The sequence below is a fragment of the Heterodontus francisci genome, unplaced genomic scaffold (assembly GCF_036365525.1).
Source record: "Heterodontus francisci isolate sHetFra1 unplaced genomic scaffold, sHetFra1.hap1 HAP1_SCAFFOLD_236, whole genome shotgun sequence".
Classification (NCBI taxonomy): domain Eukaryota; kingdom Metazoa; phylum Chordata; class Chondrichthyes; order Heterodontiformes; family Heterodontidae; genus Heterodontus; species Heterodontus francisci.
This window is the reverse complement of record NW_027141158.1, coordinates 2,414,929-2,487,017: the sequence shown is the minus strand read 5'-3', so window position 1 is coordinate 2,487,017 and position 72,089 is coordinate 2,414,929.

The window sequence follows — 72,089 nt, the reverse complement described above, 5'->3', positions numbered from 1 at the left end:
GAGTCACAAAAATCACAATGTACTGGAGAGTAATGCACGGTGTATTCGTTCTCCCGACAGAGTAACAATTGCGCTCTGTTGATGACTAACTGAAATGTTTAAAATTGACGGCAAAAACGCATGAATTTCTGATCACATTCTCCTGCTCTCCCGCCATCTTCCGGAGTAATGTAGAGCAGTAAAACAACATTGTATTGTATTTAGGAATTGGTGTACATATATGTAACCATAAAAGAGTCATTAATATTGACAAAGGCACAAATTCCAACTGCAACATTAAATAAATGTTTTTAATCATTTTTTGAAGATTATTCCCATTGTACATCAACACTTACATTATTAACTGCAGTAATTTGTCCATATTGAGTATGTGGCGGTGGAGTAAACAGTTACAATAAATGCAGATTAAAGAGACAGACCATTTATTTGTCACATGACGTGTTCTAAACCTTTTTGTTAGCAGGATATGGAAAAGTGACTCGGTTATTAAACAAACTTTGCATAAACTCTTCATTAATAAACAATGGTTTTAATCTCTGTGACAGTGTTGGTAATTACATGCGGAGTAATATATCTCAGTATTTGTATCGACAGAGAAATGATCCGAAATCAATTCTGTTTGGTATTTTAATTAAACAGAAAACACACACTTCCAGAAAAAATATAGAGAAAAGCCAAATCTAGTTATTTCAACACAAATTAACATGATAGTTGATTGAAATAAAGTGAAATTTATATAGTAAAGCAAAACACATCTATCATGTTGACACTGTTGGAGAAGTTCATATAATTCCCTCATATTTAACACAAAATATTTTCCACCAATCTGTGATCATACTCCAGACATCACAGGCAGGATTTGAGGCTGACTTTTACCTGAAAGAACAACAAAAACGACTTGCGAGGGTTACAGCAATGTGAACCATCAAACAAATACATCAAATACAGTATATGATCCCCTCAGCATATTTCTGCTTCAATAAGCCTCCTATTTCTTTAGTAAGTACAGAAAATGTTCTCTCTGATACTTTGGAATCACTGACATTGAAAACACCATTAATTATCATATCAATATCGGAAACAGCCGAAATACATGGAACAAATAATAAAACATTGCTCTTACCGGACTAATGGAGATGTAAGATGTTGAACCACACAGTCACTGCCCATCGTTGGTGGAACGTCTGCTGCTGTGAACGTGTCACAGTGAACATCCTCATAGTTGTCAGCAATGGAGGGAACTGGTAAACCGGGATCAGTGCGGGTCTGAGAGCTGTGTACTGTGGAGAGCAAGATTATGTATTAATGATTGGACAGAAAGCGGGTTCAGTGCGGGTCTGAGAGCTGTATACTGTGGAGGGGAAGATTATGGATTACTGATTGGACTGAATGCGGGTTCAGTGCGGGTCTGAGAGCTGTACACTGTGGAGAGAAAGATTATGAATTAATGATTGGGCTGAAAGCGGGATCAGTGCGCGTTTGAGAGTGATATACTGTGGAGAGAAAGGTTATGAATTAATGATTGGACTGAAAGTGGATTCAATGCGGGTCTGAGAGCTGTACACTGTGGAGAGAAACGCTTTGGATTAACGATTGGACTGAAAGCGGGATCAGTGCGGGTCTGAGAGTTGTATACTTTGTCGAGAAAGATTATGGAGTAACGATTGGACTTTACACGAGTTCTGTGAGGGTCTGAGAGCCGTCCCCTGTGGAGAGAAATATTATGTATTAATGTTTGGACTGAAAGCAGGTTCAGTGTGGGTCTGAGAGCTGTATACTGTGGAGAGAAAGTTTATGAATTAATGATTGGTTTGAAAGCGGGTTCAGTGCGGTTCATCTATATATGTGTCAATAATGTAAAGGGGAATGGAATTTTTTGACAGCTGAATGTTTTCCAGCTCCATTCACTGTGTTGTTTTTTTACCGCTTCATGATAGCAGATGAAATGGATCAGCTAAGCCTGAATCAGGGTGTTCATATTGAGCACCTGAAGGATTTCCAGTGACAGTGTGAACAAGAGAGATATCACACACCGAATGACATAAGGGTGTCCTTTCTAAAATAAGTCAAGCATTGTTTTGTCTAATTTCCTTTAATCACAACATGAATTTAAATCAACCAGCAGTCTGTGACATCGCCGATTGTAATGAAATTCAAAGTAGTGATAGAGAGCTGGAGACTGTGGGAGTTTAACTCACTGAGAGTGGAGAGATCACCACCGGCACTTGTCAGTGTGAAGAAATAATCAGGACCACTGTCCAGAAACAAGTGACCATCCTGACTGTCAATGGCTCCAGTCTTTACATCATCATAATCACCCGAACCCAGACCTGAGAGGAAATAATGATTGTCACTGACATTCAATGGTAACAATGAATACTTAGAATTATATTATTCGACGTCAGTCTACACGGGCCGGCCAGGGTAAACTGTGATCTTCAGTCGGAGTGAGATTAGAGGCTGGCGAATGGTGGGACCATGTCGTGTCACAATAGGTAAGTCATAGCTCATGCTATGTTTAAAATGCAGCCTGCAATCGACTGAAAGGAACGGGCAGTGTAGGACATTGGTTGGGAGACTGACAACCTGCATGTCTGGCAGATGGCAGCAGCCAGAGCAAGGGTGGCGCCCAGGTCTTCGCATGCCTCCATGTAAGTGCTCCTCCAGACAGCAAGGGCAAGGAGGGAAGCGCTTTTCCATCGGGACGGGAGGAGGAGGCCAGCTAGGCAGGTGGGGCGGGCATGACAGGAGATTGAGCAGGAGGTGAGCAGCCGTGATGTGTTCCCACGGAAGAGGTTTCAGTGCAGAAACGGGCTAAATGCCCTGATGTAGTATGGCAAGGTGAGTGCAGTGCCTAACATTAATCTGACAGCCTTAAATGTCTCAAAAGATAAAAATTAAACTCATTGGTTCAGATGTTCCTCCACTATAGAGCACAGCTCAGTGACCACCTCCTTGGAAAGGCACAATCTTCAGTGACACTGCTGCTCTGACATTTGCAAGGAGCAGAGCCTCTGATGGTAAGCCATCTCTGGTGGGTCGCATCTTCTGCACTCAAGAAGCTGGATGCGTGCGGCTGTGCGCCCTGCTCATCCACACTCTCTTCCAGCCTCACGATTCTTGTCACTGTCTGAGTGCTGCAGCCTAACCCCCGGGGACTGAAGCTGCCTCCATCTCTGATTGTCGTCCACTATGGGAGGCCTCAAAACCGGAGTGGCTGACACCTATTGTAAATTGCTGCACTCACTTCTCAAGGCCTCCATTCTTTTTACTTGGCATATGTAAGTTGCAAGTCGGAGAGGATGTTCATCCTGAATACTTCTGTTGTGATCTCCAAGATCGGTCAGCCTCCAGATTACCAATACCGCGATACAGTATCTCTCACCCTCCCCCAGTGCCACAATGCTTTTCACAGCCAAAATAGAGCTTCCTCTGAGCTTCCCCTTCCTTACAGATGGAGAGTCTCTGAAAACTGTTGTTCTTGCGCGCTTTTCACTAAATTGTGAGTAGCTTGGAACATTGCCAGGAATTTCCTGTTTTATAGATTCAATTACCTGCCCAGCGCCTTAAAGTGCAGCCTCCACCCACCAGCTCGGCCGCTTCCAGGAATATCACTTAACAGTGTCAAGACGTCGGGTTTCATTTGCACCGCTATCTAGCGGCATTTTCCCTCCCAGTGTGTCGCCACTGTGTGACAAAATGCTGCCCGCCATGTTAAAGACACATCTATCTCATTGAATTACCCATTCAACATACGCACACATGTCACATTTAACCGCCCAGACAACAGTGTCAAAAATCACACTAATTGGATGTCTCATTCCATTAAAGTACTGGGTGCAATCGGGATGATTTTGTTAAATTCCAAATTATTTCTCCATTTTTTAAACTAAAATCACTCAGTAAATCTCATGTCTTCAGCAGCATCACTTTACAGTGAGTAAGTTCTGATATATTTAGTTCTTGATTTCGGATCGCAGACAGCGTGATGGATTAAAAAAACGTGATGGTAACCAGTAAAAATGTACCCACCCTGAATACTGGAGGAGTTCCCTTCAGGATTTTCTGATCCAGGATCCGTGTCACCCAAACTGTGACTGGTGTAATATTCAATCTGATTGAGGGACTCAATGGAATCAGCAACTGTGAAACACAAACATGGATGGTTATTGGAGAGATTGAGTGGGACGTTCGAGAAAATAACAATAAAACGTCATCATCTGGTGACAATGTCCTGGAACTTTGTATCTGACACGATTGTGAAACATTCACCACAGGGATTGCAGTGGTTCAAGTGCAACTAGAGATGGACCATAAATGTTGGCTCATATAGCGAGCAGTTAAAACAATACACAGTACAGCTCGTGGGTCAGATTTCAGAAATCAGAGCGGAGACAATAGTGTAAAACATAGTCAGTTAGCACAGTTTCTTAATCCAGAATTCCTCCCCCCTGTCCCCGAGTCCTTCCCTTTCAGAGTCTCAGACGGCTGGTGGTGGCTCCAAAACCGAACCCCACCCCGGATAATGGGGCAGAAAAGAGTGCAAGGAGGCTAATAACGGTGTTGTTCTTCTTGGTGTGTTTTGTTTTAACCTGAGAAATTTCTATCAGTGGTTAACTCGCTCCCCAAATGTAGCGCAAGACAAAACTTTTATTGGTTTGGTAGGGTTTTTACCCCAGTATCGTGAAGCAGAATTTGTCGATTAATGATAAACATCAGAATACAAAGTGGTGCAATAGGTTTTTTGAAGAAACCACCGTTTTCAGGTAAGGAGTTCCTGGTGGGAACATGTTTCCGATCCAGAAATCCAGTCACCGAGAGAAATAAAATCTGTGTCAATGTAACTCTCTCCTCCTGAGAGCAGTGACTATTCATGGTCTAGTTTAAAGGGAATAAAATGACATGATAGTGATAAAGACTTCAAAGTCAGCAGACACAGAAAATGCTACAAAGATGTGATGATACATGAAATATTGAAGAGATTTTCAGTCGATTTATGATATTCAATTGCAGTAGGAGAGACTATAAAATAACAAAAAATAACACGAACAGCCGATGCGTTTGTTATTCAGGTGTTCAGATATCTGCGGCAGTCCGTGTGCAGACGGAAGGGAAAATCGATCATCGGTTTTGATTGCTCGTTAAAAATAAACAGAAATCATGGGTGTGAATCTTCCCAAACCCATTGCTCATCTTACTATACACACAGATATAGACACACTCACACTGTAATAGGACTCCTTCACATGGTGATAGTGAGCGGATTTCTGATAGGGTTCAGTCAGTAAACTGACAATTAAAATGGAGTATTTAAGCGGAAGTGACATTTTTTCGGTGAAAATGCAATTCGGTATGAAATATAAAACACAGACCTGCACCCCGGATCTGATAGGAATCTTTGCCTGGTGGAATATTCCCAATCTCTTCATAAATTGCTTGGTACAAACCAGCCAGTGAACCGTTGCTGCTAGTGACAAAACCTGTCAGATGGAGGGTGGGGAGATTAACGTTCTGTTACAACCCATAAGCGTTTAACAGTAAATTATCTGCGAACATATCCAAATCACAGAGATGGTAATAGTAAAGAGTAAAAAGCCAGAAATTGTGAATGTGGAGTAGATTTGTTGTGTGTATGTTCGTATATGTCTATGTGCCTATTTTTCTGCACACTCATACGTTCACCTGCAGCAGACTGGGGACAGCTGTGTTGACTGAGGAAAAAGTCAATCAAGTTTGTTAGAAACGATCTCCCCTGAGAAAGCCATGCTGACTAACCCTGACTGATCGCTGCCTCTCCAAGTGGAGATTAATCCTGTTCCTCAGAATTTTTTCCAAAAGTTTCCCGACCACTGATGTTAGATTCACAGGCCTGTAATTACCTGGTTTATATCTGCTACACTTCTTGAATAATGGTACCACATTCACTGTCCTCCAGTCCTATGGTACATCTACAGTGGCCAGAGAGGATTTGAAAATGTGTGTCAAAGCCGCTATCTCCTCCCTTGACTCACATAACAGCCTGGGATATATCTCATCTGGGCCTGGGAATTTATCCATTTTAAGCCCGCTAAAACAGCGAATACTTCATACCGTTCAATGCTAATTTGTTCAAATATATCTCAATCCCCCTCGCGGATCTCTACATCTACGTCGTCAGTCTCCATGGTGAGCACAGATGTAAAGTGATCAATTAAAATCTAATCTATGTCCTCGGGCTCCACACACAGCTCGTCACTGGTCCCTAATCGGCCCTACTCTTTCCCTGGTTATCATCTCGCACTTAATATTCTTATAAAACGCCCTGGGATTGTCCTTTATCTTGCTCTCCAGTGTTTTTGCATGTCCCCACTTCGCTCTCCTAATTCATTTTTTAAGTACACCGGACACTTTCTATACTCTTCCATGGACTCCGCTGTTTTCAGCCCTTTGAATCTGCCATAAACCTCCTTTTTAGTTCCTTATCCAATCCTCTATATCCTTTGACATCTAGGATTCCCTGGACTTGTTGGTCCTACCCTTCAACGTTACGGGAACATGTTGGCCCTGAGCTCTCACTGTTTCAGTTTGAAGGTAAGAGATCATGGGATCCAGTGCAATTTGACAAATTGGATCCAAAATTGGCTTAGTGGCAGGAGGCAGAGGGTGTTGGTCTAAGGCTGCTTTTGAGTGTGGAGGCCTGTGACCAGTGGTGTACTAAAGCGATTGGTGCTGGTACCCTTATTGTTTGTAGTGTACATTAATGACTTAGACGTGAATATAGGAGGTGTGGTCAGTAAGTTCGCAGATGGCACAAAATTAGTGGTGTTGTAAACAGTGAGGAGGAAAGCCGCAAATTACAGGGTGATATAGATGGGCTGGTAAGATGAGTGGGAGAGCAACAAGTGGATTCTATTCTTGAGAAGTGTGAGGAGAAGCATTTCGGGAGGATTTACAAGGCAAGGGAATATGCGATGGATGGTAGGACCCTAGGAAGTTCAAAGGGTCAGAGGGACCTTGGTGTACTTGTCCATAGATCATAGAAGGCAGTAGCACAGGACGATAAGGTGGTTAGGAATGCATATGGGATACTTGCCTTTATTAGCCGAGGCATAGAATATAAGAGCTGGGAGGTGATGATGGAGCTGTATAGAACGCTAGTTAGGCCACAGCTGGAGTAATGTGCACAGTTCTAGACACCACATTATCGGAAGGATGTGATTGCACTGGAGAGTGTGCAGAGGAGATCCACCAGGATGTTGCCTGGGCTGGAGCATTTCAACTATGAAGAGAGACTGCATAGGCGAGGGTCGTTTTCTTTAGGGCAGAGAAGGCTGAGGGGGGACTTGATTATGAAGGCCATTGATGGGATAGATAGGAAGAAACTATTTCCCTTAGCGGAGACATCACTAACCAGGGGGCACAGAGTTAAAGTAAGGGGCAGGAGGTTTAGAGGGGATTTGAGAAAATAGATATTCACCCAGAGGATGGTTGGAGTCTGGAACACACTGCCTGAAGGGGTGGTAGAGGCAGGAACCCTCACAACATTTAAGGTATTTGGATGAGCATTTGAAATGCCATAACATACAAGGCTAAGAGCCAAGTGCTGGCAAATGGGATTAGAATAGATAGGTTCTTGTTGGCAGCATCGACACGATGAGCTGCGGGGTCTGTTTCGGTGCTGTATAATTCTATTACTCTATCACTCTCTGACCTGATCTCCTACTTGTGATCCTTTGTAAAATACTGCCATTCTAGTGAGGTCACAAGGCTCGATCTTTTCAGCTTCAGGATTGTCATGTTTCAGAGCCTTATCTGGTCGTGTCCTTGGCAGAGATAATATGCCTCTGCTGCCCTCGCTGTAGAATCTTTCTTAATAAGTGAGAGAGAGGGAGAGTGAGAGAGTGCTATTTCTGTAAGAAGTCAAAATTATTAGGTAACGCGTTTTTTTTTATTAAGAGTTCCATTTGTTATTATAAATTAGGAGAGAGTTGAACGTGTGAAATATGATTGGAAGCCTAGCTTTGGAATGTAGAATCATGGCTGGTGAATGCAGAAGGTCCTATTCAAGTATCACTTGTCAAGATAACGGACAGACCCGGTTAGACAGCTCGAGATTGGAAGCCCAGAGCCAGAATTTGAAGGGTTGGAATTGATTCCCAATTGATGAAGGAAGATTAACAGTCAAATAAACTGCTGAATGTACAGCTCAAAACTTTCAATTAAACGTCCTGATCCATAGTTACAATAAGTAAATTCTTGCAGAGTTTGATGTATTACGTGATGAACTCTCACAGTAAATGTGGACACTTCAAATCAGTCTCCATTTTAAATCTCACATTTTACTAATTCTCGAGCACACTGAATGCAGCAAAACAGCAAAAAAAAGATTACTATGTATTTCTAACAAGCCCACTTGATATTCCATAGAAAGCTGCAATGAACGACAGTCTTGCAAGTATATGACACAAGATCTGGGATCTTGTGTTGGATCCGCGGGAAGATATGAGCCTCACCTCTTCGAATTGACTTTTTCTGTATAACCATCATCAGTGAGATCAACACACAGATTAGCGGGACTCCGAAGCAGACCGCAACTAGGATGAAAGTCGTTGTATATCCCTGTTCTTAATGACAAAAATAAAGAAAGGTTTAGCACAGACACAGTCCGTCTTGTGTGATAAAATATTTACAATAGGTATTTAATAATTATATCCACTGCTTCTGGGCAATGAGTCCGGCTGAACATTCCCCAGTATGTGTGGTGCACATTGCACCAGAGGAAAGTGTGAACCATTCTAAATTGCAGAGACAGGGGTCCCCATGTTTCTGATGAGTACAGGACAGTTCAGGTACAGCCAGAAACTGGGATTAGAAGAATTATAACCTGACAATTTGTAATATGCGGTGAGGAAAAAAACGTTCAGTTCAGCGAGAACGTGCTCATAGTATCTTCAGAAAATGGCAACAATACCAATTCAACTAATACAAACCCTAACGTTAGCTGGAACACTAATAATGTGAAGTACCTGCAGATGTGGACGAGACAGCAACTGGAGGCACATCGAGTCCTGTGGAATATAATGTACATAAAGTTCAGGAGGATGAAATTTCAGCACTTTGCATTTAAACATAAATACTGTTCTTAATTTCCAGAAGTAATGAGTCAATTTAACGAAACAAGGAACCCTAACCCCACTCTCCAAACCCTGCCACCCTCACCAGAACAAATCACACTGGCATCTTCCTTGTGATCACAGTCAGATTGAGCCAGTGATGAGGAAGGACAGTCGGCCAGAGAAGATTCGCTTCCAGTGCACTTCACCTCATCCAGCCAGATAACACCGTCACCCTGGAAAAACGTGGCCCCTCCTGGGGCCAATAGAGCGTGGCCACAACCCAGCTCTCTGCAGACAACATTGGCATCGGCCATATTCCAGGAGTCATCACACACCGTGCCCCAGATGTTACTGCACAATATCTCCACTCTCCCGGAGCAGTTGGTGTTACCTCCAAACAGGCGTAACCATTGTCCCGAGTCTGTCAAAAAGAATCAATGATTATTATTAATGTGGTATAAGACAGGAGTACCAGTCACATAGTTGATACAATAAAGAGGAATTAGCACCTGGTGAAAGCACACGTTTACAGTCATGTTCTCGAATGCAGTCCTTTGATCTGTGGAGCTGCTCCTTAATTACTTTTGCTTCTGTTGAGAAGAGAAACATGCTGACTGTATCAGACACAAAAGTTTGAAATGACAATCGCACATTGAGAGGTTTGTTGTGTTACCTGAACAAACAACACCAGCATCCTTTCTGTGTTCACAGTTGTGTTTGCCCCACGGTTCTGTTTGACACTGCCAAAGGAGCGATTCGTGTGAAATACACTCCATCCCATCGAGCCAAATGGGTCCGGATGCTTCTCCGAATGACTGAGTGTAATAATCGATGGAACTGAGGGGACCACACTGTAATTGTTTGCAGATCACATCTGCATCAGGTCCATCAAATGTATCTGAGCACACTGTTCCCCAGGTGCCATTGTAGAACACTTCCACTCTCCCCTCACAGCGATGCTTCCCATTCACCAGCCGCAGCTCTTTGTGCTCTGTCAGTGACACAAGAAATATCCAGATGGTGAGATTGATAACTCGTTGTGTGTTCATACTGCACAGCTCAACACTTGCTCCATCGGTTTTGTTCACTGATTGCGGGTAACTATTTCAGAAAATTGATGGAAAAACACCGACAGCCCATAATGTAATAAAAAATAATGAACACGGAATTCACAACAGAAGGAGAAACAATTTTATTGAATTCTTTGAAGAAGTTACAGAAAGATAACGGGGATACTGCAGTCGATGCAATATGCAAGTTCCTTTTTTTCGTAAGTACCTCTGACAAGGTACCATATAGTGGGATTATGACTGGGGTCAGAGCATGTGGAGTCAAGAGATCAGTGGAAGAATGGTAGAAAACTAGCTACAAAGCACGTCATCAGGGTTAAAAGTGGTAACCCAGAATGGCAGAATGTGGGAAGTGGTGTTCCACAGGGCTGGATTCACTGCTGCTCAACATTTACATAAACGGTTTGGGCTTTGGCATGGGAGACATAATTTCAAAATTTAAGATGACAGCAATTTGGGGATACAGTTAACACTAAGGAAGACTGAGACAAAATACGGGAAGACATGACTAAATGGGCCGAATGGGCATACAATTATCAAATTAGTTTTAATACAGATAAGTCTGTGGTGCTGAGTGTTGGTAGGAAGAATAAAGAGGCCACGTATTTCTTGTAAAATAAGAGTGAAAATGATGTAGAGAAGCAAAGAGATATCGTGATACAGAGGCACTAATCACTCATAAAGTGACAGAGACCGAAGGTAGTGATCATGAATATAGGAAAATCATGAATAAATCTCATAAGAAGTTCAGCAGATTTTGTATTTTACACATACAATTGTTGAGTTGAATAGCACTGATGTCTTTAAGGAAAGGTGAGTAGGTACATGAGGGAGAAAAAAGTAGGAGGACATGCAAAGAGGGTTAGATGCAGTAAAGTGGGCTACAGTCGTGGGCAACATGAACACCAAATTGAACAGTTAGACCGAATGGCCAGATTCTGTGCTGTACATTGTATGTAATTCGATGTAATATATTCCCTGTGAAGCCACGTGCGCAACACTACGCAAAATGGGCATATGGAAGCACCCTTACCTGAACAAATGATCCTCACATCTTCTTCATGAGAACAGTCGTGGTTATCCCACGATGCTGAGGGACATTCCCAGAGAAATGATTCGTTACCGGAACAGTTCAGTTCATCCAACCAAACTGGCCCTGAGTCTGGTCCACAAGATGCAGTAAGTGACATGTCCAATGCCTTTCCACAACCCAGCTGTTTGCAAACCACGTCAGCGTCCGCCAGATCCCAGGAATCAGCACAAACTGAGCCCCATGTACGATTGTAATAAATCTCCACTCGGCCAGTACATGGGCTTCCACCGCCGGACAGCCTTAACTGCACGTGGTCTGTTGGACAACAGTACATGAGGATTATAAGTTCAATACACATTCAACTCATCACTCAGTCCAACTCATTGTCCCATCACCAGATAAATCAAAAATGTTAAATGCACCTTTGACAGGTAAATGAAACTATCCAGCAGAATATGTGTTTGCACTTACTTATTACATAGAATATAAAGAACAGAAATATTTCAGATGTCCTACTAGATCTGGCTTTGACAAGTTATGGTCTTCAGTTTACCGTGTATGTTTTGAATGCTTGTGTCCGTTGTTGTCAGGCAAGCAGTCACGTGATTAACTGTCAATTTATACTCATGTTATCTAACTGTATCTGTTCCTTGTCCATGTATGTTCCCCTTATTTGTTATCTTGGTCAGACGTTCACTGCCATCTCCTCTTTCCTTTATCTTGACTAACAAGTGAGTTGCATTGATCTAGCGCCATTAACGTAATCAAAGATTCCAAGGCGCGATACAGGAGTGATATCAAAGCAATTTTAACACAAAGCACCTAAGACTAAATTAGTTCAGATGACCAAACGCTAAGTCAAAGAGTTAGTTTTATGGAGCATCTCAAAGCAGGAAAGATAGGTTGACAGGCAAAGAGATTTAAGCAAGTAATTCGAGAGCGTGTGACCTTTGCAGTTTCAAGCACAGCCGCCAATGGTGCGCAATTAAAATCAGGAATGCTCAAGAAGCCAGAACTGGGAGCTGTCAGACTGGAGCCGATTGCAAAGACAGGAGCTGTGAGGTCAAGATTTCCACTGTTTCTGAAGAAAGTACTTAGTCCAACCAATCGGTATCAAAACTGAATCATTAAATATCTCATATGTTGTAAGTTCCACTCTGGCATATGTAAATAAATGTTCATTGGAACAACCCCAAAACATCTGTCCACACTTACATTCTGCATAATACAACATCCCCAGAACATATGCCTGCATTTTCATGCTGCACAATGGAACTTTCAAGCGCAAGTCCAAAACATCTGTCTACTTTTATACACAGTCTAATGAAACTTACACCAGAACAACTCCCACACAGCTACCTCCACTTACATACTGTACAATGGAACTGATTGCAAGCTCGACGCTGGATTGGATAGCAGAGCTGAGAGTCCAATTCCATATTCTATTTATCACAAGGCCGTTATCTTTCACCTCCATCATCATTCACCTCCCTTCCTGCCTCAGCCCATCTGCTGCCGAAATGCTCACCCATGCTTTGTTGCCTGTAGAACCGAATATTTCAATGTTCTCCTGGGCGATTACCCATCCTGCACCCTCCAGAAACATCAGCTCATCCAAAGCATTGTTGCTTCTCCTACATGAAGCCTTTCTCAGGAGCGCCACTGCACTCGCTGGTTTCCCATACGCCAATGCCTCGTGTTTTCCATTATGATCTTCATGTTCAGACACCTTCATGCTCTACCCCTGCCATCAGTATAACCGCCTGCAGCCTGAATCATTTCAAGAGCTCTGCATTTCTCTGAATCCCGCTTCTTGCACATCACCCACTTCCATTGCCCACAACTTTCAGTCTTGTCTTTACCATCTGACCCCCACAGATCAGAATTTTCCCGCGAAACATTTCTGTGTCTCCAGCTCTTCAAATCCAGTCTTTCGACTAAGAATTTAGTCACCCACTCTAACATCTCTTTGTTTTGCTCTGTGTCAGTTTTCTGCCGATTACATTCCTGTTAAACTCCTTGTGATGTATGTGTTAAATGAAAGTTCTGTTATAAAAAAAATCTTGTTGCTTCATTGTGTCCGTGTCCTCTCTCTCTGCACACTACCACCATCCAGCCCCAGCTCCCCACCCGCCACCCATCCTCACCCCTTCCCCTCGAGTGAAATTACTGGTTTGAGACACCCAGCAACAAGTAACCTATATTATCACTTTTCTCAGCAGATTAGACATTTCACTTCTTTGTTCTTGTAAAAGCAGTGAAGAATTTGTTTACCTGAACACAGGACCCCAACGTCCATACTGTCAGTGAGAGACGAATTCAATGTGAATAAGCTGCAGTTCTGGAGCTGCAATTCGTTTCCTTCACACTGGACAGCATTCACCCAGACGGGTCCTTCACTCTCTCCGTCCTTTGAATAGTTATAAGTGGCTGTCGCTTCACCGCAGCCCAGCTGTGTACAGACCACGTTGGCATCATTTAGGGTCCAGTGTCTGTCCTGCAATCTCCCCCAGCTGCCGGTGTAGTAAATCTCCACTCGCCCATCACACCAGCTTCCCCCGTTAGTCAGCTTTAGTGACCAATTTTCATCTACAATATGAAACACATTGAGAATGGTGAAACTGAAGCAAAATATCTCATACTTTACTGCCACCAGAAAAATTATTAATTTTAATGGTTACGATTTCTGTCATCATTATTCAGAAGGCTTGTCGGAAGCTGTTCTTCACCATTACCTTTTCTCAGTAAAAACATTTTAGAGACATACCGAGTAGCTTCCGCTAGCTAAACTGGGGAAAAGGGGTAAAATGAACTGGGGGTGAGCGCGGTACATACCGGCTATTGATAAGTGATGAGTCCGAAGGATGGACCAGGGGCTTTAAATGGCTCCTGACAGATGACAGTTCCCTTTCTCCCATATGGAGGGAAACAGACAAGTTTAATTTGAGACAATGCTTCCGATTACGTCTCAAATCGCTTCACAGGCAATGAAGTACTTTTGAATTGTAGTCACTAATGCAATATATGCTGACCCGAGGGACTGAAGGTCGTTCTCCTGTCTACATGAACTGATATTTCCTGATCTTGCCCTGTACTTGAAAATATCATCAACGTTTCTTCCAATTTTTCTTCCTCATCTTCACATGGTCCATCTTCAACTCTTCCGTTCCCTTCCACAACATCTCTGTCTCTGATTCTGGGGATAGACTATTAACCAATATAAAGAGTAAGCCCAGTGACTCTCACAGTTACCTTGTCTATGATTCCTCACACCACGATTCCTCTAATGACTCTATCACATTCTTCCACTTTCTCCATCTGCATTGTATCTGTCTGCGGATGCAACCTTCCATACCAGTGCTTCCAGATATGTCTTCCCTTTCCCTCAACCGAGGACTCTCCTCACCTCCTCATCCACCCACCATGGTTGACAGGGCCCTCAAGCACGCATATTCCATTTCCCAAACTTCTGCTTTCACCCTTTACTCCTCCCAGAACCATGATAGGATTCTGCTTTTCCTCATCTTCCACTCCATCAGCTTTCATATTCAATCGATCATCTTCTACCATTTCCACCACCTTTAATTTGATGCCACTACCAAACACATCTTCCCCTTCACTCCACTTTTAACATTCTGAATGGTCCATTCGCTTTGTGGCACCCTAATGCTCTCTTCAATCATTCTCAACACCCCTTCCCACAGGACCTCCCCATGAAAGTGCAGAAGATGCAAACACCGCACTGTTACCTCCACCTTTCGCTGCATCGAAGCCCCCAAATACCGCTTCCAAGTGAAACAACGATTTAACTGTCCTGCTTTCTATTTTGTACTCTGCATTTACTGTATTGACTGATCATGATGCCGTCTCATTTACATTGGCAGACCAAACAGAGATGAGTGATTACTTTGCAGAATACCATTGCTCAGTCTGGAAGCTTTACCTTTAGCTTCCAGTTGCCTGCCATTTTCATTGTATACTCCACTCCCACTCTGACCTCTCCCTCCTCTTTCCCCTGCACAGTTCCAATGCAGGATAACAGAAGTTTGAGAAACAGCACTTCTTCTTTCCACGAGACTCTCTGCACCATTTTGGAATGAACACAGAGTTCAGAAATTTCAGATCAGATTCCCTCCCCTTTTTTCTATTTTGGACGAGATCTTGCCTTCCAATTTGTACCTCCACATAAAATGTGCTTTTCACTTGACGTATTCCAACATACTTTTGCTTTGCATTGTCCCTTTTACCATTTAATCTCTCCAGTCTTTCACCATATCACAGACTGTTCATTTCGTTCTTTCTTTGTTTCCCCCTTTCTTTAAAACATGTTAAGTCTGTAAGTTCTGATGAAAGATCCGCAAACTGAAAGGTTGATACGGTTTCTCTCACCATACATGCTGCCAGAACTTCTGAGTATTTCCAGCTCTTACTGTTTTTATTACCTATATTTTAAATTGTGAAACGTGGGAACACTTTTGCACTGAGCAATGTCCCACATACAGTGATCAGATAACTGAGCAGATAACCTGTTATATGAGAGTGCTGGCTGAGAGATAAATGTAATCCTGGATACTGGGAGAATTGCAATTTACATCAAGTTTGTGAAATAATCAAAGACATATCACATTGGTGAAATAACGAATTTCGTCATTCACTATCATTTAATTGCACTTGGTGCAACGGAAATTAAAATAAAGCTCACACTATTTATCTGGCATCAAGTTCACAGTGTTTTCTATTAAACAGATGATCTTTGCAGAGAATTCCATGATCATTCATATTTCAACTGCCTACATTGATAACAGTTTCAGTGCTCGAGCAACATTTCCATTCCATGGCAGTGGTCCTGGGAGCATCTTGCTGATTCGAAAGCCCTTCAATAATACCCCAGATTTACCCGGAAATAGATATTATATGACGAGAAGTACTAACAACTAGTCATTGTATGTATTAAATGTTTACTGGAGTGAAGATTTGATTCATTTGTAATTTAATTCAGACCAAAACACCCGGAAACATTTCTCAGAATCTTGCTGACAAAGGAATTATGGTATTAACAAAACTAGTGAATCAGCGACCTGTGGAAATAGTCAATGATGCTTGACAGCAGAACAGTTGGTGTATTTTAGTTCAATTGACTGAGATGACTCACCCGTACAGATGACACTTGCATCGTTTTCATGTGAGAAGCTAAACTGTTCCCAGGATGAAACAGGACAATCCCACAATCGCGTCTCGTTCCCCCGACACCTGAAATTTTCCTTCCACACTGGACCAGTTCCCTTCCCAAAGTGAGCTCCTCCCGGGATTGAGTATACTGTCCCACACTGTAGGTGCTCACAGACCACGTTGGCGTCTTCCATATCAAAGTAAAGGTCACACAGCGTCCCCCACTGGTCTCCATGTAGCACCTCCACCCGGCCGGAGCATCTGTTCATCCCACCAACCAATCGAGGTTCAGGTTTCCCTGCATTGGAAACAAATACAAATCCAAATAATTTCTAAATCATCCTCTGCACAGAAACAGCAAAATAGAAAATGGGTAAAAAAAAAGTAGAATTTTATCTACACGATTATCCAGCCATACTTTACACAAATTATCTATCAAATTGCAATTAGAATTACTACAGCAACACAAAAGTAAAATACTGCGGCTGTTGGAGATCTGAAATGAAATAGAAAATGCTGGAAATACTGAGCAGGGCTAGCAGCAACTGTGGCGAGAACAAGAGAGTTATGTTTCAGGTCTGTGTCCTTTCCTCACAAAAATTACTACAGGACCTCTTTAAGAAGTTTGCTGAATACTCAAAAGTTAACAATTCTTCTTTCAAACGCTGATCAATTCTTGGTCTTTATCTCTTGGTGCTTGGAATATAAAACTCAGAAGGATGTGATGTTTCTGTTGTGTCTGTTGTCGCTTTTGTGCACCGCACTTCACAAAACCATTGGCTTTGGAGGTGGTGCTGGACAGAGTCACTGGAATGACAACAATGCTTAAAGCATTACATTATGAAGACAAGTTGCATAAACTTTGTTTGCAGTAGATTGCGTTTAGAATGATTAGACCTTATCGAGTTGACGTGTATAAAATGTTTAAGGGGTTTGATAGATGCGCTAGAGACGATCAGGAGAACAAATACAAAACAAGGCCATTTAGGAGCTGCTTTTCTTCATGAGGGATGTGGACATCTCTGGCAGTTATTGTTCAAATTTATTTGCCATTGAAACCGTTGTCAGAACCTTCTTCTTGAACTGAAATTGATTGCCTGGGCAATGTTCTTCTGCAAGTTCTGAGGTCGGTCGAGTTAAGTCAAAGGTTTTAGGCATTGTGTGTACCTTTAGCTGCATGTGTTATAAACAGAGTGGGAAGTGTAGAATTTGGTAATTAGTGTGTAAGACTGAAATCTAGCCTTAACATTTAGAATTTAACTTGTAATATTAAATAGCTGCAAGGCAGTTCATGTTAGCAGTTAATCGTGCAAGTCAAGTTCGCAGTAAGCAGTCAATCAGCTGTGATTGTCCGATCTGGGGTAATTACTGTCAGCTGGAAACGGTCTAAACTGTTGCAACTTGAATGAGCCTGCAAAGGCATATAACATTAGACTTCATTGCAAGTGGCTTTGAGTGCAGGAACAGGGATGTCTTACTTCAGGGCCTTGGTGAGACCACATCTGGAGTACTGTGTGCAGTTTTGGTCTCCTTATCTGAGAAAGGATGCCCTTGCCATGGACAGAGTGCAAAGAAGATTTACTAGGCTGGTTTCTAGGATGGCAGGATTTACGTATGAGGAGAGATTGGGTCCACTGGGCCTATATTCACTAGAGTTTAGAAGAACGAGATAGAGCCACATAGAAACCTATAAAATTCGAACAGGACGAGGCAGGCTCGATGCAGGGAAGATGTTCCCGATGGCTGGAGAGTCCAGAACCAGGTGTCACAGTCTCAGGATATGGGGTATGCTATTTAGAACCGAGATGAGGAGAAATGTCTTCACTCAGTGGGTGGTGAACCTGCGGAATTCTCGACCGCAGAAGGCAGGGGAGGCCAAACAATTACATATTTTCAAGAAGGAGATGGATATCTTTCTTAATGCCAAAGGGATCAAGGGGTATGGGGACGAAACGAAACAGGGTAATGATTTTGATGATCAAACATGTTTTTATAATGGCTTGGCAGGCCCGAAGGGCCGACTGGCCTATGCCAACTCCTAGTCCTATTTTCTGTGTTTCTATTTTTAGTCTTCTAGTAAGGCAGAGTGTTACCACAGATTGCAATGTTAACTGAATACATTATGAAAATAGTGGGAAGTTAGAGTTTGCTCAGAGTAAGAATTCGGTGTACAGGGGGAAAAGGAGTTTTTTTTTCATTCGTTCACAGGGAGTGGAGGTTTTTGGCTAGGCCAGCATTTATTACCCAACCCGAATTGCCCTTGCAACGATGGTGGTGAGCCGCCTTCTTGTACTGCTGCAGTGCATGCGCTCTCAGTACACCCACAGTGCTGTTAGGAAGGGAGTTCCAGGATTTGACCCAGCTGTGGTGATGAAACGTTGATATAGTTCCAAATCAGGATGGTGTGCGGCTTGGAGGGGAACCTGCAAATGGTGCTTCTACCATCCATCTGCTGTCCTTGTCCTTCTAAGTGGCAGAGGGCGTGGGTTTGTAAGGAGGTGCCTTCTTTTGTCTGTTAAGCTTCAGTAAGTGAGTGGAGTCACAGATTTAACAGGGCGCCACGGCCAGCAGCAGCAGAGAGGCAGAGACCAGACAAATAGAGGGGAAGCTGTTGTCAGGTCAGAGTATGAGGGGACGAGGATAATTTACAAATAAGTACTAAGTTAATTGGTGAGTGCTTAGTGTTTCGGCTTTAGCTAACCAGTAAAATAGCTTTAAAGCTAAAATGCATTTACACATAATTTTACCTTTTAAATAAAGACAGCCTATGTTCTCGCAGAGCAGTTATTTTTTTCTGGATATAGGATTTTGTGGATAACGGAATTATCCCGAGGGAGCATGTCCATAGTAGATGTCTCCACCTGGAAACTCTCTGGCACAGGGTCATAGAGCTGGAGTGGGAATTGGAGATACTCCAAAACATACCGCAGCAAAAGGAGTATTGGACAGTTTGCTGCAGATTTTAGTCACATCTTGTAGAGAGGTGCGGGGTCAGAATGAGGTTGTTGCAGCTTCTAGTGCACAGCAATGGAAATCCAGATTTGTTGGTGAACGAGGATATGCAGAAAATGAATCTATCCAACAGGAACAATGTACTGGCTATTTGTGAGGATAAGGATGAAGACTGTCAGAAGGGCTGCCAGAATGTTGACCGGGATACGTTGGAACAGGAGGCTGTGCAAAAGGTGGAGGAGTGGAGCATAATGTGATACTTTTAAGTAGTTCAGTCATTAGGTTATTAGGAGTCCCAAACAGTATTTGCCCAACTTGTGCGAAGTGAGGGATATCTCAAATCAGATTGCGAGAATGCAGGGGAAATATCCAGTCGTTGTGGACCATGTATGGACCAACAGCATAGGAAAGAAAAGGCAAGAGTTTCTTTTCAGAGAGTACCTGGTGCTGAACTATAAAAGAAGATCTCAAGGATTGTAATCTCTGGATTATTATACAAGCCGCTTGCACATTTGAATGGGGAGTGGGGGGTGGGGGAATAGGGAGGTCAACACGTGGTTGAAGGTGTTGATGTTGGAAAGAGGTGTTACTTTTTATGGTACCCACCACTTGTACTGGGATATTAAACAACTGTTCTGTTGGAATGCGCTTCACCTGAACTGGGTTGGGATCAGGGTCCTAGAATAAAGGATAAATAAGGTTGTTACAGGTTTCTTAAACTAGTAAGTGGGTGAAGGGAAGCTGGTGGGGGCTGGCTGCGGGGGTAGAGCAAAGTTGGAAATCTAACGTAAATAGGCAATACCGGGAGAGGAAAAACTAAAACATGCAATATTTGAGTAAGACAATTTTACAGTTTTTCAACACTTGAATCTGCGGTGAAAACAGCTGTTGCTTTCTTGACAAAACAGTTGCTAGAAATACTGGCAGACCTCGACGTTTTGGGCAGTGTACTCTGTCCATTTTCTGGAGAAACAACTGGAACTGGTGGAAGCGATCGGTTTATTTGTATTGGAGAATGGGAATATGGACAGGATCTTAGGTTATTACAGGTGCTTGTTCTAGCTGCTATTGGTCTGTTAATTATATTCCGTGAAAGGTCAGTACATGCCATTGTGCTTGCTGCTGTTTGGTCAGCTACAGTGTATCGTGGCAGGTCAATCCATACTATTGTTCTGGTCGTGGTATGTTGGCTGCAGAGCAGGGGATGGTGTGTCTCTTGAGGAGAGACAACCAGATATCCACTGAGGAGCAGGCCACTGTTAGGGGGACGTTGTGGTGTTTATAGATCTCCATAGCTTCCCTGATGCAGTGAATGGGACAAGCCTGCCATCGTCAAGTAAACTCAACGCAATGATCACAGCATTGAATGGTCCAATTCCAAACTCACCTCTTCTATTATGGACTGGCATGCAAGACACAGTAACATCATAAGTATAAAAGAAAACAAAAACATGGGAAAATAGGGAAAAGAGCCCAGATTCTCGTGAATGGCAGATATACAAAGAATAGCAAAGGGTGACAAAATAGATCGCAATAGCTACAATACTTTTACAATAATTTCTAAAATAGTTTGTAAGTAAGAGCAATGTGGCCTCATTAAAATGACAATGGTGATATTATAAATGAAAATAAGGAAATGGCGGGAATTATACAGAATTACTTTGCATCAGTATGGACATGGACGTCACTTTTCTTAAGGTTCCTTGTTGTTACAGTTGACCAAAAGCTGCCTTGACGTCGAGGACAGTCACTTTCATCTCACTTCTGGAATTCAGCTCTTTTTTCCATTTTTGGACAAAGGGTGTAATGAGGCCTGAAGCTGAGTGGTCCGACAAACCCAAACTGAGCATCAGTGAGTAGTTTATTGGTAAGTACTGCTTGGTAGCGCTGTAAACAACACCTTCCATCACTTTGTTAATGATTGAGAGCAAACTGCTGGGACAGTAATTAGAAAATTGCAATTGTTACACGGCTATTTAAAGTATGTTAGCGAGGGAATCGAGGGAATTATAGATTGGTTCGCCTAACAGCTGTTGTCAGGGAATTACCAGAGTGTACATTTAAAGATGGAGTGTTTGATCACCTTGAAAAGTTGCAGCCAATCAGAGATAGGCAACATGCATTTGTAAAAGGTAGATCATGCCTGATGAACCTGATCAATTGTTTTGTGGAGGTAACTAAAGTAGAGGGCAGGGGAAGCTCAATGGATGTTAATCAGATGGACTTCCAGAAAGCAAACAACAAAATCCCTCATAACTGATTGTTGGCTAAAGTTGCAGCTCACAGGATTTAGGGCAAATTATTGACTACTTGGGACGTGAGCTTAGTGGCAGGAGACAGACAGCAGGGATAATGGGCAGATCATCTAACGGGCAGGATGTGATGGCGCCGTCCCACAGGAACCTCTACTATTTATTAATGATTTAGATGGCTGAATAGAAAGCCATATATAATTGACATACTCAATATTGCCATTGAAAAAAATCAGCGATATTGTAATCATGCATATTTTAAGCATAAATTTGCAACAACAAAAAAAATAGATTAAGTGACTGTGGAAAACTATTACAATATTGGCAAGTGTGAGGTGTCCAATTTGGAATTTAAAATGTTCCAGTATTTTCGAAATGGTGAAAAAACGGAAAATAGACTTCAGGGTCAAGGGCAAGGACAGAAAAAAAAACAGCAAATGGAATGCTGGGCTTTATATCTGGAGGAACGGAATACAAGGGGCTAGAAATCATGCTACAGCTAAAAAAAAATCCTGGTCAGGTCACATCTACAGTAGTGTTCAGCTGTGTGCAAACAAAAAAGTATTTTGGGCAGTTAGAACTGTGCAAGAAGTACTGTGCGACAAGAACTGATGCTGGGAGTACTATTGATCATATTTTGCATAAATGATTTCGACTCAGGGAGGGACAGACAATTACAATATTCATTAATGACATGTACTTGGGACAATGGTTAATACTAAGGCAAATTGTGATAAAACACATGACGTTAACGAAATTGTAAATGAATTTTAATGCAGATAAATGTTCACTTACAGATTAGGGTAGGAAGACTGAGAACACATTTTCCTTGGACAATGATAATCTAAATTGTGTCGAGGAGCAATGGGATTCAGGGGTACAGATAGAAAAATGAATACAATAGCAATACAGGTTAACAAAGCTACAGAAAATACAAAAACCTTGAGGATTATTTTCAGAGAGATACGTTGAAAGGGGAGTCATACCCAGCACAAGGAAAGATTTGCTGTTGATTGGAGTCGGTTGATTGGGTGCGAACTGGTCAGTGTTTCCCTGCTTTTCGAGGCAGTATGCAACTGGGCAATTTTCCACCGTATCAGTTGGATCCTGGTGCTGTAACTGTACTGGATCAGCTAGGCTCCAGTTGTTGCTAGTTTTAGAGCACTGATCTTCAGCACTGCAGCTGGAGTGTTATCGGGCCCCGAATCTTTGTTATGTGCAGTGTGCTCAGCCGCTTCTTAATGTTGTGTACTGTAAATTTAGGAATGGACCGAGAAATAGAAAGCATTTGCACAGCAGTAGCTCATTGGCATGGATTGTCACGCACTACTTCTCACCTTTTGCCAGTCTGAATAACTACCTTTAACCCACACTTTGTTGACTGTTTTGCAGCCAGTTTTCTACAGTCTGTCATGATCACCCTTCAAAGTATGCAATTAATTACCTTGAAACCACATTCACAGTTTTAGGTTTAAAAACTGGACAGACAGCTTCTGACCAGCAAGATGCAACAGTCAGCATATAATCAGAGAATGTTTCCAACACAGAAGGAGGACATTCAGCCCGTTGATTCCATGCTGGTTATCAGCAAGAGCTCCTCAGCTGGTCCTATGCTTCTGCCCTTTCCCCATAGCCATGCAAAGATGTTCTCTTCAGGTGCTTGTCCAATTCCATATTGAAAGCCACAATTGAATCTGTCTCCATCAGACTCGCAGGTAGAACATTCCAGAAGATCCTAACCACTCGCTGTGTAAATAACTTATTCCTCATGTCAACGTTGGTTCTTATCCCATCCACCTTATAACAGTGTTCTCTGGTTATTGACCTTTCTGCCAAGAGGAACACTTTCTCTCTATCTACTCTGTCTATTCCCCTCATGATTTTGAACACCTCTATCAAATTTCCACGCAGCCTTCTCTGTTCTCAGGAGAGCGACCACAGTTTCTCCAAACTATCATTGTAACTGAAGTCTTTCATCCCTTGAACCTTCCTTGTAAATCCTTTCTGCACCCATTCTATAGCATTCACATTCTTCTAATGTGCCGTGCCCTGAATTGTACACAATACACCAGTTGAGGTGAAGCCAGTGTTCCACAAAAGTTCATAATAACTTCCTTACTTTTTTACACTATGCCGCCACTTAAAAAGGCCAACATCCCATTGAATATTAACCAATTTCTAAACCTGCCCTGCTACCTTCAACGATTTGATCAAAAAGACTCCCAGGTGACTGTTGGCTGCAGCCACTTTCTAATTGTACCCTTGAAAAGAGACTGGCAGCAAGCATTAAAAGAAATCCCAAAGTATTCTATAGACAGAGAAATAGTAAAGGGGTGGTAAAAGGAGGAGTGGGGTCGATGAGGGATCAGAAAGAGGATTTACATATGGAGGTAGCGGGTATAGTTCAGGTATTATCTAAATTCTCTGCGCCTGTCTTTGCCAAGGAAGAAGATGCACCCCGGGCAATGGTGACAGAGGAGGTAATTCAGATACTGGAGGCGTTTAAATTAATAAAGAGGATGTATCAGATATACCCTGTTAATAAGAACATACGTATGAACATACAAATTAGGAGCAGGAGGTGGACACTCGACTCGTCGAGCCTGCTCCACCATTCAATACGTTCATGGCTGAACTGATTACTCCACATTTCCACTGACCCCCGATAACCTTCCACCCTCTTGGTTATCAAGAATCTACCTACCTCTGCCTTAAAAAAATTCAAACACTCTGCTTCCACTGCCTTTTGAGGAAGAGAATTCCAAAGAGTCACAACCCACTGAGAAAAAAATTCTCCTCATCTCTGTCTTAAATGGGCGACCCTTATTTTTAAACAGTGACCCCTCGTTCTAGCTTCTCCCACAAGGGGAAACATATTTTCCACAACCACCCTGTCAAGACCTTTCAGGATATTATATGCTACAATCATGTCGCCTCTTCCTCTTGTAAATTCCAGCGGAAGCAAGCCTAGGCTGTCAAATCTTTCCTCGCATAGCAGGTCACCCATTCCAGATATTAGTCGAGTAAACCTTCTCTGTACTGCCTCCAACGCATTTACATCAGTCCTTAAATAAGGAGACAAGTATGGTACACAATATTCCAGATGTGGTCTCACCAATACACTGTGTCTCTGAAGCATAGCCTCCCTACTTTTGTATTCAATTCCACTCGCGATAAATGATGACATTTTCCTAGCTTTTTTAATTACTTGTTGTACCTGCATACTAACGTTTTGCGTTTCATACACTAAGACGCCCATATCTCTCTGTATCTCAGAGCTCTGCAGTCTCTCACCATTTAGATAATATGCTTCCCTTCTATTCATTCTTCCAAAGTGGACAATTTCCCAGTTTCCTACATTATAATCCATTTGCCAGGTCTTTGCCCACTCACTTAACCTATCTATATCCATTTGCAGACTCCTTATGTCCTCTTCTCAAGTTACATTCTTACCTATCTTTGTGTCATTAGCAAATTTAGCAAGCATACCGTCGGTCCCTGCATCTAAGTCATTTCTATAAATTGTGAAACGTTGAGGCCCCAGCACAGATCCCTATGGCACACCACTCATTACTTCTTGTCAACCAGAAAAATGACCCATTTATGCCTACTCTCTGTTTCCTGTGAACGAACCAATCTTCCATCCATGTTAATACGTTACCCCCTACACCATGAACTTTTATTTTATGCAATAGCCTTTGATGTGGCACCTTCTCAAATGCCTTCTGGAAATCTAAGTACAATACATCGACCAGTTCCCCTTTACCAACAGCACATGTAACTCCCTCAAAGAACTCCAATCAATTGGTTACACATGATCTGCCTTTCACAAATCCATGTTGACTATGCCTGATTACCTTGAATGTTTCTAAATTCCCTGCGATAACATCTTTAATAATAGCTTGTAACATTTTCCCTAAGGCAGGTGTTAAACTAATTGGCCTGTAGTTTCCTGCTTCCTGTTTCCCTCCCTTTCTGACTAAAGGAGTTGCATTCGCTATTTTCCAATCTAAATGAACCTTCCCCGAATCTAGGGAATGTTGGAAAATTAAAATTAACGCATCAACTACCTCACTTGCCAATTGTTTTAACACCCTAGGATGTAGTCTATCAGGTCCCGGGGACTTGTCAGCCTGCAGCTCCAACAATTTACTCAGTATCTTTTCCCTGGTGTTTGTAATTTTCTTGAGTTCCCCCTCCCTTCCATTTCCTGACTTACAGCTAAAGCTGGGATGTTACTTTTATCCTCAATAGTGAAGACCGATGCCAAATATCTGTTCATTTCATCTGTCATCTCCTTATTTTCCATTATTAATTCCCCAGATACACATTTTATAAGTTCAACGCTCACTTTGTTACCTCTTTTCTTTTTTATAAAATGCATATATAGTGGGCGGCACAGTGGCGCAGTGGTAAGCACCGCAGCCTCACAGCCCCAGGGACCCGGGTTCGATTCCGGGTACTGCCTGTGTGGAGTTTGCAAGTTCTCCCTATGTCTGCGTGGGTTTTCTCCGGGTGCTCCGGTTTCCTCCCACATGCCAAAGACTTGCAGGTTGATAGGTAAATTGGCCATTATATTTTTTCACTAGTATAGGTAGGTGGGAGGGAAATATCGGGACAGGTGGGGATGTTTGGTAGGAATATGGGATTAGTGTGGGATTAGTATAAATGGGTGGTTGATGTTCGGCACAGACTCGGTGGGCCAAAGGGCCTGTTTCAGTGCTGTATCTCTAATCTAATCTAAACATATATATATATATAAACTCTTACTATCTGTCCTTATATATCTATATAGCTTTCTCTCGTCCTCTAATGTTACCTTCCTGATCCGTCTTCTAGTCATCCCTTGCTTTTTAAAAAATATTCTGTCCAATCTTTTGACCTGCCTCCCATCTTTGCGCAATTATAGACTTTTTCTTTAAGTTTGATACGACCTTTGGCTGTTTCACTTAATCATGGATGGCCGGTCCCATCCTTGGAATGTTTCTTTCTCGTTGAAATGTGAGTATTCTGAAATATCCCCTTAAATGTCTGCCACTGCATCTCTATTGACCTATCCCTTAACCTGATTTGCCAGTTCATTTTTGTTAGCTCTGCGTTCATGCCCCTATAATTGCCCTTATTTAAGTTTAAAATATTGTTCTTTGACCCACTCTTCTCTCCCTCCAACTTATTGTAAAATTCAATCATATCATGATCGCTGCTACCTAGAGGCGCCTTAACTGTGAGGTCATTAATTATTCCTAATTCATTGCACAATACCAGGTCTAGTATCGCCTTCTCTCTGGTTGGCTTCACAACGTAATGTTCCAAAAAAATTATCCAGAAAATATTCTATGCACTCCTCATCTAGGCTACCTCTGCCCATCTGATTTTTCCAGCCTATCTGCAGGTGAAAATCTGCCCCAAATTATCACTGTACCTTTCTGACAATCTGCCATTATTTAATCATTTATGCACCGTCCCACAGTGTGGTTAATGTTAGGTGGCCTTCTGACAACTGACTTCTCGCCTTTATGATTTTTCATCTCTACCTGAACTGCTTCTACATCCTGGTCTCCTGAACTAAGGGTATCCCTCCGTATTGTGCTGATATCATCATTAATTAACAGAGCTACCCCTCCACCTATTACACACTTCTTGTCCTTCCTAAATGCCATGTATCCTTCAATATTCAGGTCCCAGTCTATATATGTAAGTGACACAGACCTTGGTGCACAGGGCACAACTTCAAAGTTTGCAGATGATACAAAACCTGGAAGCATTGGGAACTGTGAGGAGGATAGTGCAGCACTTCAAAAGGACATTGACAAGTTGGTGGAATTGACAGGCAGTTGGTGGATGAAGTTCAATGCAGAGAAATGCAAAGTGATTCATTTTGGTCGGAATGACATGGAGATAAAATATAAAATGAAGGGTTCAATTCTAAAGGGGTTACAGGAGCAGAGGGACCTTGGTTTAATAGTGCATAAGTCATTGACGGTTGCAGGCTAGGTTGAGAGAGCGTTACATAAAGCATACACTGCCCTGGGCTTTATTAAAATGCGAATAGAGTGCAAGGAAGTTATGTTGAACTTGTATAAGACACTAGTTCGCCCTCAGCTGGAGTATTGCATCCTGTTCTGGTCGCCACACTTGAGGAAAGATGTGAGGGCATTGGAGGGAATACAGAGACGTTTCATGAGAATGGTTCCAGGGATGAGGAATTTCAGTTATGAAGATAAATTTGAGAAGTTTGGATTGTTTTCCTTGCAGAAGAGAAGGGTGAGAGGTGATTAGACAGATATATTCAAAATAATGAGGATTCTGGACAGAGTAGGTAGAGAGAAATTGTTTCCACTGGAGAAAGGCTCGAGAAGGAGAGGACACCAATTTAATGCATTTGGTGAAGAAAAAGCTAAAGTGACATTCAGAACATGTTTTTCATGCAGCGAGTGTTTAAGATCAGGAATGTTTGTCTGAGAACGTGGTACAAGCATGTTCAATTGCAGCATTCAAAATGGAACTGGACAGTTATATGAAAAGGAAGAATGTGCAGAGTTATGGAGGGATGGCAGGGGAATGGAACTGAGTGAATGTCTCTTTCAGAGAGCCCATGCAGTCATGATGAGCCGAATAGTCCCCTTCTGAACTGTAACAGTTCAGTGATTCTGTGATAATGCCTCTCCTCCGCGTTCCAACCAGAATGTATCAGTTCACACTTCTCTGCATGAAATTTCATCTGCAACCTGTCCGCCCATTTCATCAGCCTCGCTTTATCCTCTTGAAGTCTATTGCTATCCTCATTACTGGCCATGTTTTCAGGCAAACTCGCCTTTTTTCTTCCAATAGTTCAACGGTGTTGAGTTTATTCGTTGCAGCTACTTCCTGAACTATCTTAGCTCCTTTGTTTAATATTCTCTGCATTTTACTTTCTCAATATTTCCTAAAATTTAAAAGGCAATATGCAGGCAGTGGTGGGATCTTCAGCGCAGTTTCCTCTTGTGATACCCACAATAACTGCGGACCCATTACTTCGGCTCCTCGAGGCTGAGAAACCTGCCTCTCTCCCTTCCATGCTCCCCAGTCTCAACATCACAATCTGTGCAATACGTCAGATCTGAGGCCAAGCGATCATTGCAGACGGACAGCCGGGCTGACAGTACATGCCTGGTGGCCACTGCTGGGTTGATGAATGGCGAGTTGGATTGAGATTGAGACATTTACAGCGGTTCAGATCATTCACTGCGGCTTTAGGGAAAATCTCAATGGAAATTGCTCTGTCTGTATTGTAAATGTACGGGGTATCAGGTATTTGCTGCTCCCGGTGGAGAATCTTTATTAAAGATAGTACTAATGATATAATTTTAAACATTGATCCGAATATTAACATTAATTCCAACCGGAGATTGCTGGGATTATTATGATCTGACTGGATCATCCCGGATTGTTTTGCTTCCACTTCTTCCCAGATTCTATCAGCCTCGGCGGGAGATGAGAGACTGAGAAAGATTTTTACCTGAGCAGATGACGCCGGCATCATTGGAGTGTGAGTAGGAATAGTGACCCCATTGAACTGACTTACAGTCCCGCAGAGCGGCCTCGGTCCCGCTGCACTCTACATTCCACGTCACAATGGGTCCGGACCCTTCCCCAAAGTGAGCTTCACCCGGTGCAGAGACCGCAGTTCCGCAGCCCAGCTCGCGACACACAACAGCGGCGTCCGGCAGGTCCCAGAGATCATGATCCACAGTCCCCCACTGTCCCCTGTAGTGAATCTCCACTCTCCCAGCGCACTGACTGCCCCCATTCACCAGTCTCAGCTTCGCCTTCTCTGTAAAACATCACAAATATCAACAAGTGGTTATAGTGTGTTAAACTCACAGGTTCCCAGCGCACGTACCCTCCCCATTCACCAGGGCATGAATTGATAGGAGCATCAGTCTGCACTCAGCACCCTAAAAGAACCCGAAGTAAATATTACACATAAAAGAAAAAGGAAACGGAAATACTAATAAACGATGCAAACGAGCAATAAGCCAGGAGACAGCCGGATATTCCCACCAACACAACGGCTCCAATGGGAATGGGGTGGCGACAGGCTGAGAGTAGATTTAACCTGCAGAAGTGGGTAGAGGGGCGTGGCTGTAATGATCACATGTTTACGTGCTCAGTACTCATTGGGCGAACACAGTAAGCTCCCAGCACCACAAAAGAGATGAGGAAATTGCCCCCTCACCCAACACAGCCAATAAAGGCAGGGCTCGATGGTGATGTAATCTGGGGATCAGTGTAGATGGTGAGGTGGACCTTTGGACCGGCAACAGTGTCAGTGGAGGTGATCCTTCACACTCTGCTCTTCAGAGACCCTCAATTGTTGTCCCTCTGCATGACGACAGCAGTCATCTCTCAGCTCGATAACAGTGTGAGTGGAGCTCACCCTTCACACTCTGCTCTTCAGAGACCCTCAGTTATTGTCCCTCCAAATGAACACAGCAGCCATCTCTCAGCTAGAATTAAAAATCTTTACTAACACTATGTGGGACACACTCCCTTTCTGACTAGCAACAGGGCAACGGCTTAATCCGTGATCAAAAAGGTGCTGAGATTGTCGCCAAGCTTAATATTTAATGGGATGTGTTGGAGCAGAGAGATAGCAAATCGTGTGAAAATAAAGGGCGATTACCTGACTGGTCAGCCTTACTGTTCCCAGGTCTGCCTGAAATGAGAAGTTAACAATTAGAGTTCACTGGGGAAATAAATGAATGAAACTGTCAGAAAGAAAAAAACACAAATACAACTAACTGCAGGGTCATTATTCCCGTCACTTTGCCGAAGAAATTATAAGGGATATGTGATTTAATTCCTTAAAACCGAAAATACAGTTTCTGCAACAAATCAATATTGTTAATGGGCCTAAATGTATCCAGAATTGTTTTCACATATACACACACTGACACCCGGATGCATTCTCTCCTTGTGGCGGTGGGTGGGCCTTATGTATTACTAGTGTGAAGGTGCCTGAGAAGGCGGTGGTGATGGTCCTCTCCCTATTAGAATCTTACAATGAAACAGCACAGAGGGAAGCCATTCGGCCCATGGTGCCTATGCTGTCCCTTTGTCAGTGCATTCTAATTAGTCCCACTTCCTTTCCCCATCGCCCTGTAAATTTGTGCTGATAGTGCTCTGACCATTGATGACACGTGTGTAGGTGCCCTGAGCAGAGGGTGGTGATGGATCTGCTTTTAAACCCACTGGTGATGGCACTCTCAGCGAATTCAGTATTCTGATCTAAAGTTCGAGAAGGAATGGGAACATTTAAATTAAATTAAAGATTTTCCGATCCTGTGATGAATTTCAATGCCTTTTCATTTACTGCACATTTACTCCACCTGTAACTTTCAAAGTTTCTATAAAGCTGGAACTGGGCCTTTCTGCTGTTCAATAAAATATATAGCTTCCTCAAACAAAACAAAACACGATAAACGGTCTGTCAGTCTCCTAACTCCATGCTGACTGTGTCTTACTGAATTGCTGCTGTTCTGATTCTCTTGTAACCTGCCCTCGCCGACGTGCCCTATTCTTTTACCCGTTAATAATGTTCGATCAATGGTCCTCCCGTTTACTGGTTAAGTGTTTCTGCTTTTTAAAAATGCAGTCAGTCGGTTGACCCTTCCAATCCCCCTGATGACAATGTGTCTCACAGATCCCCAGGTGTTTTTACTATTCTCGACATTATATACTATAGACGGTGTATTGACCTGTTCCCAATCTCCCTGATCACAAAGTGTCTCACAGCTCTCCAGATGGTTTTCTATTCACAACGTTATATACTGTAGATGGTGTGTTGAATTGCTCCCCAACTCCCTGGTCAAAATATATCTCCCATGTATTGTTGCCTCTTTGTATACTCTGGTGATATATTATTGCCAACGGGACACCAATTCCTGTTCTCAGCTGTGCCTTCTGATTAATCTTGAATGCGTTACAATTTCCCAACTATAATGTCACTGGTCTCATTATCGTCCTGATTCTATAATGTAAATAGTGTGTGACTTCCTCCCAGTAGGAGCCTTAGCATTCCTCCCAAATTTACCTGATAATAGTCAGTTCCCATCAGTTGCCTTTTCAGCGACCCAATGCCAGACAAGGGGGAATAACCTTTCAGTATTTACTGAAAAACGGTTCCAATCTCAGTGTTTCTGCAGAGTCCGGAAATCCTCTTCAATCCATTCATTCATTTCCCCTACTCTTCATGCAATTATCATTTCAGCCTGTAACCACCCATGTCATACTGGACTTTTTTTTTCAGATAATCCAGTGGTTCAAGAAAAAAAGTGCACAAGTATCTTCTTAGGGAAACTAGGGATAAACAACACATGGGTGCAGAACAATATCGCCAACATGACGATAGTGGTTCAGGAAAACCTCCCCCTATCCCATATGGCTCAGTAGGGTTGTTCAATAAATTATGTCTGGCCAGCAAGCTCATATCCCGAAAATGAATCTAAACAATCTGTAACCGAAATTCCCATATTTGTCTATTCGACAAGTATATTTCTTACCATCTCAGATAAATGTTCAGTCGTTCCCCTTTCTCAATCATTACTATTATTCCATTTATCTACACTACTTCTCATGTCCGCTAGCTCTCCCATTTTGCTCTCATATCTTCCTCACAATTTCTAACTGCTCTCATTATTTTTCTTGAAAAAGTTTGAATGCATTTCTTTGCATCCCGTTATCCAAATCACCTCCATATACAGGGAATATACCCACTATTCTCATACTCTTCTGGTCGGCCTCCTACCCTCGGTAAACTTCAACTGATCTAAAACTCTGCTGCTGTTATCCTGGCTCGGACAGTCCCGCCCACCCGTTTCCCCTGCTCTCACTGACAAGTGGTAACTCCCGCTTCCCAACACCTCAGATTTCGGCGGTCACACCATGACCTTCCCGATGTTTAGACCAATGGGTTTGGTGCAAAACAGTTAAGTTATCTGGCGTTCGCCAGAGCTGGCGGGCAGTGATAAAGGCGGGGCGAAAGTGTGGCGGGTCGAAGAGACTTAGTAGTTGGCAGGAAAAAAGACAAAAGCGCAAGGGGAGAGCCAACTGTGAAACAGCCCCGACAATCAAACTTTTCTGCAACACCTGTGGAAGAGCCTGTCACTCCAGAATTGGCCTTTATAGCCACTCCAGGCGCTGCTCCACAAACCACTGACCACCTCCAGGCGCTTACCCATTGTCTCTCGAGACAAGGAGGCCAACGATTTTAACATTTTATACTTATGTTAACTTGCTATTGTACCGTATTACTACAAACAGTAACATGGAAATATTAATTATAAATAACAATCAACTCAAAGGGGGTGAACGGAAACGGGATAAACGTGGGATAGACAAAGCCCAGAATTTAAACTCTTGAATGAGTTACAGAACCAGGGACAGCGGTAGTTTAGGGATTACAAAATACAATCAATGCAGAGAGTTTATAAGTACATGCTTGTCACGGCTGATTATTAAGTGGGTCAAGAATCAAAATACTTATATTATATCAAACTATTTTAGGTCCAATTTGAACTACGTCCACAATTAAGTGAGCTCCTGTAGATTTCAGAAACAAATTATTTGATAGAATTACAGTTTTTGTAGGGTACAACCATAAGCAAAGCCTGACAGAAGAAACTCATATGAAACAATCCAGATGCAGTGCGTCAATAGCATTATCAGTACATTTTAACAATCTCTATCCATAACACATCAGCTAGCGTCTGAAGATACGTTACCACGGTTAGAAATAGCCAAACACGCATCAACCATTTACAGTACCGAAAAAATTTGTTCTGGGCACTGTCTGCTGAATTGAAATATGCAAACGAATTCAGGATTTCTTCCACAGGTGACCAGAGTATGGGACATGTGGAAGGACATTAAAGAATTTAATAGGAGTAGGATTCGGCCATACTGCCGACACAGCCTACTCCGCCGTTCAATAATATAATGGCTGATCTACTGCCCCAGATGTACTTTCCCACCTTTCCCCAGAGACTGGGAAACAACTCCAGATCCTTCATTAAACACTGCATCGCACCATATAAAAAATAATGGGACATGTGGAAAGATATTCAGAAACACGTCTGGATATTAAATACTACATCAAATGTATGAATCATACAGAAAGAGACTGAGAAACACTAACTGTTACACAATACCGTGCACATAAATGTATGAAATAGAAAGCATGATTTAATGTAAAAAGGCTTTGTTTTGAAGATTGTCGGTGACTAAATAAAATTGTTCATACGCCAAATCTCCTGAAAACAGTAGCATCATTTCTGGAGGGTGTAATTGATAACTCTATTAATAATCAGTACAAATGCAGCTATATTGATCCCACCTCCTGTTAATATATTATACAATATTTATTGCCCTTTCTGAATATTCCAAATGCTGTACAAACTATTTAATCTAATTCTGTCTGTCACACGGCACTTCACTGAGAAATTCCGGGGACAGATATCTCAATGTGGGATGAGTCGGCTAGATGCAGATCCCGGTATTCTGCAGTTCTCACTCACATACACTCGATTGTAACATTGAACACTTTCTACTTCAAGGAATCTCCTTTTTAAACGCCTGGTTAGAATTTTAACTCCAGTCTGCTGCGTCTGCACGAGAGTCCTGGAAACAACATGAAACCAACACTTACGGTGTTTATATTCAATTTTGGTAATAAAACTAAATTTAACTCAAATCTCCTCTGGAAATGCAATTAAATGTTAATCAGATGACAAATATTAGATCCGTTTTTGCTGTCAGCGACAAAAATGGATAACAGTTCCCTATTTGAATTTGATGAACTTAAAACCAAACAGGACCAAATGTATTTAATGACAAATTTATAAATTAAGGAAACTGTTTCAAGATTCATTTTCTACGATCTCAATAAATGACAAATTAAAATAAATATGCACATTTCCTAGAAATTGATTTTGATCTGGGGCCAATTGCTAAAAACAAGATTCAGGGAGTCAGATAGATTTCATACTTTCTCTTTGTTCTGTGGCTTGCAGAAAATATCCTTAAATTACCTTCAAATTCAGGATTTTAGAATACAAACCCTTTTACAAAAACAAAAGAAAATTCATCATGGAAGTATGTAATAACATTTAGGGAGCGTTTCCCTGTCGTGAACCAGCATTTGTTGTCGATAGACATTAACAAATGTAACCAAACCCGCACTGGAAACAGTGAGAAACTGAATCGAATCATCCATTGAAAAACTCTGCAAAAATATCGAGCAGGTGGAAGGAGACTATTCATGATATCTCATTAAACAATTCGCGGTGTTTTACATAAAAGAAGCATGTGGAAGGAGACTTTGTCACATTTATTATTACTTGACACTACATATGAATATGTGAAATAAGTTGAGAATTTACAATGCAAAGTTCTACAGTTGCAAGGTCATCATTAAGAAAACAATAATAAATGGAAAATCCTCCGGAGATTTTGGAATGTTCAGTAACATTATCTTTTGGAGAGGCACGTCACAATTACAGTAATAACTAATGCTAATTGAAACAATATTGGTTCTGCCTCCAGTTAATATTATACAATATGATAAGATCATGTGCAACACTCTAACGTGGAACAAACTATTTACATTATTTCAGTTCCATTCAGTATGTCGCACAGGGTCAGACAACACTTCGACTGTGAAATACCTGGGACAGAAATGCCCGTGTGGGTTCATTCGGCAGTAGATTTAGCTTTGACTGCTGTTCTATAATCCCTGCATTACCATCGAACCCAAACCCCGAGACCTTCCATTCTCACTGTGATCACGTTCTACTGCTAGATTGCTGTGTTTAAATCATCTGCTTAGAATTTCAACACCAGTCAGTTGTGTCGGTACAAGAGCATCAGAGGACCAAATAAAACAAATTGCCACGGTATTTGTTTTCAATTTTGGATTTAAATCAAAGTTTTACACATGTCCCTCCTGGGGATTTAGACGACGTGTTAATCAGATGCAAGCTATTATAAAAACAATGTTTTCTGATAGCAAAAGAATGAATAATAGTTCCCTATTTAAGACTGATGGAATGTAAAATCAAACCATCAGCTCAAGCTCCGTATTCAATGTGAATTCTACAAATGTGATAAACTATTTCAATATTCTCTTCATATGATAGCAAAGAATAACATTGTTTTTTGTCATAAAGCATGCCTGCTTTTAAAAATGATTCTGAGCAACTAACGATTGGGGAAAAGGATACAGGGATTCATACCTGCTTCATTGTTTATATTTTCTGTGGCTTGAATAAAGTTTTCTTTAAATAATCCACAAAACAGGATTTTACTCTCCAATTATTGCATATTCATGGAAATATAATTCGTTAAATACAGAAAGTATCTGATAACACTGGGACTACGTTGTCCTGTCAGTAAACCAATAAAGTATTTTTATAGACAGAGATTAATAAATGGAACCAAACACACACGGGAAATAGTGAGAAACAGAATGGAATCATCAATGGAATAACACAACAAACATCGAGCCGTTGGAACAATAATAAAGAACAATATCGCTAACTCATTACACACTACATGGCACTGTGTTAAAATATGTGATTGGGAAAATTGAACTATCTTTAGGCACTGTACAAAAATCAGGAAATAGTAGAATTAATTTAATATAAAAGATATTGATCTTGAAGATCATCACTAACTGGTCAATAATACAGGGCAAATTCCCCAACGATTTAGGAACTTTCAGTAACATCATTTTTTGCAGAGTGCTCGTGAAAATTATACTAACAATAAAAACGAATTGAAAAATATTGGTTCCATCTCCAGTTGAGTGGTTATTATAGAATGAATATAACACTTCAACACTGAACAAATTACTTTAAAACATTTAGTTTCATGAACTGTATCACTAGGACAGCAGACAGCACTTGTATTGAGAAATATCTGTGACAGGAATGTGTGTGGCAGTTCATGTGGGCAGTTGATGTAGCTTTGACTGATGTTCAACACTCAGTGAAATAACTTACACACAGACCTCGAAACACTCTATTCAAACAAAGACGGCACTCTACTTCTATCAGACGCGCTTTAAATAATCAGATTAGAATTTCAATTCCAGCTGGCTGTGTCAGTATAAGAAACACAGGGGGAAATATAAAACAAACTCCCGCAGTCTTTGTGTTCGATACAAATTCAACTGGGAATTCAAAATACCCGTTAATTCGATGTAAAATATTCCAAACTCGTTTCATGTAACCAAAACAATATTACTGTCAGCAGTAGCTCAATTGCCAGCACTCTGGCCTCTGAGTAAGGAGATGGTGGGTTCAAGTCTAATTACAGAGACTTGAGCACAAAATCTGGGCTGCCACTCCAATGCAGTACTGAGGGTGTGCTGCACTGCCCAAGTGCTTTCCATCGGAGGAGAAGTTAAACCGAGGCTCCGTCAGCCCTTTCAGGTACACTATTTGGAGGAAGGGCAGGGGAATTATCCCTAGTGCTCTGGCGAATGTTGATCCCTCAATCAACATCACACACACAAAAAACGTATTCTGGTCATTATCACATTGCTGTTTGTCGGCGCTTGCTGTGTGTAAATTAGCAGCCACGTTTCCTATATTACAGTATGGACAACACTACAAAACAATATCGAATTGACAGCAAAGCCCTTTGGGACGTCCTGACGTCGTAAATTGCGCTATATAAGTGCAAGGCATGTTTATATAAATGGAGGTTTATTCCTATTTGTAGTTGAAAAAACTTAAAATTGAAACGTTCAATCCAAAATTTGTAGTAAATGAAACTACTACAAATTATATTACACAGTATCCATTTCATACCATCCCAATGAATGACAACTGAAAATAAAATAGATCCGTTTTACGTAAATTGATCTCAGACACTGACATATTCTATTGCAACACCGAAGTGTCTCTTTTTCTAACAGACCCTGCTTAAATCGACCCATGAGATTTTCAACGCCTGTCTGCACTGTACGAGCGGCTGGTAGAAGGCAATAAACAAGTGCCAATATTTCATTAAACTCTACACAAGAAAATTAAAATGTATAAAGCATTATTTACTTTCCACATCTCCTGAATGGGTTATGTATTAAAGATGATAATTAGATTAATAATATACATCTTGTAATAATAATCAGTGTATCAGTAAATAACATAATGCATTCAAAAATCTGTAACTTACAGTTCAAAAGCTGCAGTAGAGACAGGGTCAGGAAGGTTTGCATCATCGTTCTGGCGCTGGGTACAGCGATGAGAACAGAACATTACCCGAACGCTGTTCTACGACACTAAGAGCTCCTGACAGCAGCTTCTGAAACTTTGGCTGTTGTGGAAATTAATTCTTTGAGAGAAGTTTCTACAGAAACCAATGTTTCCTTCCAACTAACCAATAGATTTTGACTTGTGTGAACCGTGAATTACAAGCTGGTAAAATACACCAATGAGACGAAATGTGACCATTAATGGATAAAATGAACACAGGTTCCAACTACCAGCCTATCCTGCGAGGATAATGACGTGTGACAGTGTGAAAAGTAAATGAATCACTGATCTGGCGTCCAGATCATAGATTCATAGATGCACAGGAAAGGCCATTCGGCTACTTTAGTCAGAGTCGTCCCTTTGAAAGAGCTGTCTAATTTATTGTCACATATGTAGCTTTTTCTCGTGACCCTGCAAATTATTCCATTGCAAGCACTTATTTAATTGTCTTTATAAATTCCTCTGGAATCTGATTTCATCACTCTTTCGGGTCGTGCTTTCCAGATCTAAACAAGCCTCAGTGTGAAGAAATGTCTCTTCACTACCTTTCTAGTTATTCTGCCGGTTCTACAGAAGGTCGCGGACCCAGGCCCATCTCTGGAACCGCAGAGAAGAGGTAGGTGAGGCAGGGTCACCAGAGCCAGTACGCAAGGCCCCGGTGAGAGGTCGTAGGCGGTATTCTTGTGGTGCAGGAGGAGGGAGGTCCCGGGGAATGAACTGGTTCCTGGTGGGGGTGCTCTGTGCGTCACAAATTGGCCATGAAGGAGACAACGCCCCACCCCACCCACAAGGCCACAGGGAGAATGCTTCGTTTTACAAGGTGTCCTCTCCATATGGTGGAGGACATCGTTGCTGGTAAGATCCCAGCGGCGGTGGAATGATCCCATAATTGTCCCTTAATTGGCCACTGAAGATCCTCAATCTGCCATTGGGCGAGAAGGCTGTTGTCGGCCTATCCTGCCACCAGGATCACTGGAAGACGGTGAGGCGATGGGATCTCCATCCTGCCAAATCCCTTGTCACACACCGCTTTTCTCCGTGCCCCCAACCCACCCCTCCCGGCTTCCAATCACGCCTCTGGGGGCCAGTAAAATACTGGCCATGATCTCTGATGACAAAAGTATTCATGAGAGGAAATAATTTCCGCATTCTTACTCTACCATAACCCCTCATTATTTTGAACTCTGTTAGATCTGGGGTTTCGGGACTGACGTACGAGGAGAGATTGAGTCGGTTAGGATTATATTCGCTGGAGTTCAGAAGAGTGAGGAGGGATCTCATGGAAGTCTACAAAATTCTAACAGGACTTGACAGGGTAGATGCAGGAAGGATGTTCCCGATGTTGGGGGATTCCAGAACCAGGGGTCACAGTCTAAGGATGCAGGTAAGCCTTTCAAGACAGAGTTAAGGAGAAATTTCATCACCCAGAGAGTGGTGAGCCTGTGGAATTTGCTAGCAGAGAAAGCAGTTGAGGCTAAAACATTGTCTGTTTTCAAGAAGGAGTGAGATACAGCTCTTGGCTCTAAAGGGTTCAAAGGGTATGGGACGAAAGAGGGAACTGGTTACTGAGTTGGATGCTCAGCCATGATCATATTGAATGGCGGATCAAGTTTGAAAGGCCGAATGGCCTACTCCTGCTCCTATTCTCTATGTTTCTATCCCACTGAACTTTCCCTGCTCCAATAAGAAAAATCCAAGCTCCTGAATTCTCTCCATGTAAATGAATTCCCTCACACGTGGTGCCTTGTTGATAATCCTCATTTGTACGTTTTGCAGGGCCTTGAAGTTCTTCCAAGGTATTCATGCCCGGAATTGCACATAGGACTCCAGCTGAGTGATAACAATTGATCAATCAAGTAGTAGCTTGATGCCCGTTATGTTTGAGTTCAATAACCCCATTTTCAAAGCAACTATCTCGTACATTTTCTCAATCAGCTTCTCTACTTGCCCTGCAATCCTTAAAGATTCATGAACATGCATTCCCCTGTCCCTCTGTTCTTGCACCTCCTGAAAATGGTACTATTTATGTTATATTGACATGATGTTTTCACAATGAACATCACTTCTGACTTGACCACAATAAGTTGCATCTACCGTTGATTTGCCATTTTCAGCAGACTGTCTACCCTGAAGTCTGCTATAATAATATTCACGATTTAATGCAGAGCCATGTTTTTCACCATCCACAAATGTAAAAATTATACATTCTAAACCCAAGTCTATGTAATTTGCATGTCGAAGGAAAAAACAGTAGTCTTAAAACCAACCCCCGGGCAACAGCCACTCTCGCCTGTCAGAAGAACATCCATTCACCACTGTTCTCTACCTCCTATCTCTTACCCAATCGACTGCTCGAGCTGACATCGTCCCTTTAATAATATGCATTCTCATTTTCTGAATAAGTCTGTTATGAGGTACTTCGTCAGCATTGGATCCCAAATACACAAGGCCTACTTCAGTCTCTTGCTTGATTAAAGAACTCAATCAGTTAAGTTACACACGATTGGCCTTTTATAAATCCGAGATGTTTTTCTCATCTTACCTCATGCTTCTGCAAGTGAGAATTAATTTTGTCCTTGATGAAGGCCTCTAGTAGATCTCTCAACTTTCACTGTGGTTGGACAGATTAGCGTGTAGTCACATGGTTTACCCTCTCCTCTCGTTTTGAAAAGGAGTCGAACGTTTGCCAAATTCCAGTCCTTTGGCCCCAGTGCGATATACAAGGAGGATTGAAACATTGTGGTCAGGGCTGATCTTATCTCTACCCAGCTTCCTTTATCTCCCAGAATGCTTCCCATCTGGACCAGGGGTGTTGTCGACATTTACTGACAAACTGTTTAGCAACGCGTTCCCATCTATTTTATCCTATGCAGGATCTCTACTTCCCTCTCCTCGATTGGGACATTAATTTCAGCCTCTTCTTTTTTGAAGCCAGTTGCAAATTACTCATTCTGTACCTCAGTCACGCCCTCTGCCTCGAACAGGAATATTTATTTGCTTCTCCATAATCGGCTGCACCATTCCTTTATTTTTACTTGTATATGTTTTACAAGATTTCTGATCCCCTTTACTGTCAGCTGTTAATCTTTTCTATGCTTTCCCTTTGTCCTTCTTGTATTCTTTTCCAATTCTCCCTGTACACTCTGCTTTCTATTTGGTTTGAGATTATATTCTTGAATTGGAATTTGTAATGAATCCCTCCTTTCTCTTTTCCTTTAACTGACAATTCATTTTTCATCCAGAGAGTGCAGCATTTAATTCCCCATCTTCACCTCTAGACTTGAGTATTCCAATGCATTCCTGGCCAACCTCCCTGTTTGCATCCTCAGTCATCCTGAGGACATCCAAACCTCTGCTGCCTAGAAACAACTCTCGCCAGGAGACGTTCATCCATCACCTCTGCAATCGCATTAGCTTCTGGTCATGCACCTTAACAATATTGAAATTCCCACGTTTATTTTATAATCTCCCCATGAGCTCTTCTCTCCCTATCTCTGTAATCTCTTTCAGTCCTATCAGATATTTGTCCTCCTTCAATTCCGGATACCTGAGCATTCCCAAATTTAATCGCTCCACCGCTGGTGGTCTTATTTGCATCTGCCTAGATCCGAAATTCTGGAATTCTCTCCATAAACCTCTGCCTCTCTACATCTTTTTCCTCCTTTAAGATGCTGCTTAAAACTTACCACCTTGACGAAGCATTTGGTCATCTGCCATAATATCTGTTAACGCTGCTCGCTATCAAATTGTGTTTGATAATATGACTTGGAAATTTTAACTATGTAAGGACACCTCATCAATAAGAAGTTGTTGATCTTGTTTTCCACCTTCTCCTTTACTCTTCTCCAGTTAGAAGTGTGCTTTAGAATGAAGTGTATTTAGCTCTCGGTGGCTGAAAGGGCCTTTGAACCTTTCCATTCCAGTTCCACTATTATTCCTTCCATCCTTCCTTAACTGTAATGAAGTTGCCCTTACCCTCAACTTTCACTCCACCAGACTCTACATTCAATGAAATATCCTCCATCACTTCTGCCAACTTCACCACAATGCTCCCACCAGACATCCTCTACTCTATTTTCAGCATTCTGAAGGTACAGCTTGACCCACTGTTCCTTCACTCAAAACACCCACTACTCTTCCAATGTCACCTTCCCATGCAAGTGTTGGTGATGCATGACCTGCCCTTTTACCTCTCTCCTTCAACTGTCAGGACCACAAACAGTGATTTATTTGCATTTTTGTCTTTGTTTAATCAATGTATTAATTCTTAACAATTGTCCTCCACACCATGGAGATGAAGCATACCTTCTGCAATTACTTTGCTGAGTACTTCCTTTAAGTCCCTTAGCTTCCATTCACATGCCATTATAATTCGCTGTCCCACTCACAGCTGACCTCTCTGTACTCAGCCTCCTACATTGTTCCAATTTTTCTGACTCAGCATCAACTTCAAAAATAAACACGTGGGAACTACTGCCACCATTTGTTTTTGACAGCAGGTTCTGGTAATGATTCTGTTCTTCATTTAATCACTACTGCCTTCCACCCCATCACAGTTTCTCTCTTTATCTCCTTCCTCTGTTCCCATTTTCCCAGCCTCTGTCCTTACTGAAACACTGCTACAGCACAAACCTTTCCTGTTCTGAAGAAAATTCGCTTTCTCAAAATGCTGCCTCACCTACTAAGTAGTTCCAACATTTTCAGTTCATGATTTAGATTTCCAGCATCAGCAATATTTTGACTTTTTAAAGAAGTTGATGTCATAGAGAAATGTGGTGAGGTTGCAATTGAATGTAAATGCATACACACAATAGATAAATAACTTCGGAGAGAGTGGCACATGGGAATATGATGGGATCAGGAAAGTAATCTTCTTCGGCACACACTTGGTCAAATGTTGACTTGTTGCCCAGGGTAGTCACCTCGATTGCCATGACCACCATTACCAGCAATACAGCAATCACTGCTTTCCTGTTCAGTTTTGCTGTATTTGCCCACTGTAGAACAGCAGAGTGTATCTGAGCCATTCCTCTCAAAACTGCTGCACTCCATATAAGGACTTTGCAGCTTTATTGGGAAAACTGCCAAATAATTGAGGAAATGTGATCTCTAATTGAGACTGTCGAGAGACGCAGAACACACTGAGACACTGAGTGGTCATCATAAGTTGTGAATGTTCACCATCGTTGAACTATACAGGGAGGGATGTGATGTGTTTCCTCTAAAACAAAGGAATCTGTTTTCTGGAAGGTGATCACTTGGAATCAGGAACGGCTTTCCATTGCCGAAATATGAGAAAAGCAGCTCACAGTCTGAAGAGCCTCAGAACAGCCACTGCGTGTTTTTCTGTTCTGTTGAAATGAGAGGAAGCACCTGGCGTTGTGGTGATTTCTCTGCTTCCGTTTTTCTTGCCTGCTGCTCTGCAATGTCAAGAAACTGCAGCAGCATATTAAAACTCGGAATTTGAAATTACGTTGTTTAAAATCCAGAAGGCCAAAGTATCGGGGGAAGCATTTCTGGGCAATATCATTAATTCATTGGAAATATTTGACAGCTTAGTGTCTGCAAATAAACGTACCTCTTATCACAAAAACTGAATCACAGCACAGAATATCTGTAATCTGTGTACAATTTCCAAATGTATAACACACAAAATCAACGGGCCATGATAAATCACTCTGAGTCCAAATCAATCAGCAAAGTCAGATACACCAATGCATCAATTCTCGCTGTGGTTTTAATTTAAAATAGAAGAACCCATGAGATGTTGAGGCTGTTTCCTGCATAGGTGAATGAAGCAGGAATACTGTTAAGAATCAAATACAATCAGGAGGATTGAGCCTGTGTTAATGTAAAGTGTTAACTCGCTGCGATCCGATCACTGGAAATGCAGACTGTGTCAATGTCAGTAGTTAACTTGCTGTGATTCAATTCAAAGAGGGGATCTGAAGGTAGACAGTTGCTTCAATAAATTGTCCACTGTACCTCAATAAATAACATTTAATGTCAGCCTGATTTCTCTGGGAATGAAAGTAAATCTGGGTAATGAAAAGAGTCTGAAGAACTAAAACAGATCAATAAATGAACACAGCTGAGCAGCCACTGTAAAGTTATCACAGGTAGAAAATGTTCAAATGATTAATTCCTCCGGATCTCACATGGAATGAAACAAAAACTCCCCAGAAATGGACATTTAATAAAATAATTCCACATACCGCATTGTCAATCTAGACAAAAATGATTTGAAACGAGGTAAATCCCCCACAATACTGCCACCCACTCTTTGGTTTCTGAGGATATGTCCGGTCCTTTCCCAATATGATAGACTTGTCCCCCTGAGGTGTGTTCTGCAGATATCACAGACTGACAATTTCAGCATGAGCCAAGGGTGTTGACAGCAACTGGTTGTCAGAGAAACTTGAAACACACGCACAGAATGGTGGTGATTGAAGATATTTGGGTCAATCTCTTGTATCTGTGAGGAGCTAATCGATCCTGAAAACAGTGGCACTTATACATGAACATACTGAGAAATGGTAGCACTAACCAAGGAAATTGCAGTAAGCACTGATACTCAGCAATGAACCTGGATAAATTATGTTCCACATGCAAGATCTCCTCAGACTTTTCCAAAACTTAAGAGAATGCAGTATGAAAGTAGAGATCTGAGGATCTCTCTGCCAACACTGTCATTTTCTGGGATCCCTGTTAATAATGTGACACTCAGGCAACCTAATAAACACTGACGTTAAATTAGAAAGTGATGGAAATACTCAGCAGATCTGACAGCATCTGTGGAGACAGAGTTAGCATTTCAGGTCTGTGACCTTTCATCAGAACTGGAAAAAGTTAGACATGTAATAGTTTTTCTTCCAAAGTGAAAAGGAGGCGGCAAGCAGAAATAAAATTAAGATGTGTGATCGGACGGAGAGCAGGAGAGATTTTTTGTTCTTGTTGTTATTATTCATTCATGGGGAGTGGGCATCCTTGGCGAGACCAGCATTTATTGACCATCCTTGATTGCCTTTGCGATGGTGTGAGTTGCCTTCTTTAATTGCTGCAGTCCTTGGGGTTTAGGTACACCTACAGTGCTGTCAGGAAGGGAGTGCCAGAACTTTAATCCAGCGACAGTGAAGGAACGACGGTCTTGTTCTTAGTCAGGATGGTGAATGGCTTGGAGGGGAATATTAAGGTGGTGGTGTTCATCTGCATCTGCTGCCCTTGTTCTTCTAGGTAATATGGGTAGCGGCTTTGTTTAGTTTAGAAATACAGCACTGAAACAGGCCCTTCGGCCCACCGAGTCTGTGCTGACCATCAACCACCCATTTATACTAATCCTACACTAATCCCCTATTCCTACCAAACATCCCCACCTGTCCCTATATTTCCCTACCACCTACCTATACTAGCGGCAATTTATAATGGCCAATTTACCTACCAACCTGCAAGTCTTTTGGCTTGTGGGAGGAAACCGGAGCACCCGGAGAAAACCCACGCAGACACAGGGAGAACTTGCAAACTCCACACAGACAGTACCCAGAATTGAACCTGGGTTGCTGGAGCTGTGAGGCTGTGGTGCTAACCACTGCGCCACTGTGCCGCCCACTTTGGTAGGTGCTTGGTGTGTTGCCACAGTGTACATTGTTCTTGATACACGCTGCTTCCACTGTGTGTCTGTGGTGGAGGGAATGAATGCTGGAGGTTGTGAATAGGGTGACAATCAAGCGGACTGCTTTCCTGGATGGTGTCGAGGTTCTTGTGTGTTGTTTGAACAGCACCCATTCAGGCAAGTGTAGAGTATTCCATCATACTCCTGACATGTGCCTTGTAGATGGTGGACAGGCACTGGGGAGACAGGACATGAGTTACTTGCGGCAGAATTCCTAACATCTGACTTGTGTCTGTAGCCACAGTGTTTACCTGGCTGGTCCAGTTCAGTTTCTGGTCAACGGTTACCCACTGGGTATTTATAGTGGGGGATTCAACAATTCTAATACCAGTGAACATCAAGGGGAAATGGTTAGATTACCTCTTGTTTGAGATGGTCACTGACTAGCACTTGTCTGGTGCGAATGTCACTTGCAACTCATTAGCACAAGGCTTGAAGATGTCCATGTCTTGCTGCATATGAACACAGGCTGCTTTAGTATATTATGAGTCACAAATGGGGTTGAACATTGGACAATCATCAGAAAATATCCCCACTTCTGGCCTTATAATGGAGGGAAGGTCACTGATGAAGCAGCTGAAGATGGTTGAGCCGAGCACACTGCCCTGAGGAACTCCTGCACTGATGTCCTGGTGCTGAGATAATTGTCGTCCAACAACCACAACCAACTTCCTTTGTGCTAGATACTACTCTAACCAGTGGAGAGCGTTCCCTCTGATGTCCTTTGGTTCCAGTTTTGCTTTGGCTTCTTAATGCCATGCTCAGTCAAATGTTGCCGTGATGTCAAGAGCAGTCATGCTCCCCTCACATCTAGCATTCAGCTCTTTTGCCCATGTTTGGACGAAGGCTGTAATGAGATTAGGAGCTGAGTGGCCCTGGCGGAAACTAAACTGAGCGTCAGTGAGCATATTATTGCTGAGCAAGTGCTGCTTGAAAGCACGATTGATCACCCCTCCCATCTCTTTGCTGATGATCGAGAGTAGACCGATAAGGCGGCAATTGGCCAGGTTGGATTTGTCCTGCTTTTTGTGGACAGGACATACCAGGGCAACTTTCCACATCGCCAGGTAGATGTCAATGTTGTAACCGTAATGCAACAGCCTGGTTCGGCGTATGGCCAGCTCTGGAACACAAGTTATCAGTACTATTGCCAGAATATTGTCAGGGCCCAGAACATTTGCAGTATCCGGTGCCTTCGGCTATTTCTTGATATCAGGTGGAGTAAATAAGATTGGCTGAAGACTGACATCTGTGATGCTGGCGACCTCAGCATGAGGCAGAGATGGATCATCCACTCTGCACTTCTGGCTGAAGATGGATGTAAATATTGCAGCCTTGTCTTTTGCACTGAAGTGCTGGGCTCCACTATTAGTGAGGATGTGGATATTTGTGGAACCTCTTCCTCCTGTTAGTTGATCATCTGTCCACCACCATTCGTGACTGGATGCGGCAGGACTGCAGATCTGTTTCAGTGTTATTGGACCTGCACTCATCCAGGCAAGTGAGTGGGGACAGTATCAAGAATGATTTTTTAACTGTTCGCTTGTAGGTTGAAGAGCGTCCACAAAGCGTGTGAGAGGGCGGGGTGGGGGGGGAGGGTGGCGGGTGGCGAGGAGTTTTATATGAACTGTGAGAAAAATGGAGTTCATCGACCAAAGGACTTACCTGTTTTCTCTACAAGTTAATTTATCTGGTGTGTTCTGTGGCTGGACGCCTTGCCTGATTCAACAGGCTGGATTTTTCAATCCTTTTGGAGATGGCCTGGGAGTCAGGATGGTTGGCAATACGGGTGGGGAAGGCATCGGGTTGGGAGCTGATCTGTGTGTTGTGGAATTGTTTAACTCTGTCTATCACATGTTGCTTCCTCTGCTGGGCATGCAAGTAGTTCTGTGTTGTAGCATCACCAGGCTGACACCTCATTTTTAGGTATGCTTAGTGCTGCTCCTCGGAAGCCCTCCTACATTCTTATTGTACCAGGGTTGATCCCACGACTTGATGGTCATGGTAGAGTGGGGGATATGCCGTGCCATGAAGTTACACATTGTGGCTGAATATAATTCTGCTGTTGCTTCTGTTGCCTATGGCACAAAGCGTCTCGTGGATACCCAGCTTAGAGTTGCTAGATCTGTTTGCAATCTCTGCCATATAGCATGGTGGCAGTGCCATGCACTACAATGGTGAGTATACCTCAATGTAAAGACAGGACCTTGGCTCCAGAGGGACTGTGCGGTGGTCAATCAGAGAGCCATAGAGTAATACAGCACAGAAACAGGCCCTTTGGCCCAACGTGTCTGTGCTGGCCATCAAGCACCTAACTATTCTAATCCCACTTTCCAGTACTTGGCCCGGACCATTGTATGCTATGGCGTTTCAAATGCTCATCTACATAATTCTTAAATGTCGTGAGCGTTCCTGCCTCTACCACATCTTCAGGCAGTTCGTTCCAGACACCAACGACCCTCTGGGTTAAAATTCTTTTCCTCAAATCCCCTCTAAACTCCCTGCCCCTTACTTTAAATCTATGCCCCCTGGTTATTGATCCCTCAGCTGAAGGAATACGTTTCTTCCTATCTAACCTATAAATTCCCGCAGAATATTGTATACCTCAATCACGTCCCCCCTCAGCCTTCTCTGCTCTATGGAAAACAACCCGAGCCTTTTCAGTCTCTCTTCATATCTGAAATATTCCAGCACAGGCAACATCCTGGTGAATCCCCTCTGCAATCGCTCCAGTACTATTACATCCTTCATATAAGGTGAAGGCTAGAACTGTACACAGCACCCTAACTGTGGCCTAACTTATATTTTATACAGCTCCGTCATAACCTCCCTGCTCTTATATTCTATGCGTTGGCTAAAAAAGGCAAGTATCCCATGCGCCTTCCTAACCACCTTATCTACCTTTGCTGCTGCCTTCAATGATCTATGGACAAGTACACCAAGGTCCCTCTGACCCTTTATTTCCTAGGGTCCTACCATCCATTTTATATTTACTTGCCTTGTTAGCCCTCCTATGCATCACCTTTTCAGGATTAAACTCCATTTGCCACTGCTCCGCCAATCTCACCAGCACATCTATATCGTCCTGTAATCTAAGGCTTTCCTTCTTCTCTATTTACAATACCATCAATTTTAGTGCCATTTGCAAGCTTACTAATCATACTTCCTATATTCACATCTGAATCTTTAATGTACACTACAAACAGCAAGGGTCCCAGCACCGATCCCTGCGGTACAACACTGGTCACACGTCTGCACTCCCAAAAACAACCCTCAGCCATCAGCCTCTACCTCCTGCCACTCAGCCAAATTTGGATCCAATTTGCCAAATTACCCTGGATCCCATGGGCTCTTACCTTCTTAACCAATCTCCCATGCGTGGCCTTAGCAAAAGCCTTACTGAAGTTTATGTAGACTACAGAATCCACTTTACCCTCATCTACACATCTATTCACCTCCTCGAAAAATTGCAGTCAAGTTTGTTAGACAGGATCTTCCCCTGACAAAGCAATGCCGATTACCGCTGATTAATCACTGCCTCTCCAAGTGAAGATTAATCCTGACCCTCAGAATGTTTTTCCCAATAGTTTCCAAACCACTGATGTAATTATCTTTCAGATCCCTGCTCCCCTTCTTGAATAATGGTACCACATTCAGTGGCCTCCAGTCCTCTGGAAACTCTCCTGTTTCCAGAGAGGATTTTAAAATTTGTGTCAGGGCCCCTGCTATCTCCTCTCTTGCCTTATATAACAGCCTGGGATGCATCTCGTCTGGGCCTGGGGATTTATCCACGTTAAATCCCACTAAAACAGCTAATACTTCCTCCGTTTCAATGCTAATTTGTACAAGTATATCACAATCCCCCTGCCTGATATCTATGCCTACATCCTCCTCCTCCATCGTCAAAGCAGATGAAAACTAATCACTTAAAACCGTACCTATATCCTCCGGCTCTCCACACAGATTGACACTTTGGACCCTAATGGGCCCGACTCTTTCCTTAGTTATCCTCTCGCCATTAATATACTTATAAAACGCCTTGGGCTTTTCCTTTCCCTGCACATTCTACCGAGCTTGAGGGGCAGAATAGCCTGCTCCTGCTCCTATTTTCTATGTTTCTATTCTCCTCTATGGCCTCCACTGTTTTTAGCGCTCGAAATATGCCACAAGCCCCCTTCTTTCCTGATCCAATCCTCGAGATCCTTTGACATGCAGAGTTCCCTGGGCTTGTTAGACCTACCCTTCATCTTTACGGGTACGTGCTGGCTCTGAACTCTCACTATTTCCTCCTTAAATGACTCCCAATGGCCTGATGTAGACATTCCTTCTATTAGGTGCTCCCAGTCCACTTTAGCCAGATCCTGTTTTTCATATTGATATTGGCCTTCTCCCAATTCAGTACTTTTATTTCCGGTCCCTCCTGGTCCTTTTCCATAGCTACCTTGAATCTTACAGATTTATGACCACTAAGCCCGAAATGCTCCCCCACTGGTACTTCTATTACTTGTCCAGCTTCATTCCCCAGGATTAGGTCCAGTACTGCCCTTTGTCTTGTCGGACGTTCTGCGTACTGGCTCAAAAAACTCTCCTATATGCATTTTAAGAACTCCGCCCCCATTCAGCCATTTCCACAAAGAATATCCCAGTTAATATTGCTGGAACATGAACTCCCCTACTATAGCCCTATCAGTGTTATACCTGCCTGAGATTTGCCTACGTATCTGCTCCTCTACCTCTCCCTGACTGTTTGGAGGCCCGTCGTACACTCCCAGCCAAGTGTTTGCCCCTTTTTTTGTTTTGAAGTTCTACCAATATGCCCTCATTTGAGGATCCCTCTAAGATATCATCCCTCCTTACTGCAGTAATTGACTCCTTGATCAACAGTGCAATGCCATCTCCTCTTTTACCCCCTCGTCTGTCTCGCCTGAAGATTCTATACCCTTGAATACTGAGCTGCCAGTCCTGCCATTCCCACAAATATGTTTCTGTGATAGCATTAATATCAAAATCCCATGTGTTAATTAATGCCATCAAATCATTTGCCTTGCTAGTAAGACTCCTCACATTAAAAAAATAGATGCAATCCATCCTTGCATTATTCGCTCGTGCCTTAACAGGTCTGTATTTGCTCTGCCTTCCAAACTCACTTAGATTTTCTTCTTTATTTGACTGCATCATCCCGACTGTACCTCCAGCCTTATATCATTGCGCTGCCAAATTAGTTTAACCCCCAACAGCAACTCCCCCCCTCCCCAACCCCAACAGCACTAGCAAATCTACCAGCAAAGAGGTTGATAAGTCACACACACAGGCACACACACACCGATCAGACCCCAGGCACTGAGCGAGACAGATATATAACCACATACACAGACTGACAAAGGGAGCAACACACACACACCGACCAGACCCCAGGTTCTGAGCCAGACAGATATACAAACACACAGACAGAGAGATACACACAAACACACACACACACACAAACACACGGTGGGATGGGAACCTTTGCAAAGAGTCAGAGGAGGGACGATCAAAGACAAGGACAAAAGACAGTAAGAGGAATAGGAAAAGTGAAAGGCAGAGAAATCAAGCGCCAGAATCAAACATGGCCACAGTGAAAAATAGTGGGAAGGGGCCAACTATTGTTTTAAAAACAAGCTGTGTTCCTTAACACGTGGGGCATTCACAATAAAGTGGATGAATTAATCGTGCAAATAGATATAAACGAGTATGATGCAGACGGGATTATGGAGACATGGCTGCAAGGTGATCAGGGATGGGAAATGAACATCCAGGGCTATTCAGTATTTTGGAAGGACAGACAAAAAGCAAAAGGTGTTGGAGTTGCATTGCTGGTTAAAGAGCTTTTTAATGCAATAATCAGGAAGGATATTAGCTCTGACGATGTGGAATATGTATGGGTAGCGCTGAGAAACTCTAATGGGCAGAAATGGTTAGTGGGGGTTCTATATAGATCCCCGAACTGCAGTAGTGATGTTCGGAATGGCATTAAACAGTAAATTGGAGAAGCATGTATTACGGGAACATTTGTATTTTCGGGTATCTTTAATCAAACTATAGAGTGGGCAAATCAAATTAGTCACAATACTATAGAGGAGGATTTTTGGAGTATAAACGGGATGGTTTTCTGGACCAATACGTTGAGGAACCAACCAGGCAAGAGGCCATCCTAGACTGGGTATTGTGTAATGACAGAGGAATAATTGACACTCTGGTTGTGCGAGACCCCATGGGGAAGAACGACCATAATATGATAGAATTCTTCATCAAGATGGGGAGTGACATAGTTGATTCTGAGACGAGGGCCCTGAATCTTAGTAAAGGAAACTATGAAGGTATAAGGCGCGAATTGTCTATGAGAGACTGGGAAACGTTACTTAAAGGGACGACGGTGGAAAAGCAATGGCAAACATTCAAAGTGTGCATGGATGGACTGAAACAATTGTTTATTTCTGTCTGGCGCAAAAGTAAAGCGGGAAAGGTAGCCAATTCATGACTCACAAGGGAAATTAGAGAAAGCATTCGATCCAAGGGAGATGCATATAAATTCGCTAGGAAAAAAACAACAAACCTTAGGATTGGGAGCAGTTTCGAATTCAGCAAAGGAGGACCAAGGGATTGATTAAGAAGGGGAACATAGAGAATGAGAGCAAGCTTGTGGGGAACATAAAAACTGACTGTAAAGCTTTATATAGATATGTGAAGATAAAAAGATTAGTGAAGACAAATGTAAGTCCCTTACAGTCAGAAACAGGGAATTTATTATGGGGAACACAGAGATGGCTGACCAACTAATTGTATACTTTGGTTCTGTCTTCACAAAGGAGGACACAAATATCATACAAGCAACGTTGGGGAACACAGGGCTTAGTGAGAGATGGGAACTGAAGGAAATCAGTATTAGTAGAGAAATGGTGTTGGGAAATTGGTGGGATTGAAGGCTGATAAATTCCCAGGGCCTGATGGTCTGAATCCCAGAGTACTTAAAGAAGTGCCCTAGAAATGGTGGATGCATTGGTGGTCATCTTCCAAGATTTGATAGGCGCTGGAACAGTTCCTACAGATTGGAGGGTAGCTAATGTAGCCCCAATATTTAAAAAGGGAGGTAGATAGAAAGCAGGGTATTATAGACCAGTCAGCCTGACGTCGGTTGTTGGGAAATTTCTAGAGTCCATTATCAAAGATTTTATAGCAGAGCACTTGGAGAACAGTGGTAGAATCGGCCAGAATCAGCATGGATTTATGAAAGGGAAATCATGCTTCGCAAATCAACTGGAATCCTTCGAGGATGTAACTAGCAGAGATGATGGGGGTGGCGGGGGGGGGGGGGGGGGGGGTTGGGGGAGGTAGCCAGAGGATGTGGTTTACTTGGACTTTCAGAAGGCATTTGAAAAAGTCCCACATAAGAGATTAGCATTTAAAATTAAAATTCATGGGATTGCGATGGATAGAAAATTGGTTGGCATACAGGAAAAAAGGAGTAGGGATAAATGGGTCTTATTCTGAATGGCAGGCAGTGACTAGTGGGGTACAACAGGGACCTGTGCTTAGACCCCAGCAATTCACAATATATATTTATGATTTAGATGAGGGAACTAAATGTCGTATCTCCAAATTTTCAGATCACGCAAAACTGGGTGGGAGGATGAGTTGTGAGGAGGATGCAGAAAGGCTTCAGGGTGATTTAGACAAGTTGAGTGAGTGGGCAAATGCATGGCAGATGCAGTATAATGTGGATACATGTGAGGTTATCCAATTTGGCAGCAAACGAAGGAAGACAGATTATTATCCGAACGTCTACGAACTGAGAGAGGGGAATATGAAATGAGTGCTGTGTGTTCTCATACATCAGTCGCTGAAGGTAAGCATGCAGGTCCAACAGGTGGTAAAAACTGCAAATGGTATGTTGGCCTTCATAGCGAGACGATTTGAGTACAGGAGCAGGGATGTCTTGCTGCAATTATACAGGGCCTTGGTGAGGCCCCACCTGGAATATTGGGGGCAGTTTTGGTCTCCTTATCTGTGGAAGGATGGTCTTGCCATAGAGGGAGTGCAGCGAAGGTTTACCAGACTGATTCCTGGGATGGCGGGACTGATGTATGAGGAGAGATTGAGTGGGTTAAGATTATATTCGCTGGAGTTCAGAAGAGTGAGGGGGGATCTCATAGAAACCTATAAAATTCTAACAGGGCTTGACAGGGTAGATGTAGGAATGATGTTAACGATGGTGGGGGAGTCCAGAACCAGGGGTCATCGTCTAAGGATACGGGGTTAACCGTTCAGGACTGAGATGAGGAGAAATTTCTTCACCCAGAGAGTGGTGAGCCTGTGGAATTCGCTACCACAGAAAGCAGTTGAGGTCAAAACATTGTATGTTTTCAAGAAGGCATGAGATATAGCTCTTGGGTTTAAGGGGATCAAAGGATATGGGGCGAAAGCGGGAACAGGTTACTGAGTTGGGTGATCAGCCATGATCATAATGAGTGGCGGAGCTGGCTCGAAGGGCCGAATGGCCTACTCCTGCTCCTACACACATACATACACCGATCATACCACACGCACTGAGCCAGAAAGATATACACACACACACATGCACTGATCAGACTGCAGGCACTGAGCTAGAGCGATATAGATACCCACACTCACAAAGAAACAGACAGACACAAACACACAGCACACATGCATACATTAACACACACACACATACGCACAGGCACACACCGATCAGACCACAAGCACTGAGCCAGACAGGTATGCAAACAAACACACAAACACACAAGCACTGATCAGACCCCAGGCACTGGGCTGGAGCGATATACAAATAAATGCACACAAACAGAGACTGACACTACACACCCACAGACACTCACCAAACAGACCGGGGGCACTGAGGCAGACAGTTATACAAACAATTAGACACAAACAGAGACATACACAAACACACACACACCGATCAGAACACAGGCACTTAAACGGACAGATGTACAAACACACACTTACCAAGAGAGACAGACAGGCACACACACATAAACACACACACACAAACACTCAGCAGACCCCAAGCACTGAGCCACACCGATATAGAAACACATACAAACACAGACACACACAACACACCCACAAATGCACACCGATCAGACCCCAGGCACTGAGCCAGACAGATATTCAAACACACAGGCACACACAAACAAACACACAGATCAGACAACTGGCACTAAGCCAGACTGATATAGAAACACACACATTCACCCACACACAAACATAGACAGACAGACAAATACTCACCATACACACACCAATTAGACCACAGGCACTGAGCCAGACAGATATGGAAACACATACACATAAACACATACACACATATACACAATCGCACACACACACTTATCAGAGCCCAGGCACTGAACCAGAGAGATATACAACCACATACACACAGAAAGACAGAGAGACACACACACACACTATCACACCAGTCAGAACCCAGGCTGAAAGCCAGACAGATAGACAAAGACACACACACACACATTTACATATACATACACACACACACATCAATCAGACTCCAGGCACTGAATCAGACAGATACACAAACACATAGACACAAACAGAGACAGACAGACTCACACACAAACACACACATGCGCACCGATCAGAACCCAGGCAGCAAGCCAGACAGATATGCAAACACAGACACACGCCACACACACACCAATCAGAACCCAGGCACCGAGCCAGGCAGACATACAAATAAACACGCACACACACACAATCACACCAATCAGAACCCAGGCTGTGAGCCAGACAGATATACAAAGACACACACACACACACAATCACACCAATCAGAACACAGGCTGTGAGCCAGACAGATATACAAAGACACACACATACACACACCGATCCGACCCCAGGCACTGAATCAGACAGATGTAGAAACACATAGACACAAACAGAAAGAGACAGACTCACACACAAACACACACACGCACACCGATCAGAACCCAGGCACCAAGCCAGACAGATCGACAAAGACAAATACACACACACACAAACATACACCAACTCACACAGGCCAGCTTTAATGAAAGCCCAACCTGCAGCTGTTGGGGCACTGATTTCCACAATCCCTACCAGCCTCGAAACGCAGAGAGGCAGCATTGACAGATTTAGTGGTTCGAATGGAAAGGTGCTTTGTACGGATCTCTGCTGTCCTTTAGTTTTCTCTCATGCAGATCAGTGAGATATAACATACAGCCCCATGGGAGCAGACTTGTGCTATGGGAGCTGCAGGCGGTGTCCTCTTTCAAGAGGGAAGTGCATCTGCTGCCTTGACTGTCCCTCGTTCGATGCCCATGCAGGCACCACCAAGTTAGTCGAGATGCACCAACCAGAAGTCAGTCCCACTCTCAGTCGCACTGCCCAAAATTCTGGTTGTAAATATCTGCAGTGCCATTTTTACCACTGCAGTAAGCGTCCACCACGCTGAGGTCAAAGGGGCGGCTCTGGAATTAGAAAACACACAGCGTTCAGGAAAACACTATTAGGTGGCACAGGAATGAATATTAATTTGAGTGCAATTTGTGAACGTAATATTAGTTCAACGTATATCCGTGTCAATTTGTGCAGATTGTTTTGTTAATAACTTTAGTTCCTTCACAGTGTGGGCATGTGAATGCCTCATGCAGGGATTTTCTCTGTCCAGGTACAGTGGAGATCAGAGCTAAATGTAAGAGAAGAATGATGTTCGTGGATCATTGGGTGCAGGGGTGGGAGGAAAGGGTATGGGTGGCATTTCAATACATCCAACATTTAATAACTTGTTCTCAGACTTCTCATGTTACTCGCTGCTTCACCATGCAATGCCAGGCACCACATGGTCAGCTTTTGGTGTGGTCTCCAATTCTGCCTGCACGATGACAGTGCAGTGACTGGCACGATAGAGCCATCTCTCAGTGTGGGCTCCAGGTCTGGCTGCTGAGACAGGGCAGTGGGAGGGAAATATAAAATATCTGTCAAAGAGGAGAAGTGCTTTTGTCATCCCCCAATGTGATGTCCCTGTCTCACTGCAGTTGCTGTCTCCTCATCACTATCTCCATCTGCTGGTGTCCCCATCTCTTTTCAGTTACTGTCCTCTCCCACCATTTCCATCTGCTGGCGTCCCTGTCTCACTGCAGTTACTGTCCCCCTCTCACCATCTCCATCTGCTGGTGTCCCTATCTCTTTACAGTTACTGTCCTCTCCCACCATCTCCATCTGCTGGTGTCCCTGTCTCCCTGCAGTTACTGGCCCCTCTCACCATCTCCATTTCTGGTGTCCCTGTCTCACTGCAGTTACTGACCCCTCTCACCATGTCCATCTGCTGGTGGCCCTGTCTCACTGAAGTTACTGTCCCCCTCACACTATCTCAACCTGCTAGTGCCCCTGTCTCACTGCACAGTGACATAAAACCACACCGCAACTACTCTCCATCCATCCATCTATCTATCTATCCCCGGGTATTGTCTGTACCAGTACATCTGAGGGATACTGGTGCCATCCACGGTGCATTTCCGCTTCACCTGCTCCGCAGGAAATTTGGAGACAGCGGTGGTAGTCTGGTGGATCGTCTGTGAGTTCACATCTGGGAAAGAGACAGTGAGAGGAGGAGATTGGTAAACAGGGACATTCAGTCCAGTGGAGAGAGTTAAAGAAAGAATGAGAGAAAGAGGGAACAAGTGAAGAATTAAGTGGAGCTATTGTTGAAACAAACCCCTTATGATGAACCTGGGTGATCAGAGTCAGTAACAGATACATCTTTTACTTTCAGTTGCCCTCTGAATCAGCAAAGGGGAGAGAGCAGGAACGATGAGTGTTGTCAATAACCAACCCACTCCTTACAAGTAATTGGGATGAACAGGAAGAACATTAGGAAGTGAGGCAGAGATGGTGACGTTCATTTTCCACGTCAACAAATCAGAATGCAGAAGATTGTCAATGCCTCTCTTTCTCTCTTTCTTTCTCGTTGTTTCTGACAGGGAACTTGTGGGAGTGAAAGGAAGATTGGGAGAGGAAAGGAAAGTTATTAGCAATATTTTTGTACGTCACACTCACTTACAATGAAACAGGATTATCAGACCCAGTAGCAGATACATCGTTCACTTCAACTTGTTCTCTTAATAGACATCGGAGTGAGAGCAGGAGCTTAGAGTCTTGTGAGGGTCCAACTTCACTCTCTACAAATCATTGGGAGGAACATGAAGAGCATTAGGAAGTGGTACAATATTGGAGACGCTCATTCCTCCGGTCAACAAATCAGAATTGAATTGGTTGCCAATCTCCTTCTCTCTCTCTCTCTCTCTCTCTCTCTCTCTCAGTTTACCTTCCGCTCTCTTGCTCTCTCTCTGTCTCTGTCGCTCTCCTCATGTATCTAGGGTTATGTCTCCCACTCTCCCCCTCTCTCTGACTCTCTCTCTTCTCTCTATCTATCTCAGTCTATCTTCGCTCTCTTTCTCTCTCTGACTCTCCCTTTCTCGTGTATTTAGGGTTATATCTCCCACTCTCTCCTTCTCTCTGACTCTCCCTCTCTCTTACTCTTGCTATCTCTTCAGTTCTTTCTCTGTCCCTGTCTCTCTCTAGCTCTGTCTCCCTATCTGTCTCAGGCTCTTCATCTCAGTCTCTCTTTCTCTCCTTCTCTCTCTCAGTGTCCCACTCTCTCTCTCTCTCTCTCTCTCTCTCTCTCTCTCATTACGTGTCTCTTACTGCCTCGCTTTCTTTGCCTGTATCTCTGTCTCTCTCTCTGTCTCAGTCTCTTTAACTCTGTCTGTCATTTTTCCTCTCACTGTCCTCTCCCTCTCTAGATCTCTCTCTCTCACACACACACACACAATCTCTTTCTCTCTCTGACGAAGTGGGTGTCCTTGTACTGTTGATGTGTATCAAGCTGGAGGTCTGCATGATCTCCTGCTCTTTCAGGTTTCACACTAAATCCTTCCCGAAGCCACTCTTCATTCTCTGGTCCTATAGCTGTCCCTGTGGAAAAGGAAAACACAGGGTCAGTGCATAAAAACCCATCTTATTGTCATTGATTCGTGATAGTTACAATCTCAGTTCTGGTGGCATCCTTATGAATCGTTCTTTTCCCCTTTCTCCACTGCCTGCATCTCTAATCTCTCACTGCCGCTCTAACTGTCTGTTCTTAGGCATGACGTCCTGCAGTTACCTCCTGCAACCCTTCCCCCTCACTAAATGTAAAAACTAGTCCCTGCCATTAGAAAACGGACAGCTCGTTTCAGCCCTAACTCTATGGGAGGGTGCAGGAAACATTTGCATGGAGGATAGGAGAAATGTGTGGGTGTGCCAGGTCCAGAGGGGCTGAATGGCCTCCTCCTGTTTATTGTGTTCTTGATAAACACTGTACCAGACGGTTGCATCTTTCCTCATCCCAGGGAAAGAAGACACTGTTCCAGTGGATAAAATCCAAATCTTTTTGCTGATATTCTCTCCTGATAGTTACAACCTTTCAGTTCCACTATCATCCTTGTTAATCATTAATATAAAGATAGAAAGCTTTGCAATGCAGAAGGAGGGTATTCCTTGCATCTTCGCCAGTGTCTCAACATTTAGTTTCTGAGTTTTATTCTAACCGTCTCTTATTGTCACAAAAACGGTCGCCCTGCAGCTCCCAGTCCACTGATGGCTCGTGCGTAGATTTCTCATCCTCAGACTCAAATCCCTCATTGACTTCGGCCTTCACTACCTCTGAACCACCTCCAACCAAACACCCCTCCGAGATAGTGTCTGCATGTTTGTTGGTGTGTCTGTCTGTGTGTGTGTGTACATATGCATGTTTGTGTCTGTTATTGTGTAACTGTACTGAGGGAGCGCTGCACTTTAATACGTTGGCACTTTTCCAACAACTATCCATAGTTTATTTGCACCACATGTAAACGCCTCTCATTGAAGCAATCAGTCACCAGGTAAATAAAACCTCAGGTATATCAGCAAAACACAATTGGCCCTTTTACCCCTTCTTGTTTGCTGTCACCAATTAACTCAGGCCTTGTTAACTGTTCAGGGGCCGTATTTAGAGACACATCACTCTCGGAGAGAAATAATGAATGAACACAGTGTTGTGAGGGGCGCTGTAAGGGGGCCTGGGGAATAAAGGCTCCCTCGACAAATAATATATAAAAGGGGCCTGGGGTTAAAGGCTTCCTTTAAAAACAAACGGGGTTAGTTACAGAATAAAGCTCCCTCTCCGCTGTTCCCATAAAAAAGAAAGAGAAAGCGGGGTTGGCTGTTGCTTGATTGAATGTGCTGACTGCTGGTTGCAGCAACGAACCTCAGCTAAAGAAGAAAAAAGGGGCGCTATATTAAACTGGAGCTGGGCCCTACTGGGAGATTACAGCACCATCGGAGGTGCAGTAAGGAGAGGGTGATGTACTCTCGGGAAGCAGTGTTGGGGGAGAGCTTCACAATCAGAGCATCATTCTTCCCACATTGCAGTTGTACAGGGTCCAGGAGTACTGTGTACCGTTTTGGTCTCCTTATTTAAGGAATGCTATGTTTGCATTTGAGTGATTCCTGGGATTTCGGGATTATCTTATGAGCAGAAGTTGAGAGGTCTAGGTTTATGTTCCCCATGGTTTAAAACAATGAGAGGATTTCTCATTGAAACAAAGACAATTGTTAGGGTGTGGTAGATGCTAAGAGTACCTTTCCCCTGGGATAGAGAGTCCAGATCTAGGGAGTCACAATTTCAGGATAAGGCGTCGGCCATTTGGGAATGAGATAAATATATGATACTCTTAAACTCAAGACTCTGGTGGATCTGGAGTAGTGTATCTCAGTGAGCACATAGGTAAGGGATGAATGGGACGTGGTTTAAGGTGGCATATCGATGCAGAGTTTTTGATGAGGTCTGCTGCATGTAGGCCGTGCAGGATAGTATTAGCTTAGACAATTCTGGACGTAGAAAAGGCATGGATAAGCCTTTCAGAAGCAGACAGGCTGATGGGAGGAAAGGGCAATACTCTGGAGGGGGTAGTAGGCACGATTCATGTTCTGGAACTATACCAATTCAGAACTCATCTTAAGGCCAAATGGAATGCTGAACTTAACAACAGTCTGGTTGAATCTCCGGCAGTGGGCAGTGCCTGCAATGGAGTAAATGAATAGTGAACAGAATTTATGATTTAGGACGGAAAGGGTGATCTTTTAGGGGCGGTACAGTGAGGCAGTGGTTAGCATCGCAGCCTCACAGCTCCAGATGTTCGCTTCTTGGTACTGCCTGTTTGGAGATTGAAAGTTCTCCCTATGACCACGTGGGTTTTTGCTGGGTGCTCCGGTTTCTTCCCACAGCCAAAAGACTTGCAGGTGATAGGTAAATTGGTCATTGTAAATTGCCCCGAGTGTACGGAGGTGGTTGGGAATATGGGATTACTGTAGGGTTCGGATAAATGGGTGTTTGTTGGTCAGCACAGGCACGGTGGACCAAAGGGCCTCTTTCAGTGCTGTATCTCTAAATAAAAGTAAAATAAATAAACAAAGTGATAGCTTTGGGCTGCCCAAGTTTTAAATGGAAAGATCAGTAACACAGTGAACCTTGATATACAGATCGAATAGCAGAACAAAGGGACATACCAGAGACATCACAAACAGCAAGGAGAATAGAGAAAATAACAAGAACAGCTCAGCATGATTTTAGAACTAAAAGTTGGACATAGATACATTGACACCAACACCAGCGAGGATGGGATAATAAATCTTTTGAATAATCAGAAGGCCATAATAGAATCGATGATCTAATTTCATCCACGCATAATATGCCGAAAGATAGACAAACTCAGAGGAGAAACTCCTCCTCATTGTTGCAACGTTCCAATCAACTGTTCTTAGATTCTGATCCATTGTTGTAATTCTACCAAATACTATTCTCAGATTCCAGACAATTGTTCCAATATTCCACACTCAATTCTATTTTCTCCCTTTCATTGAAGAAGCAGAGGTGATGCTGCCGAACACATTGAAAGCTGTCCCTTATTAATAGAAGAGGGAAACCTTGCAGTGATACAACTGGGTCCCATGGAGATTAACATTAATTACAGACACTGAACAAACAGGATCGATTAACCCTCTTCAATCCAGCACTATGCACAATAAAGTAAAATACTTAGAGACTTTGGATGGAATATATGTGAATTACCGATGGAAGGAGTGTTGGAAACAGTGTAAGCACTGCAAACAATCGCTCCAATTCTCCATGGATATGGGAATGGTCCCGGAGAACTTGAGGGTTGCAACTGGTGCACACTGTTTAATAAAAGAAGAGATGAATAAACCCTGTAATTACAGGTAGGTAGCCTAACATCGCAGGCACGGAAATTTCTGGAGGTCATAGGCCAGCACAAAATATTTCTGGCTTGGTAAAACATCACTACGACATGTAAGACAGCACAGATGTAATCGAATTATCTGATGAAGTAACCGACGGGGCTGTTAAGAGCAATGAGTGTTAGGTTATCTATATGGCTGACAATAGTCATGTGACAAAAGTCCATTCAATGACCTTCTATGAAAACCGTGACTGTGGCTATGACACTGGCCAAGGAACAAAGCTAAAGAAGAGGAGTGGTGAACAGTTCTAAAAACTGGAAGGGACGATACTGTAATGTTCCCAGGGAATGAACCACTGTTCTGCTATATACATATATTAATGAAATGGACTTATGTATCAGGGCACAATTTCAGTAGTTGAGATGGCAGGAGGTCGAAAATGTCGGAAACAATGTTCGGCTAGGATCAGCCTTTAGCAGGACATAGACAAACTGGTGAAATGACCTGGCAAATGGCAGATGTAATGCAATGCATAAAATATTGGAAATGAATCATTTTGTCAGGTATAATGAGGGAAGTCAATATAAAGTGAACTGCACAATTTTAAAGATGGTCCAGTAAAACAAATTATAGACTTGAGTATGCATGTAAGCACATATTTTAATGTTAAGAGAAGTTGCAAAGGCACACTCAATCTTTATCCTTGTGAATAGACTCATGGAGTACCACAGCAAGAAACTTATGCTAAAAGTTAATAAATCACCAGTTAGGCCCTGGCTGAATTATTGCATCAAATTCCCGGAACCACACTGTAGGAAAGAGGTCAAGAGGGTGCAGAGGGTACGAGTATGGTATCAGGACACGATATTAAGGTGATTGACACACAGCCTTAGAGGCTATGGGGCAGTTTTATTTTATTCAGTGAGTTGTTCTGATCTGGAATCCACCAGCTGAAAGGGTGGTAGAAGCAGATTCAATAACAATTTTTAAAATCGGCCTGGATAATTGCTGACACAGCAGTGGGGACGGTGGTGATTGTGTGTATGTGTGTGTGTGTGTGTATGTTCGTGTGTGTGCGAGTGCATGTTCGTGTGTGTGTGGGCGGGGGAGGAAATTGATTTACCGGGTGATGGAAAATAACAGGCAAATACATCTAATTGAAACGTTCTTTCAAATAACCAGAACAGATACGATGGGCCGAATGATTCTATTATTTTATTGCAACAGCAGCCCTTGAGACCTTATTTCATGTGTCCAGTTGACATTCTGCCGTTTTTGATCCAAATGTTAATCTTTACTCGGATACATGTGACAGCAGGAAATAAAACATAAAGGGTATTTGAGAAACGTTTTGTTAACAATTTCTTTAGCAGAAAGTAATGCTCCGCGATGATCATAGGTCTCAACTGATTTATAGAGTCATAGAGCCGTACAGCATAGAGACAGGCCCTTCGGCCCACCGCATCCATGACGACCACAATGCTTATCCATACTAATCCCACCTGCCTACATTAATTCCATATCCCTCTATGCCTTGCTCATTGAAGTACCTGTCCAGATGCCTCTTAAATGTCGCTACTGTTCCTGCCTCCACCACATCTTCACGCAACTCATTCCAGATACCCACAACACATTGGGAGAAAGATTTACCCCTTTGACCACCTTTAAACCTCCTCCCTCTCACCTTAAATCTATGCCCTCTAGTTCCAGTCACCCCTACCATGGGAAACAGACTCTGGCTATCTACCCTATCTATGCCTCTCATAATTTTATATATCTTTATCAGATCCCCTCTCAGCCTCCTTCTCTCCAAGGAAAACAGACCCAGCCTATCCAATCTCTCTTTCTAACTCAAGCTCTCCAAACCAGGCAACATCCTTGTGAATCTAGTCTGCATCCTCTCTAGCTTAATCACATATTCCCTGTAGTGCGGCGACTAGAACTGCACATAATACTCCAAATGCGGCCTAACCAATGTGTTGTACAACTGTAACATGACGTCCCAACTCTTGTACTCAATGGCTCGGCCAATGAAGGCAAGCATGCCATCCACCTTCTTCACCACCCCGTCTACCGGTGTTGCCACTTTCAGGGAACTATGTACTTGCACCCTGAGGTCTCACTGCTCAAGAACACTTCCCAGGGTCCTGCCATTCACTGTCGATGTCCTGCCCTGGTTTACTTCCCAAAATGCATCACTTCACACTTGTCTGCGTTGAATTCCATTTGCCAATCCCTTGCCCACTTTCCCAGTTGATCTCTCTCCTGTTGTAATCTTAGACAACCTTATTCACTGTCCATCATACCACCAATTTTGGTGTCATCAGCAAACTTACTAATCATGCCCCTTTCATTTTAATTAACAATTTACAAAATCATTGATGTTATTCCAATTTTATTTTTGTTCATTGGTTCTCGACATATGGGTGACATTGGCAGGATCTGCAACCCTTGCACATCCCTCGTTACCGTGAGTAAATGGTGGTCCTTAATCTGGAACCGCTGCAGTCCTTATGGGCAAGGAGCTCTCACAATACAGTCACAGAAGGAATATCAGAGGGCTAGAGTGGATGGTCCTTGAAATACGGTACAGAGATTATGAGAAACGATGAGCCTGTCCCTGCAAGCAGTGCACAAAATTGGTGCTGCTTGATCATTTGCATGATTGAGCTGTGCAGCCAGGGCTGAGCTTGCTGCTTCGTGACTGCAAACCTCATCAAGTTCGGACCAGACCAGCAGTATGTAAAGCTAACCTGCACTACTTAGAGCCAAACTTTACTTTTTAAAGGTGATATATATTCGAGCGGCAGCAGGGGCTGGAACATTTTGGATAACATTTTGAAGACTGCAGGAAAGAACTGGCATGGTGCAATGGACAGGACGGCATGCTCCCAGGTTTTAGAATGTTGCACTGGAGTTGCTGGTGTTGGAGGTGGACTGGAGGCGCATGGGGCCATGGAAGTTAATGCACCTGTGTGGCACCGAGGATCGAGATGCAATGCAACAAGAAGTTTGAAGACTCGCACAAGTGGTCAAGCTCACAGAATGCATCGACATACGTCACTACCTAGCAACTACACAACCAGCCTCATGCACTACTCCACTCACCGCACCTCGTTCACTCACTTCTGAACAATCTATATCAAATATGACTCAAAGTAAAGCCTAGCTACATGTGTCGGGTTTGGTTTGGTTCGGGTCGGGTCTACAGTCTGTGTCCAGCATTCGGGCTTGGGTCGGGTCGGTCTGCACTGCTCTGATTCGCTTCGGCAGCCTTGGTGACTGGAACATTGAGACCGTCTCTGCGGGAGATGGGACCCGTGAAGGCTGGACGAGTTGCAACTGAACAGAGCTGGGACTGAGTTCCTTGCGGCTCGTTTTGCTAGTGCTGTTGGGAAGGTTTCAAAACAGTTTGGCGGGGGATGGGGACCTGAGGGGATAAGAAAGTAGAGGGAGTGGCAATTTTGGACAAGAAAGCTATTACAGCTGTGAGGGGGGTGGGTGGATGATATGTTGGAAGGTTCATGAAATGAGGGCATATGGATTGAGCTAAGGACAAAACAAAAAGGGGCAATCACAGTGCTGGGAATGGACAACAAACCCCCAAACAGTCAGGGGGAGATAGAAGAGCATATTTTGAGGCAACTCTCTGAGAAGTGTAAGAACAGTAGGGCAGTAAAGAGTAAGGGATTTTGACTACCCGCAAATAACTGAGGTAGTTTACGTGTGAATGGGGTTGGAGGAAGAGAATTCTTTCAGAGCATTCAGGAGAACGTTTCTGGCCAGTATGAAACAAGGCCAATAAGAAAGGGTACAGTTGTCGACTAAGTTTTAGTAAATAAAGATGGACAGGTGGAAGGAGTGGCAGTGGGGATTATTTTGTTGGTAGTGATCAAAATTCGGTTAGTTTTAACATAATTATCGAAAAGGACAGATATAGAACAGGGGTTAGATTTCTCAATTGCGGCAAGGTCAATTTTACTAAACTGAGGATTGATTTCGTGAATGTAGACTGGAAATAAGTACTTGAAGGTTATTCAGTGTTAGAGCAGTGGGAGGCATTCAAAGGGGAGATTTAAGGGGTTCAGAGTAATCATGTTCCCACAAAGAATAAAGGATGAGATGGCGAAATCTAGAGCCCTATAGATGTCAAGGAGCTTACTGGGGAAGATACGGGCAAAAAGAAAAGCTTATGTCTGGCACCGACAACTTAATATTACAGAAAGCCATGAGGAATATACGAAGTGGAGGGGTGAAATCAAAAAGGAAATTAGGAAAGCAAAGAGAGGGCATGAAAAAATATTGGCAAGCAAAATCAAGGTGAACCCAAAGATGTATTATCAATATATTAAGAGTAAGAGGATAACGAAGGAGAGAGTAGGGGCCAATACATTACCAAAAAGGTAACCGATGTGAAGAGGCAAAAGATGTTAGGATGATTTGGACTGAATACTTTGCGTCAGTCTTCACAAAAGAGGGGGACGATGCAGATATTGTAGTTAAGGAGTAGGAGAATGAAGTATTGACTGTGATAAACATAGGGAGAGAGGAGGTATTGATAAGTTTAGCATCCTTGAAAGTTGATAAATCACCAGAGCTGGATGAAATGTACCTTAGGCTGTTAACAGCATCAAGAGCGAAAATAGTGGAAGGTCTGAGAATCATTTCCAGTCGTCTCTGGATACGGTTGTGGTGTCAGAGGATTGGAGAACTACTAATGTTGCACCTCTATCTAAAAAGGAAGTGAGGGATTGACCGAATAAGTACAGGCCAGTCAATCTACGCTCAGTAGTGGACAAATTATTGGAATATATTCTGAGAGACAGGATAAACTGTCATTTGAAAAGGCACAGGTTCCGCAAGGATAGGCAGCATGGATTTGATATGGGAATATCTTGTTTGACCAACTCGATCGAATTTTTTGAAGAAGTAGCAAGGAAGATTGATTAGGGCAATGCAGTTGATATGGTCTACATGGCACTTCGCAATGCTTTTCATAAGGTGCCACATGGTAGATCGGTTAAAAGCAATAAATTCCCATGGGATCCAGGGAAATGAAGCAAGGTTGATACAAAATTAGCTCAGTGGCAGGAAACAAATGGTAATGTTTATGGTTGTTTTAATGACTGGAGGCCTGTTTCATGTGACATTCCTCAGAGCTCAGTACTGGGTCCCTTGCTTTTTGTGGTATATATTAACGATGTGGACGTAAATCAGAGGGTTAGATAGGGTGGATAGTGAGAGTCTTTTTCCTCGGATGGTGATGGCAAACACGAGGAGACATAGCTTTAAGTTGAGGGGTGATAGATATAGGACAGATGTCAGAGGTAGTTTCTTTACTCAAAGAGTAGTAGGGGCATGGAACGCCCTGCCTGCAACAGTAGTAGACTCGCCAACGTTAAGGGCATTTAAGTGGTCATTGGATAGACATATGGATAAAAATGGAATAGTGGAGGTCAGATGGTTTCACAGGTCGGCGCAACATCGAGGGCCGAAGGGCCTGTACTGCGCTGTAATGTTCTATGTAAATGTAGGGTGCATGATGAAAAGTTCGCAGATGACACCAAGATTGGCCGGGAGGCAGAGAGCGAACAAGATAGCTATAGGATACAGGAAGATATTGATGGATAGTTCAGATGAGTTGAAATTGGGAAATGGAACTCAACCTGGTGAATTGCGAGGTGATGCATTTGAGGAGTACTAAGAAGGCAAAGGACTACAGGATTAAAGGGAAAATACTGAAAAGAGTACAGGACGGGAGGGACCATGGGGTGAATGTCGACCGATGCCTGAAGGTAGCAGGACAGGTGGATTACCTGGTTAATGAGGCAGGTGGAATCATTTCCTTTATATACCAAGATATGGAAATGTGCAGAAGTAACAGGGTTGTTGTCATGGGTGACTTCAACTTCCCTAATATTAATTGGAACTCCTTAGTGCAAATAGTTTGGATGGAGCAGTTTTTGTCAGGTGTGTCCAGAAGGTTTCCTGACTCAATATGGCGATCGGCCGACGAGGGGGAGGCTATGTTGGACTTGGTGCTTGGCAACAAACCAGACCAGGTGGCAGATATCTCGGTGGGAGAGCATTTCGGTGATAGTGATCACAACTCCCTGACCTTTACTATCGTCATGGAGAGGGACAGGAGCAGACGGAATGGGAAAAAATTTAATTGGGGGAGGGTGAATTACAATGCTATTATGCAGGAACTGGGGAGCATAAACTGGGAACAGATGTTCTCAGCGAAATGCACCACAGAAATGTGGAGGTTGTTTAGGACGCACTTGCTGCGACTGTTGGAGAGGTTTGTCCCGATGAGGCAAGGAAGGGATGGTAGGCTGAAGGAAACTTGGATGACAAGAGATGTGGAACAGCTAGTCAAGAGGAAGAGGGAAGCTTACTTAAGGTTGAGGAAGCAAGGATAAGACAGGGCTCTAATGGGTTACAAGGTAGCCAGGAAGGAACTGAAGAATGGACTTAGGAGAGCTAGAAGGGGACATGAAAAAGTCTTGACGGGTAAGATTAAGGAAAATCCCAAGGCGTTCTACACTTATGTGAGGAACAAGAGGATGGCCAGAGTGAGGGTAGGGCCGATCAGGGATAGTGGAGGGAACCTGTGCCTGGAGTCGGAGGAGGTATGGGTGATCCTCCATGAATACTTTGCTTCAGTATTCACCAGTGAGAGGGACCAGGTCGTTTGTGAGGACAGCGTGAAACAGGCTGATATGCTCGAACAGGTTGAGGTTAAGAGGGAGGATGTGCTGGAAAGTTTGGATGATATGAGGACAGATAAGTCCCCGGGGCCAGACGGGATATAACCAAGGATATTACGGGAAGCGAGGGAAGAGATTACTGCGCCTTTGGCAACGAGCTTTGCCACCTCACTGTCCACTGGAGTAGTACCGGATGATTGGAGGGTGGCAAATGTTGTTCTCTTGTTCCAGAAAGGGAATAGGGATAACCCTGGGAATTATCGACCAGTCAGTCTTATGTCGGTAGTGGGCAAATTATTGGAGAGGATTCTGAGAGACAGGATTTATGATTATTTGGAAAAGCATGGTTTGATTACAGACAGTCAGCATGGCTTTGTGAAGGGCAGGTCACGCCTCACAAGCCTTATTGAATTCTTTGAAGATGTGACAAAACACATTGATGAAGGAAGAGCAGTGGATGTGGTGTATATGGAATTTAGCAAGGCGTTTGATAAGGTTCTCCATGGTAGACTCATTCAGAAAGTGAGGAGGCATGGGATACAGGGAAAGTTGACTGTCTGGATACAGCATTGGCTGGTCCATAGAAGTCAGAGGCTGGTAGTCGATGGAAGGTATTCACCATGGAGCTCGGTGATCAGTGGTGTTCCGCAGGGATCTGTTCTTCCACCTCTGCCCTTTGTGATCTTTATAAATGACTTGGATGAGGAAGTGGAAGGCTGAGTTAGCAAATTTGCCGATGACACGAAGATTTCTTGAGTTGTGGATAGTGTGGAAGGCTGTTGTAGGTTGCAACGGGACATTGACAGGATGCAGAGCTGGGCTGAGAAGTGGCAGATAGAGTTCAACCTGGAAAAGTGTGTAGTGATTCATTTTGGAAGGTCGAATTTGAATGCAGAATACAGGCTAAAAGACAGGATTCTTGGTAGCGTGGAGGAACAGAGGGGTCGGGGTGTCCATGTCCATAGATCGCTCAAAGTTGCCACCCAATTTGATAGGGTTGTTAAGAAGGCGTATGGTTTGTTGACTTTCATTAACAGGGGGATTGAGTTTAAGAGCCACGAGGTTATGCTGCAGCTCGAAAAGGCCCTGGTTCGACCACACTTGGAACATTGTGTTCAGTTCTGGTCGTCTCATTATAGGAAGGATGTGGAAGCTTTAGAGAGGGTGCAGAAGAGATTTACCAGGATGCTGCCTGGACTGGAGAGCATGTCTGACGAAGAAAGATTGAGGGAGCTAGTGCTTTTCTCATTGGAGCGAAGAAGGATGAAGGGGACTTGATAGAGGTGTACAAGATGATGAGAGGCTTAGTCAGAGACTTTTCCCCAGGGCGGGAAGGGCTATCACCAGGGGAAATAATTTTAAGGTGATTGGAGGAAGGTTTTGGGAAGATGTCACAGGTCGGTTCTTTGCACAGAGAGTGGTGGGTGCGTGGAATGCGCTGCCAGTGGTTCTAGTAGAAGCAGATACATTGGGAACATTTTAGCGACTCTTGTATACGTACATGGATGATCGTAGAATGAAGGGTAGGTAGTTAGTTTGATCTTAGAGAAGGTTAAAGGTTTGGCACAACATCGTGGGCCGAAAGGGCTGTACTGTCCTGTACTGTTCTATGTTCTATGTTCTATTTTCTATATAGCAGAAATGTGCAGGGAGCTTATGCTGGAGCTATATTACTCATTGCTTTGGCCACAACCTGTATATTGTGTGCATTTCCGGTCACCTCGTTGCAGTTAGGATGCACTTGCACTCGAAATGATACGGAGGAGATTCATCAGGACGTTGCGTACTGGAAAAGATGTAGCTCCGAGGAATGGTTGGATAGACAGGGCTGGTTCTTCTTGGAGCAGAGAAGACTGAGGGATGATCTGGATAAAATGCATAAAGTTGTGAATGGCCTGGATAAAGTGGAGGTGTTCGGCCTTGCAGAGAGGTCAGTGACGAGGGGGCATAGATTTAAAGTGATTGTTAGAATAATTAGAGGGTAGATGAGGAAACTACTTTTCACTCAGTGGGTGGTGGGGCTCTGGAATGCACTGTCTGAAAGTGTAGTTGAGGCAGGAACCCTCAACGCGTTCAAAATTAGTCTGCATATGCACCTCGAGTGTTGTAATCTGCAGGGCTACGGACCCAATACTGGAAGGTGGGATTTGAATGAGTGGATTGTTCTGCAGCTGGCACTGACACGAAGGGCCAAGTGGCCTCTTTCTGTGCCTTAAACCCCCTATGATTCTATGATTCTCGACTCTCACGTGATCTTATCAAGAGATCTAAAAGTTGGAGGATCGTGTGTCTGTCTCAAAACCATTGTCTATCTCCCCATGAATGATCCCAATGCCGCGGGTAGTGGCCCGACTATCAAACGTGGTTTTCTTGAAAAAAGACGTTTGTAGGCAAGGATGCAAATAACTCCAAGAAAAACCGGGGACGGGGGTTCGACGGGAGCCGAGCGGGACGGGGGTGGGTGGGGGCGAATCGGGCCGAGAAGGGTGCGAGCCAGCGGAGCAGCCAGAAAGAGCTGATCGGCCAGAGAGAGCAGCCAGGGGGCAGTAGAGCGGCCGGAGAGTGCAGCAAGCGGGAGGAGCAGAGCAGCCGAAAGAGCGGAGCAGCGGGACAGAGCAGCGATGAAAACATCGGAGCAGTCAGAGAGTGCAGTGAGGGGGAGCGTGGAGCTTGAGGCATGGGTGAATATCCGTTGGCATTGCATTGCTGTACACGTAAAGCGCATGCACAGTGTGCGACCAGGCGTTTTGCCTGAAGTTGCATACGTCACGCGATGATGAGTCCACTCATGAATTATTCTGAGGATTAAGTAAAGTTAGTCAATTTGAGACACCATTCCAAGAACCTCCAATTCCCCAAAGGACAAAATCAACTTCCTTAATCTCATTTTTGTTGTTGAGCGCTCTTTCCATTCTCTATCTCATGAATGGTGCGATCTGCACAAATGTTACATTTTCTTACCTTCTAAAATATCATAACTCCAAATGACTACTGATGATGAAGAATGCTATTATCTGTTGAAACTTCATTGACACTCCTTAGATTGAAGACAGTCACCCCACCTGCACATCACCTCACTCGATGACAGTCATTATCCTTTCACAGGAATGCTGTTAATACCTAAACTATTATCATGCAATTACATACAATTAAAACAGTAGATTATGCACGCTGGCTTATTATTTACCTCAGATACCCCTTTACTGTTGATAGGAAATGCACCAAATTATACGGATTTTTAAAAAATCTAAGTTTCTCAAATTCTAATAATGGTGTCGTCAGTTGACAATATCTTCCATTTATTTATCTTAAAAAAAGGTTTTCCTTCAATACTGAGCAACCACCTGGACGATATTTCCATCAACGTTTTTGAAAATTATGTATGATTATACCCATTTAAACTCAGATAGATTTCCTTTTGAGTACTTGGAATAGCAACTCATAATAATTTCTTTATTATTGATTTAAATGTCATAAACAATTATTTCCATGTTTAGTGGCTT